Raw genomic sequence first — 72,089 nt, 5'->3', positions numbered from 1 at the left:
ATGACTGGAAAGAAGAATCTCATGATACTTATGGGCTTTTTATAACATTTTAGACTAAGCTTTTCATTCTTAGTTTGTTACTAAGGGAAAAAGAATAAATAATCTAAACTTAGCTTATTTTCCATAATTATTTGAATAAAATAGAACATCTCTTTGATATAGCAATTGTAATGATTTGACAATTTTATTCCCTCCCAATATTTGCAGATCCATTACTTCTTAGGCACGTGACACTGGACAAGTTAACTTCTCTGTGCCTCAGTTTTCTCATCTATAAGATAGGGAAAATAATAACACCTGTCAACAGCATTGTTGTGAGAGTTAAATACGTATATAGTTAATATGTGTAAAGTGCCTGGATCATTTCCTGGCACATAGCAGGTGCATAAATGTATGTTGTCATTATAGTAGTATCAGTCATCCTATATAATAAAAGCCTAATATGCTAACTGTCTGGTTGTCTGGTCATCTCTTCAACCAATCAAAGCATAATATGGTAATGATATGCTAAGGCCATTCAACTGCTCGCTATGATGTGCACTGACCATCAGGGGGCAGATGATCGGACTGGTAGTTTAACTTGCTGCTGGGGTCTGGTTGATCGGGATTGAGTAAGAGGGGCTGGACATGCCCTGGAGCCCTCCCGTGGTCCTTCCCTGGCTGACCAACCTCCCACAGCCCTCCCTCGCCCCGATCGTGCTCCGGTGGGTCCCTCGGCCTGGCTTGTGCCCTCTAGCAATCTGGGACCTCTTGGGGGATGTCGGAGAGCTGGTTTCGGCCCAATCCTGAAGGCCAGGCCGAGGGACCCCACTGGTGCACGAATTTGTGCACTGGGCCTCTAGTATCTACTAGTATATAAATATAAAAGATCACTTATCTTTTGTTTAAAATAGCTTTATTGAGGTATAATGTACATATCATAAAATTCACCTGCCTTTGATATACTTTGCAATGATATTTTGTAAATGTACAGATGTGTACACTCATTGCCACAATCCAGTTTTGGTTATCTATTCACCAATTGATAGAAACTTGCATTGTTTCCACTTTTTAGCTACTTTGAATAATGCTGCTATGAACATTCACATACAAGTCTTTGTGTTGACATCCGTTTTCATTTCTCTTGTGTAGATAAAATTTTAGTTTCCCTTGGGTAGACACTTAGTAGTAAAATTTCTGGGTCATATGGTAAATTTATTTTTAACTTTTAAGAAAATGCTGAAGTAGCTGTATCATTTTACATTTCCACCAGCAATGTTTTAAGGATTAGAGTTTATCCATGTCCATGCCAAGCCTTTTAAAAAAGAATATAGTTTTATTGATTTCAGAGAGGAAGGGAGAAGGAGAAAGAAATAGAAACATCAATAATGAGAGAGAATCATTGACCGACTGCCTTCTGCAGCCCACAACCCAGGCATATGCCCTGACCAGGAATTGAGCCATGACCTCTTGGTTCATAGGTGGACACTCAACCACTGAGCCATGCCGGCTGGGCCATGCCAAGCCTTTTAATTGTCTGTCTTTTTTACTATAGTTTTTCTAGTGAGAAAGATGTGATATTTCATTGATGTTCTAATTTTGGTTTTACTAATGACTAATGATGTTGAACATCTTTTCATGTGCTTATTGCTTATTCATATATCTTCTTTGGTGAAGTATCTATTCAAGTCTTTTTCTCATTTTTAAGTTTGGTTCTTTGTTTTTCTATTTTTGTTGTAAGAGTTCTTTGTATATTTTGGATACAAGGTCAATCAGAAAAATAATTTGCAAACATTTTCTCCCAGTCTATGGCTTGCCTTTTCATTTTCTTATCATGTCTTTTGAACCACAAAGCTCTTAATTTTGATGAAGACCAATTTACCAGTTTCTCCTTTAATGGATCATGCTTTTATTATTGCATCTAAGAACTCTTTTTCCAACTCAAGGTTATGAATATTTTCTCCTATATGGTCTTGCAAAGGTTTTGAGGTCTAGTTTAACTCTTATAGTTAGGTCTATTAAAAGTTACTCTTTCCCTGGGTAAATATTGGAGTGTTGTGAATACACTGATAGAAAGATTTGACCCATGTCTTGAAGTTTATAATCTTGTTGGACAATAGTTGCACACACAGAGGAACCCAGCACATTATGACTATGGAAGGGCAGGTAAACTCTGTAGAAGGTTCATAAAGATCCAAGTTTGTTTGTGAGAGTCAAGACCTGCTGTCCATAGAAGTTACTGTTGGAGCTGAGATACGAAGGACTAGGAGTTATTTGGGTAGCATGTTGGGAGAGGATTATCAGGCAGAGGTAAGAGAACATGCAGCCAGAACCAGTTTGGCTCAGTGGATAGAGCGTTGGCCTGTGGACTCAAGGGTCCCAGGTTCGATTCCGGTCAAGGGCATGTACCTTGGTTAAGGGCACATCCCCAGTGGGGGGAGTGCAGGAGGTGGCTGATCGATGTTTCTCTCTCATCGATGTTTCTGACTCTCTATTCCTCTCCCTTCCTCTCTGTAGAAAATCAATAAAACATATTTAAAAAAAAAGAGAGAACATGCAAAGGTATAAGGTAGGTGAACAAAATGGCTAGAAAGGTAGATAAACAAAGTGGCTAGAAAATCAAAGGTCAGGTGGGGAATGGAGGGTGATAAGGTTAGTCGGTAGGTAGAAACCAACTCACATAGGGTTTTGAAGCTCATGCAAAAGTTTGTTTTATCATATGCCTTTGGAGAAGTTGTATAGGTGAGCAAAACCATACTTGCATGATGGAAATAATAACTTTGGTTGCAGTGTATATACTACACTAAAAAGGGGGTAATAATGATGTATTTCAGGGACCATCCATTCCAGATTTACTCTGCTAGGCTCCACCTAGACCCACAAATCAGAAACTGAGTGCTGCATCTCATGAATTCACACTTTTCTAACAAGATTGTCAGGTGATTATTATGCCCTGAAAAGATAGGTGCCACTGGGTTAGAGAACAGAGCAGTTAGCAGGCTATGGTTATAGTGTAGGTAAGAGCCTTAACTCAGCAGCGGCAGAGGGAAGGGAGAGTAAGGGAAGGATGTGATAGAGATAGGGAAGGGAAGACTAGGAAGGAATTGGACAGGGGGTGGTGCCACTAACTTAAGTGTGCAACTCAAATGGAGGAATAACATGGTGGAGGTGAGTGGGAAAAGAAGATGAGATCAGTATTAGAAATCCAAAATATGAGTTGCCCGTGGAACATTCAAATGGAGATATTCAGCAGCAATTATATCTATAAAGTTCTTTAGTTCAGAAAAGTTGTTTGGGCTGGAGATAGGAGATTAGGGCAATTTTAGATAATACTTACAGCTATGGGTTTGCACATACTAGAACATACAATAAAATCATTTTGTTAAGACTTGTGAAACATGCCCGAATTCCTCATTAAATGTACAGAGGCACATTCTGGAAGCCAATTAGCCTTCAGCTTGATACCTCATCATGTATTAATGCATGAGAGTTTAATTGCTTCTCATCTTGAACTGCTCTTCCATTCAGTGGCAATTTTACTTACTCAGAGGTAGGTAAGTGAATTAGTTAGCTGTAACAAACCCTAGATTTTCAGTAGCTAGACATAACTACTACAAAAGTCTATTTCTTCTGTAAATAATAGGCTAGTGCAATTGGCAGGGAGTTTCCTCCATGTGGGATTCAGGGACTCAGTTCTTTCCAACATCTGGCTCCACCATCCTCGAAGGGACGCAAGAGCTCTGCATCCAGGTGACAGCTGGGAGGACAGAGGGCTAAGAAGGCACGTCCACTTCTCAGCCACCTTGGCCCAGAAGTGACCTTGGATCACATTCCACTGGTGAACACTAGGTGTATGGAATCACTTAGATACAAGGAGGCTGAGAAATGTCATGCCTGACTGGGCAACTGCTTCTCGGTGACAAATCCTTTTTTTAAAAATCCTCACTCAAGGATATTTTTTTCATTGATTTTTAGAGAGAGTGGAAGGGAGAAGGGAAGACACAGAGAAATATCTATGTGAGAGAAACACACCGATTGGTTGCCTTCTATACGTGCCTCAACCAAGGCCCAGGCTGGGGAAGAGCCTGCAGCTGAGGTATGTGCCCTTGACCATAATCAACCAGGGACCCTTCAGTCCGCAGGCCAGGGCTCGGTGACAGGTCTTTATAATGGAGGGGGCACATTAAGTATTGGAGGATGGCTGGTCTTCTCTAGCACAGTAGCCATATTAGATTGGAGTATGCTCCAACCTGATATCTGGAGTAGACTAAAAAATGCTCCATGAAAGTGTCTAATAGTTGATTAACTAGAGTTTTGGAGCCCCCTATATGTTCAGCACTATTTAGGTACTATAGGGGTACAATTAAAGCATACATGGATTGATCAATCAAATGATATTTATTTGGCACCTACTATGACCATAGGATAATGAAAACTTAAGTTTAAATTATGACTCTTATCCTTGAGGAAGCAAGAGTGACTTCCATAAAGTGATCAGCAAACAGTACTAGAGCCCTGACCGGTTTGGCTCAGTGGATAGAGTGTCGGCCTGCGGGCTGAAGGGTCCTAGGTTCGATTCCAGTCAAGGGCATGTACCTTGGATACGGGCACATCCCCAGTAGGGGGTGTGCAAGAGACAGCTGATCGATGTTTCTCTCTCATCGATGTTTCTAACTCTCTATCCCTCTCCCTTCCTCTCCGTAAAAAATCAATAAAATATATATTTTTTAAAAAAATCAGCAGACAGTACTAGAGAGAACATTAACCTTTAATAGTAGGTAGTATTGTGACACTGTTTTCAAGAATAAAATCCCAGAGGACCAGAGTATTTAGGGCAGGTGCTTTTGAGGAGTTGGAGTGAGGACTAAATCTTCCAGGATGGGATCCAGATGGATGGAGTTGGGAGGAGGAAGCATGTCAAGAAGAGCAAAGCAGATGTGAAGGCACAGAGGCAGCATGCAAGTAGGCAGTTATGGAGTAGGAAGACTGACGAGAGTGGAGAGCACACGGGGCAATCAGCCATCTCAATAAAATTGCTCTTATTTGTTAATGCAGCATAAAAATAGTTATATAGATTAGCTTCAATTTTGTCTTCATGGAAGAGGGACTTTTTGTGGAAATAGGGTGAGTGGGTCATAGACCAAGAAAATAAGCAGTGTTTTTTAAACCTCTAAAATGTAATTCACCAAGACAGATGCTTTAAATTGCAGGTTTTACTCACATTAGCTTCTCTGTGTAACTTGCCCAATCTTTGTAGTGGGCAATAGCTGTTTTTTATTTATTCAATGATGGTTCATGATTCTTCCAGGCTAAGCCCGTGGACAGCTAGGGGGGAAAAAAGGCTATGTTGGTTGAATGGGGTCATCATATAAAGAGCTTTGCCAGTCAGATGGCTGAATTCAGACTTGATGTGGTAGGTACTGGGGAGCCATTGAAAGTTTTAAGTAGGTAAATTTGAGAATGTCAGTGAATGAACATTCATCTTCCATCAATATGCAAGATGGCTGCAAGTGAGGGAAGCTGGTGGAAGGGAGTCCGACAATTTTAGAAATTTAGGGGTGGGACTGAGGGCTGGTATAGAAGGAACAGAGAAGTTCAGGGGAAATGGGGAATGGGAGGGAGGAGGCAAAGTCCTAAGATTCTGGGCCTGGGAGAACCTCAGAGATGCGGAAGGAAATTAGCGGATGGCAGAGAGTGGGGAGGCATGTGAAGATGATCCAGTGATTACTGCGGGGACTTGGTGTGACAGCATGACTGGAGAGGACGCTCGCTGTCTCTGTAGTCTCTCCTTAGTAAGGGGAGCGCATTTGCGGCTCAGTCCCACCACTTGCTTCCCGCAGTTTCCCGCGTCCAGCAGGCTTTGCTCCGAGCCTCCTCAGTTGCCCAGCAGCCCTCTAATCTGAGGATAAAGGATTGCAAGCCAAGACTCATGGCTTTTGAGTAATATCTAATTTTTATTGACAGCAATGAAAAGTTCTAGATGCACTTAGCACCTCCAAAGAAGCGCTAAATGATTTAACATTTTGGGGACAAATTGGTTCTATTAGTCTCTAGTGCCAAATTCACCAAAAATAGCTCATTAGCTGTGCATTGTGATTTCGCTAGGGTGCCCTGCTCTTGGCTGGATTCCAAAGAACACATTTGTATAAAAATGTTCCCATTATGGAGTGTGATACCTATTAATGGAGCACCATATGCAGCAGGGCCGCTCCCCTTGCCTCCTCCCCGTCTTTCAACCTGAAGTTTATATTTTCCATCCATTTTTGCCAAGTGACCTGCTTTGCAGGGGTTAAACTTTACCTAATGGGCTAAGGCCTGAGATGCTGTAGCAATCAATCTTTCATCTGGATTTAAGCACCTTGGTTTTCCCTTTCTCTGTGCCTACTGCCAATCCTGACCCTTTCATTCTCTCGTAGCCTGGGGGGAAGGAAGGGGGGCAGGGAGGTTGAGAGTGGGCTTCAAGCCCAGACCTACAGCTGTGCCTGATTGACCGACAGTTCTGTTGTTAGCCACAAAAAGGCCACTTTTAAAGGCTAAAGCAAGAGTGACCAGCTGGTGTGACAGGCCTTGGGTTTTTGCCTAGTTGCATTAAAATTCATCAGTTCCGGTCCTTTTTCATCAGGTTCATGATTTCAAGGGTGGTATTTTCAGACCCATTTTTTATGGACGTTCCTGGCTATCAAATGCTATCTGCAGTTCTCTTTTAAAAAAAAAATGATATCCTCCATTTTGTAGGTGACTTTAAACTTTTATTAAAAATGGCTCAGAGTAAAAATAAATGGGGAATACTTGTTATTCATCAGGAGAGACCTGTAGAGAGGTTTAACAGTAATAAAAAAATCAAGAGATCATGGCAAATTCAAGAATAGATGTAAGCATTTGTGTGAAAGAGGGTGCTTGCTGAAGTTCTAGATCTGAAACCCTCTAGGTCCTTCAGTGTTTAAGTTGAACATGGTGTCTTTGGGTCTGGACCTAGGATTTCTTCTTTGTCTGGTCCTGGTTTAGAAGAGTTGGGAATAGCACTAAAGGCTGGTAGCACTGGGAAAGGTATATGTCAATAAAATGTCATTAGTACCAGGTCTTTTTTTCACAAAGAGATACATTTGTTTTTAAAGTAATATGTTAATTCAGCAAACGGACAGTGAACACCACGGACAGTGGCACTGTGGGTGATGATGTGAAAGTGAACAAGGCAAGCTCTGACCCCAAAATGTTTACATTCGACATGAACAGAAATGAGTGCTTTTAAAAATTCAGAAAATGAACAGCGCTGACATGAACAAGCAAACAAAAACAAAACAGGAGGTATGAGGAGGATGCTTGACTAACTTGGAGGATGGCAAGATTGCCTCTTGGAGACATGGAGGATTAAGGCTTTGTACCTTCACGCGCATTCTGCTGGTTATTCTCTAGCGGGATTTGAGCCCAGCTGAGAGTCTACATAGGAATGTTTTAGTTTGTTCATTTTCAAAAAAACCATAACCCCACACCTGTAAACCACCAATTAGTTTTAGTTCTATTTGTGAAAAGCCTCAATTTGAATTGAACTCATTTTTTTAAGAGCATAAAATTATGTGGAAGTTAATGTCTATTTTCCTTGAATATATGTTGCTAAATAATAAATTATCTTGGGACTAACATGGGTGATCTTTAAAAAAATATAATACAGAATACTGTTAAACTTTATTGATAGATCAAAGAGGTCTGAATAAAAACTGTAGAGCTTCCTAATCATATGCCCATAATTTAATTTTTTTAATGAAAAATGTTTTTATTGATTTTTTTAGAGAAAGAGGAAGGGAGAGGGATAGAAAGATGGAAACATCAATGCGAGAGAAACGAAATCAATTAGCTGCCTGCTGTACACTCCTCACAGGGGATCAAGCCCACAACCATGGGCATGTGCCTTGACCAGGAATCGAATCGTGATCTCCTGGTTCATAGGTCAATGCTCAACTACTGAGCTACACTGGCTGGGCGATAATTTTAATTAATGACTCTCAGTTAAGAATCTCTGGGGCAGGTCACAGGAATCTATGCTCGATACAAGGTCTGACAGTGATACTGATGAGCATTCAGAGTTTAGAACATTGCATTGTACCTAGAATTGGAACATATTTTTTTTTTAAAAAAGCACAATCTGTGGATACCCCATTAACTGCTGTTTTTATTCCAGGTATGGTTAACTGAAAAAGTGAAATTTTTTTCTTAATGTATTTCTACAACCAAAAGAGAGTGATGTTGCACAAATCTTAGGAACATCCGAAAGAATGACAATCACAGGAAAGGTTCCACTACTTTCCTTCTTTAGACGATAAAATGACCTCTCTTTTCTAGCAACACCAATAAAGACGAGTTAGAGCCCAACAAGTAGGAAGGGCCTCAGACTTCCTTGGAAGGTGTGCTTCGTGGAGGGAGTCTGACTGTGGTGTGCAGGGGGACAGGGCACAGTTTCATTTACAGGTTTGGGTAACATGCACTTTCACATACATTGTGCTGGTTTTTCTTCATTTGCTCTTCCCCACCTCACCTGTGAGATTCATTCTCTGTCCTTCTCTTGGCTGCACAGGGCTCCAGGCAGCTGCCCCGTCCCTGCCTGGCAGAGCTGTGTCTCCTCAGACGACAGCTCCTGCGGGCTGGCCCCTCATCTTTGGCTTTAGTTCTCCCCAAGCTCCAGTAACACTATTGTCTTCCCTTTCTCCTTCAGGGCCCCAGTGGCAATGGCTCCACAGTATTTCTAGTCCTGGACGCCCACTACCCCTCGTTAGATCACCGGGCCCTGCTCTGTGAATAGTTCTTCCTTACTGTTCTTCAGAAGCCCGTCTGAGTGGGTCTCTGCATCCCACTGGGACCCAGTGAGACACGAATCACATTCCAAAGAGCTCCCTGGACGCTCACACCGAGGAGCCCAGAAGGTTTGTTTCTTTAGAGACTGAACAGAGCGGCTCAAAATGGCCAAGTACTAGAATAGGAGCATCAGAAAGGGGCCCTGACTAAAGGATAAAGGAGTTCTTGGGGGGAAATTCTAACAGCACAAAGGGGTGTAGAAAAGGTCCATGCTGACTGCACAGAATGACCGGGAACACTAAAGAAAGGAAACCACGAGGTTTAACTTGCATTCACAAGAGAACATTGTGAAAATAGATATTGTAAGCCAAATGAAGACTCACAATCGTATCTCCCAATACAGCCGTGGGTCTGCGGGGACTGAGCTGACAGCGGATCAGAGTGAGAATAAATATAGCAACTACTAACTACGGGCAGGGCACTGTCCTTGCTCTGGTCGCCGACGTTTCTGGCATCTGCTGCAGCATTTGTGTGTCACCGGGAAGGTGGGGACGTGCCGATGACAGCTCTGCACGGTGGGAAAAGTTTTAACGTGCTGTCTGACTTTTTCAGTCTTGTCAGGGTACCGGAAGGCAAAATTTCACTTTGTGTTCTATCTTGTTTATGATGTATGTGGATACTTTCAAAGATATGTGCTTTCCATACTGGTATAGAGACACTTGGATTCTTCCTTTTGGTATCAGGTTACGTCAACCAAAAGTCAACAAGTATGTTCTCAGAGCTAGGCAGACGCTCGGCCCTGTGGAAACCTCACGTGCTTGATTGCAGTGTGTATTTGTTATAGGTATTTCTGAACCAGCCGCTGAGGTAACAGACCGTGTTCCCCCTCCCAAGCATCTCACTCTAAGACGGGGCTCCAACTGACCCTGAGCTCCTCTAAAACCCTCCTGGCTGTGGGAGACAAGTGCCCTCTCTGAACAAGCGAGAGAAGTGAAAAGTGGCAGAAGGGCAAGCCACCATTCATATAAGGAAGTAAAGCAAGCTCTTTTAGAGAAATAAGAGCTCTACTAGTGTTCATTGTTAATAGCCAATGTAATAGCACGTAGCTTCATCAGTGTGCCCATGCCAGATACTGTCCAAAGCACTTTCCATCAATGGGATTATGTGATTTTCACAGCCCTTTGAAGTAGGCTGTCTTATTATCCCCACTAGAGGTCCGGTGAACAAAATTCATGCATGGCGGGGGGGGGGGGGGCTGGGGGGAGTTGTCCCTTAGCCCAGCCTGCACCCTTTTGCAATCCGGGACCCCTCAGGAGATGTCCCACGGCCATTGGGTGAAACCCAGACCCGGCTGGCCTCACCCCCATCAAGCCCCACTGGTGGGGGAGACAGGGTCAGTCTCTGACCAGCACCGTGCAGGGACGCAGCATCAACTCCCCACCCACCTGCCTTCACCTCGCCGCGCATGCAACCCTACCCACCTGTGCGTGCCTGCCTCTCACACAGCCTCCTGCTGATCGGTTGTTACAGCGTGAGGGCGTCATGACCATTAGCATATTAGCTCTTTATTATATAGGATTTTACAGATGAGGAAATTGGGCACATAGAGTTTAAATAACTCTCTCAGGGTGCAAGAGTCAAGATGGTGTAGAACCAGGATTAGATCCTGGCAGCCTGCCACCACAGTTGGAGGAGGAAGTCACATCTGATGGAGAGAAGCAACCCTTCTCTTGTGGAGGAAGATACATTTGAGAAGGGGTTGGGAAGACAGTTAAGATATCAATACTTTGAGATGTTTATAGGGCAGAGAGGCAAGAGAGGGCATTCCAGTTGAAAACGAAATGTATTTAAAGTCAAAGTGTTCAGCTCTAACTGTATTTTGTTAGTAGTTAAGTTTCCATTTTCCCTATTGCCACCATATAATACAGGCCAATACCTCAATCCCTAAGTGACCACAAGAATCTGGAAAACTGAAGGGCAAACTGGTAATATCAATGACCACAACCCTCAACTTGTGACAAGAAAGGGCAGGCAATGGAAGTCGCAAACCATGGAGTGTGAAACTCCAACTGCTACATGTTTAGGAAGGTCTCACATCCCCCCGCCAGGAGGGGCTGTGGGTGAATTCAGAGTAAGTTAAAGTTCTCTTTCCACATCAATGATTCATCTTTAAAAAAGTGAAGTTACTGAATAAAAGTGAAATTGGGTTTTCGAGGCCTCTGGTCATTTTTGAGTCATGCCTTCCGTTGGCTGCTTGCTGGGCCGCCCTTTCTTCTCGGTGTGATTCTCCCTTAAAGCAGGGCTTTCTGAGGCAGGTGTTCTCAGAGAGCAGCAAAGCCTTTAAGGAGAACCTTCTGGACGTGGGCTGGGAGAAAAGAGACTTGATCAATTAATCAATCTACAATATTTGTTGAGCACTTACTCTGTGGGTCTGGAATGTGCTGTGCATGTTTAACAGGACGGAGAGTCTTTAAAAGCACAAAGGCAGTGTGGTTAGGATTTGTCTTCTCCCTACTGAGCCACCTCAGAGACAAAGGTGCTTCCATTCTTCAATTTAAACCAGGAGCCGCAGTCCTGAGCGCCGTATACCAGAAGAGCCCTGCTGCGCCTCTCCGCAGCCACGGAGGCGGGCAGCGCTGTGCCGCTGGGGAAGGCTGGCTGGAGGAGTGACAGGTTTACTCAGAGAGCTCCGCTGGGAAGAAATAATGAATGTAAATGAGGGAGAGGTCATGATGTACAAGCAGAATGTGCCTGTCTTCCGTTTGGACATTCCGGATGGGGCTTCAGAAAGCTGTTCTGAAAGCCATCACTGACTCCAGGCAGAGCCAGAAGGAGGGAGGGCTTTTCATCTTTTCCGTCCACACTCGGTTTCTCATTCTTGAGTTGCCCTGTTTTAACAAAAGGATTTTTTCTGTCCTCCAAACCCAAGTTCATAAGCAGATGCAAAATATTTCCGTCTGGACATGAGCCAAGTGCAGGGCTCCCTGCTTTGCACTGTCAAAGGTCCCGATGAGCCCGGGGACCCCGCAACCCTGCCCACACATCTATGGGCTGGGCTTCCCCCTTCTCTGTGCAGCCTGGTGGCTCTTGAGAGAAAGAAAACTCCGTACTGAGCTTTGGGTTCTGAACCAGTGATACCTCAGACCCTCTCCTGGAGGGACAGCTGACTTCCCTCCAGAGAGAGCTGGGGCGTGCCAGGCGTTGGTCAGGCTGGCTGTCCCCTGATATCTCAACACCTCCCCCACCTCTGCTGTGACTGGCAAGAGCCAAGCTTGCCAGCCATAGTGCAGTGTCAAGAGAGGAAGGAGGCTTGTGACAGAGAAGGGAAGGGAGACAGGTGGTGAGATGGGATGAGAAGGCCCCCGGCCAGCTCTTTGAGAGAAGGTAATGCATTTGATGTGCTCTAATGGCACTCCCGGCTGAAGGGCCGTATGGAGCCCTGGATACCGCACAAGTCCCTCTTACTCCCCAGGTGAGAACCTTTTCCTGATGAAATCATGGCATCAATTGGGTCAAGCAGGTGCCACTGGTATTTCCTACCGCTCTTATTCTGAAGGGGAAGTTAAAAATATAAGGAGGATCCTGGCATCTGCTCCTAGTATATCTTTTATAGTTAGAGTCTGGCCACGCTGTAGCATTTGGGAATGTATCCTTTCAGATACCTGCACTTTAGAGATAGTCAAGGTTAACCCTGTAAGCCATGAGACAGAAATGGGTAGGACGAAAGGCAAATCTGGCTGTAGAGGCACCTGGAGAAATTTCACTGCTTTTTCCACTCCTATGACTCTACCCCCCAGTGACTCACACAGCTCACAGCTAAGTTATGCTCCTGGACTCCAAAGGTATTTGAGTTTGTAACCCCAGCTATGGACACATTTAAGTGGCTTTTTGATGGACACATTTCTAAAAGATACTGCACTTTCTGAAGCAATATGCAATGACCATATTTTTCTTTCTGCCTCATCATATACTTTAGCCGTGTTTCTGGTCAGAGCTATGAATTCAGAGTTCGTGTACACAGCGCACTGGCTGGGCTGCCCCAAGGGGGCTTTGGAACGTGCTCTGAAAGTGTCCTGAGGCCAGGCTGCCCTTAGGTTGGTTGTCTGATGCTGGCGAAGGCCAGCTGACCTTAGGGCAACCGCCTGAGCTCCAGAGGAGGGAAGGGGGGCAGCTTCCTCAGGCTAATTAACAAGTGAATCAGGGCTGACGCTTTCTCAGCCTTTACAATATCCTGTCCTTGGCCTTGGCTCATTCCAAAATGTGGGGGAATTACTGCCTGGTGGACGCGGAGACCAACACTGCGCAGCGTTTCATCAGCTGACCATCTCTTCCTCCAATCTGTGGTTTCCAGAACTTTTGAGGTCCTAGTGGCTTGGGTCTCTGACCCTTGTGATGGGATTTTCCATTGACTGACTCAAGTAACTTGAGCACATCTGTTGGTGTGAGTGCTCAGTCCTAAGGTTGTGTGTGTGTGTGTGTGTGTGTGTGCACGCACTACGCTGGAGGGTGAGAGGAGGCAGTGCCGCTCTCCGCAACCCTTCCTGAATCCTCCCTTGCTTATAATACATATTCGGCAGGAGATGCTATATCTCAAGATGCAAAGTACGGCCACCTACCCTGATGCTGCCATGCTGCTATCTTTCGAATGGCTGTGCAAAGGCAGGAGCTGCTAGGGCAGCTCAGAAAACAGTTCCAGGGCCGCCGAGGGGTGGCCTTCTCCTTTGCATCAAAGTCTTTTTCTGTCACTTTCAAGGTCCTCCATACTGTTTGGATTCAGATGGTGGTGTGTGTGTGTGTGTGTGTGTGTGTGTGTGTGTGTATTCTAAGAACGTGCTTTTCAACGTATCCCCATTTAGAGTTGCAGTTAGTGCAACCTTCCCCTTGACCCATGATTGCCCATCACGCTGAGCTTCCAGGGCTGTTACCAATGTTTGCTCTTTGGTGAACCTCCCTGATTATTTCTATCAGAAGTTGAGGGGCTGGGTGGGCATTGCAGGCACTGCTTTGTGACACCATCTTGGTACAGAGGTCCCCTGTCCATGCTTTAAAGAGAGAGCTAGAGAGCAGAACTGCCACATGTGGTATGGGACCAGTTCATTCTGAATCTTGGCCCCTCCTGCCAGCCTGGATTTGGCTTCTTCGGTATTTCCTTAGTTATAGAACTTCTGTTAAGCTAGACTTCAGGCCATTCTCAATGATGGTTGCTCTACAGTTTAGTTGTAATTTTGATGTGGCGGTGAGAGGAGGTGAGAACAGTGTTTATCTATTTGCCCTCTTTTTAAAAAAAGTGTTTTTATTGAATTTTAGAGAGAGAGGAAGGGAGAGGGATAGAGAAATAGAAACATTGATGAGAAACATCATAGATCAGTTGCCTCCTGCATGCCCCCTACAGGGGATTGAATCCACAACCCAGGCATGTGCCCGGAGCGGGAATCAAACTGTGACCTCTTAGTTCATAGGTCGATGCCGAATCACTGAATCACACCAGCCAGGCCATCTTCTGGCCCTCTTGACTTAGTAGATTGAATCATTCTCATTTTCTTCTTACCCCAATTATCCACACAGTCCCTAGAATAAAGTGGTAGGCCAACAAATGTGGAATAAATGCGCCCTTCTAGACACTGTCCTCACAGCTGGTCTTTTCTTCTTCTCTCCCCTGGAGATTTATCCCAGACTATTCCATTTTCCTGGAGCTGCTGTGGCCCTAATTACTCTCCTGGAAAATGACTTCTATAAAATCTGCCTCTTCCACTGGGGGGTGGCTGGGAAGAAGATAAAGGTGAAGAGAGAGAGACAAAGGGAAAAATATAGGAAGAAGTGTATTCTTTCATACAAAAGTCTCTCCTTAATAACAGTCTAAGCTAGTGTCTCTTCGTGCTGAGAACCATTACAGGTGACCGCCATCATCGACGGTGCAACCAGAGCACCAATAAGGTTTGAGAAGCCAGACTGAAAACCATCTCGACAGGAAGTCAACTGCGTTATTTTGAAGTGAACACAGCTCCAAGCAACAGCAGATGCTTAACAATGAAGAGTGGGTGGATGAAATGCCTCACTGCTCTGCTCGAACATGACCTGGATACTTATTGGCAGAGAAGGGAGCCGTTTGGGGGACTTAGAAATTCTGGTCTTTGACCTACAGGTCTGTAATATATCAGGCAAACTTTTACATCGTGATGCATCTGTTTGTATAATACAGAGTGGGGTCAGGTGGGACCATCCCTTCTAGCTACTTAAAATGTCAAAGGCCAAATTCTGCACTATGATGAGCAGTTATCAGGACTCCTGAGCCAGCTTGTCAATAGATTCTAGCCACTTCCTATTTTTTTTAAAGCAACATACAGTTGTTTATTGGCTGCACACTATTATTATACTATAACCTCTTTGCTTTGACAACTCCAGGTTTGGTCAATTATTGCAATAGCTTTTTTGTCTCTCTAAGGAAAGCCATTTAGATTTTTTTCAAGATTTCCACAGACAGGTAGTGATTAGAATATATTGTCAAATCTCTTAGTTTGTGTGTGTGTGTGTTTTGTCACATAGCTCACCTGCCAACTTGTTCTTGTTAATTCAGCTCTTCTAGCTCTTGCCTGTTTCTGCGCTTAGTTGTGGGAAGATGAGGTGAGTGAGGCTGAGTAGGAGGTAGCAGCGGTAGCTGCAGCAAGATGAAAATGAACGATATTTTCAAATCCTAAGCAGGGTGGCAGAGGCTAATAATTACATTAAAAAGGCCCTCTGTAGGTAGGTGCAAATAGGCTAGTCTAAACAAGTGCCGCTGTTTTAATATGGGCTGCTGGAGATGTCATTACCTGACGAGACTGCCACCTTTCACCTCCAGCCATTGTGATCCGTTAGGTCTCACTAACGGGAGAGCGAGGAACTTGTTTGCAGGGGATTTGTTGTCTCACGCTCAGAGGCAGCTGAGAGACTTGCCAAGTGACAGGAAGACGCTTACATTCACAAGGTGTGATTGCCTAAGTGTTTGTCTGTGTCTAATTAGTTTGCCTTTGCTGGTTGGTAGCTCCGCAGCCAGGAGGCAGATTGACTCCGCAGGCTGTAAGCAAAGAAGGCTGATTGGTGTTGTTATCATCTGTTTATTTAACCCTCCCTGGAACCAGAAACGTTCTCTGGAAAGGAGAGCCTTTTCTGCTGCCTTAAAAAAAAAAAAAAAGCATTTAAAAAAGCAACCCAAAAACAAAAGAAAGAAAAGGGGGGAGAAAGGGAAGAGAACGGCTCCACCTTAGCTGTGACAGTCTCCTGTATCCTGTACCCGTAGCCTGTGAGCCTGCTGGTAACACAGGCTATTTCTTCAAGAGAACACGCAGAATGGTTTGCTTGGAGATGATGGACTAGACGCTCCAGGCTGAAGAGGAGAAGACTTACCGGAGACCAATGCGGCTCTCCCCTCTTCAATTTTATAAACAACCGTGGCGAGGGAAGCCCTGGCGCAGGCCCCTGCCGCGGCTGCGCACACCCTGCAGAAAGATGCGATGAGAAGTTAATTTAAAGGAGGGATTCGCTGTGTCTTGTTGGCTGCCTTTCTGGGTGTGTGCTAGTGGATCAGCCATGGCAACTACTATCGACAGACATTTCCTGGCTCTGGATCTTTTGGTCCAGGCCCCAGGGAAGCCACGGCCCCTTCCTCACCCTTCTGCACTTTCCCTCAAATCTGAGCCAGGGCTCAGGGGCCATGCCTTCAGGTAGGTTTTCATAAGCAATTGGGTCTCCCAGGGATGGCACATACCCTTACATCTTTGTTTAGTTAGCAAACATTATAGAGGAACTGTTATAAGAACTGGTATTTTGTGTTTATGGGTCTGCTTCTTCCAATATGCTGTCAGCTTCTTATTAGAGGACTCTGCTTATTAACCTAACATTGTAACCAGCACTAAGTAGGCCTGGAATAATCATGTGCTGAATGAATGAGCAGGCTTATAGTAGCCGACTGCAATATGCATTTATACTTTATTCTTAAGCTCAATTTCTTCCAATGTTGTTGTTACCCATTAAAGGATGCAGTCTGGATCTTGTACAGGAGGACAGATGACAATAACAGCTAGCTTTTATCTAGTGCTTACTATGCCCCAGGCACTGCTCTAACTCCTTTATAGACACCATCTTGTTTAATCCTCACAAAAATCCTCTGGGATAGGCGCTGTCGTTATGTCCAGTTTATCGATGAGTAAACTACGTCTCCACGACTCTGAGTCACCTGTGCAAGGTCATGCTGCTGAGGGCTGCGAACCAGGGCTTGAACCTGGTTCCGCCTGACTTGGCAGCTGTTCCTGTAAGTAGGGAGGATGCTGCCTGAGGGCCCTGTGTGTGCACTGAGGGCCAAGCAGCAGTCATGACAATCCAATCAGAAGGCACAGGAATTAACCAAGATTGTTATCGCCAGCAAGGGTCAAGCTAATGAATAAAGCTTATGTTCTGAGCAGATGAGGACAATTTTAATTTTAATTTTTGTTAGTCCTCATCCGAGAGAGAGAAACATTGGTGTGAGAGAGACATATCAATTGGTTTTCTCCCGCATGCGTCTCGATGGGGGGCAGGGATCGAACCTGCAACTGAGGTATGTGCCCTTGATGGGAATCGAACCTGCAACCCTTCAGTCCTCAGGCGGATGCTCTAACCACTGAGCAAGTCAGTTAAGGCGATGAAGACAATTTTATAAAATATATTTATACCTGGTGGGCTCTGAGTGAGGCATTATTGTTCTTTGGAGTCTGAGGTAGCTCATTGAATCAAGGGAGGCTTCTCAAAGATATCACATTATTATCACTACTACCATATTTATTTACTTTTTATTCACATGTTATACTTTTTAATAGACATACTTGGGAAAGGAAAAACCTGAGGCCATGAACAGAGACAGTAAGCTCCAAAGGAAGGGAGAGTGGTGGGCAGAAGCTGTATGCAGGCTCCATCCTGTATGCAGGAATACAATGATACTATTGGGTGGAAGCAGAAGTGGAGGCAAATGAGCAGCCCCACCAATGGCAGGAAGAAGGGATGTCAGGGCATCGAGAGGAAAAAAAAGATTTCTCCGGTAAAAATGAGAGTTAGAGTATTAGGTTAGTCTACTCCTCCTCCCCCAACCCCCCCCCCCCATCCAAATCAGTAATTAAGCCATGTCAATAATTATGGATTCAGAATGGTCTCAAAGTCCCTCTTCTGTTAATATTTCCAAGGCATTGCTTTTCTCCTTTGATAGCCATGTCCTTGCCACATGAAGGACTTCACATTTTACAGCAAGCCCACTTTGTTCAGTCCCTACTTTTTGCAAGCACTGTTTGTACAAGATTAGAGAAATGAGTATAATTAAGAGAGAAAATAAATAACAAATATGTATGTTTAATCCGAATCCCCACTGTTTTTTAAAAAATGTATTTTTATTGATTTCAGAGACGAAGGAAGAGGGAGAGAAAGAACATCAATGATAAGAGAGAATCATTGATCGGCTGCCTCCTGCATGCCCCCCACTGGGGTCTGAGCCTGCAACCCAACATGTGCCCTTGACTAGAATCGAACCTGGGACCCTTTAGTCCTCAGGCCAATGCTCTATCCACTGAGCCAAATCAGCTAGGACCCTGTGTGATCTTTTTAAAAAAATATATATTTTATTGATTTTTTACAGAGAGGAAGGGAGAGGGAAAGAGAGTTAGAAACATTGATGAGTGAGAAACATCGATCAACTGCCTCCTGCACACCCACTACTGGGGATGTGCCTATAACCAAGGTACATGCCCTTGACTGGAATCGAACCTGGGACCCTTCAGTCTGCAGGCCAACGCTCTATTCACTGAGCCAAACTAGGTAGGACCCTGTGTGATCTTGGTGGTATGTTCAACCAGAATAAAGGGGAAGTGGGAGGAAGTAGGAGGCTTGCCTTTGCGAGGCCTCTGCTGAGCTGCTGTGGGATCCAGCAGGCACCTACCTTAGTGACAGCAGCAGGCTAGTCCCAGGACGCTGGGCAGCCTGGCAGGGCCTGAGAGCTGGGAGCCTTGTACTCTGTGACCACCGTCACCCACAGCTTTGGGCAACTGTCCCATATTCTTTGCTGCCTTGGTAGCCTCGGCTAGGTAACAACCATTTAGAAGTGGTTGTTGCATGTCTAGTTCTTTCCTTGATGCAAGCTTGGGAGCAGATTTCTCTGCAAGGACAGTGCCGTATACTTTATGTGCTTTTATTTTATTTTGTGTTTTAAAGGATTCATTTGATAGCATTTATAGTGTTGGTCTCTGACTGATAGGAAATGCAAAAACAAAACCATAAGAACCAAAACTTGTCCTTTACCACAGATAGTTTGAGAAATATTGGCGTGGAGCACTGCTTGTCCTTGGCAGGACTGAAAAGAAGGAAAGGAAAAAAAGTCTCATCTTTTTTTTGCATATCATTGCATATCTATACAAAGTGGGGCAAAAGTAGGGTTACAGTTGTGAATACAGGAAACACAGGGTTTATTCCTGTACAGTATTATGTATTAATTATTGTATTATTTTCCATATGAACAATGGTAAACCTACTTTTGTCCCACCCTGTATATTTCCTCTATACTGTTAGAATCTGTATTTTTCCTTCCTGGCTGCCTTCCTTTATTTACACACACACACACCCTCAGCGTTCATGATCACCAGGCTCATTTGTCTTAAGATTTGACTTTCACTTTCTCTAACAATAGACTAAATGAATCCATGGCTAGATTAACCTTTCATTGTTTTTCTGTAATGCATTTCTTAGGAATGATTCAAAGTACTTTAAAAAGTTGTGTTAAAAATTGTGATGGTTTTTATCTGGGAAGGAGCTTGTTTGGCACACATGTAAACCTGGCAGGATGCCACAGTAAACCAAGCTGCCCTGGCACCTCTAAGTGGGTCAATGAGCCATAAAAAAATCTCTGCAATAAACAGAGAGAAGAAACCCAGTCCAGTCTCCTGACACCATAACCAGTGACTGTATTTTCCAAATTGAAGGACAGTCATTTATTTATTTATTTATTTATTTTTTTAAAATATATTTTATTGATTTTTCACAGAGAGGAAGAGAGAGAGATAGAGAGTTAGAAACATCGACCAGCTGCCTCTTGCACATCTCCCACTGGGGATGTGCCCGCAACCAAGGTACATGCCCTTGACCAGAATCGAACCCGGGACCTTTCAGTCCGCAGGCCGACGCTCTATCCACTGAGCCAAACCGGTTTTGGCAACAGTCATTTATTGACTCAACATTTATTAATCTAAAATAAGAAGTGAGATCCAGCCTACTATCTCCACAAGTACCTCCAGACTTCGTAGGTGATTCCTTGGAAGTCTCTGTATTCTTGGGAATACATATCAGGGGCCCACCTCCTACCTGCCATCTCCAGCTAAGACTGGCAGAATCCACAGCTGAGTCCAGAGCTGCTGAAGGGTGCAGGGAGTTGGCGGGGGTCTAAAGCATAATGCCTCTGGGTTGCCTGTGATCCGTGAGTGAATGGGTTTTGAATGGCTTATGCAGGATCCAAGAGTTTCTTGTGATTTAGAGTTGACTGAGGGCCAAGAGTTAACCTTGGAAGGTAGTTGGGAATATGAGCCTTGGGTGGAAGTGCGATATAAGGACGTGAGAAGAGGTTGTCTGTATGTTTCCTGCGTACTTTAATGAGGGCTAATGATGTGTCAGATCCTGATTAAAGTGCTTGACATACTTTATGTTATACTAGAGGCCCGATGCACAAAATTCCTGCAAGAGTAGGCCTTCCTTACCCCCGGCTGCCGGCACCAGCTTCTCTCTGGCACCCGGGACCTGGGCTTCCCTTGAAAAGGGAGGCCCCACCCACCCGCCACAGCCCACTGGTCGGTGGCCCGGGCGGCCCTCTGTGGGGCAGTCATGGGGCAATGGCTGGGCCCCCGACCAATAGCATCACACTCGTCTTGGTTGGCCTGGTGCCAGTGGGTGTTATAGCTTGGTCTCGGATGGTCGTCTGGAAGGTTGTCCAGACGGTTGTTCTGCTGTTTGGCCATTCGGTCGATTTGCATATTATGCTTTTCTTATTATAGATAATCCTTGCCACACAACAGCCCAATGAAGTGGGCACTACCATTATACCTAGCTTACAAAGGAGACCTGGAGAGGCTACGTAACTCATCTAAGGTCATGTAGCCCAAACGTGATGAAGCCCAATCTGTCCCAGCCCAGGGCCAGTGCTTCTCAGCCTTTAGCACATGGCGCACTTACTAAACACAGATTCCCAGATGCCACACTCAGAGAATCTGCGGGTAGGAGCCAGTGTTTAGCATTTCTAACAAGCTCCCTGGTGATGCTGATGTTGCTGGTGCAGGGACTATGCTTATGGTTGGTTATTGCCAGACCCACACTCTTAACTAGATGTGAAGCTTTATCTTGCCTTCATCTCTCCACCTCCCTTCTGTCTTTCTTGAGGCAGAGAGGGAGGCAACCCTGCCCAGTTCTTTGAGTTTGCAAACCCAAGTCTGTTTCTCTAGTGAATCCAACTGCTGGGGTCCAACCCCAGCAGGTCCAGAGGTCCCCAAAGGTGTGGATGGAGTCAGCGAAGAAGGAATGACAAGGAGACAGCGTTCAGTTGATCAGCAGCCTAGCCAGGATCTCCAGCCAAGTTCTCCAGCCAAGTTCTGGTCTGGATCTCCAGCGAAGTTCTGGTTAGGATCTCCAGCCAGGTACTGTGTCCATGTTCTCTTGCTAGGTTCTCCAGGTTCTCCAGCCAGGTTCTGTGTCCATGTTCTCTTGCTAGGTTCTCCAGGTTCTCCAGCCAGGTTCTGTAGCCATGTTCCCTCGCTAGGTTCTCCAGCCAGGTTCTGTCCAGGTTCTCCAGCCAGGTTCAGTCAACAGGTTCCAGTCAGGTTCTCTTGCCAATTTCTGTAGTCAGGTTCAGTCCAGGATCTTTTGCCATGTTCTCTCCAGTGAAGTTCTTCTGTCTCTAGGTTCTGTCTTCCTTGGTTCTGTGTTCTAAGTTCTGTGTTCTGCTGTCTTGTTACATCTGTATTTATACCAGTTGATTCCAATCCTATCAATCTCTATTACAAAGGTTAGGGCGTTTCTTATCTCCATTCTAGGGAGTAAAGATTATGTAGCTTAAGCATGATTGTTTGTAGTTAAAGTGATTAACTACCCGCCTGGCACTTAGTTAAGGGGTTTTATTCCCTCCCTAACTTCAGGGGAAAATCCCTACCTGGGGAAACAACCTTTCTCAGAGAGGTGACCTTGGTTAAAACACATAGTGCCAAGAAGGTGAGCAAACATATTAAGAACAGTATGCCATGTATGCCAGGTCCCTTGAAACAGCAAGCATGGACTGGCTCCCGGCATCCAACAGGTTAAATTTTGCATTGCTTTTGTCTTTCTGTGTTTGGGGGAGGGAGAGGCAGAGGTGAAGCAGAATTCATTGCTTTGTGTTCCAAGTTATAGAACCATGTAGATACACTTCACACCCCATCCATCACCTTGCAGAATGCAGAGCAGGGGTCCTAGGAACAGTGAGGCTTCTGCAGGACCTGCGGCCCTGCTCCGCTGCCTGCCCACTGGACACGGGCAACTGCAACACAGCTCACAAAGCAGCACCGATATTGGTGATTAATCATGTAGACATACGCTGTGAATGACTTCCGTGTGTAATCTAAGCGTGGCTTTTAGTTCTTCGGGGGAGAGTTCAAAGTTCAGTTTCCATTCGCTTTTTCTCCTCAAATAACCAGGTTGAATTGACTTCTTGTGGCTCATCCCTGGTATTTCCCCACCCAGATGTCTGCAGAGGTTTTGGAAGGAACAGGCCCTGCACTTCTGGCGGAAGGAGATGGCTCAGCACTGACTTGGCATGACCTTTCCCTTTCCCTCTGGGTTTGAAATCCCACTCCTGCGGCCAGGGTGCTGCTGCTGCCTCCCTTCCTGGAGGTGCCATGGGGGTGATAAATGGCGATGGTAGAGCGCCTGGAAAACACCACGTGTGCCCGAGAGTGCAGGAATGACCCTACACTACGCCACCGTGGCACGTCCTGCCCTGGCCTCTCTGTGTTGAAGGAAGGCGCAGCCGATCACACCCACACAGCCATCGCACACACGTGGGAGTTCATGGTTCTCCAGCCCTTCTTTCTAGCGTGTCTGGGTAAAGCCTGTCCACAGACAGGAAAGGACAGCGTTTCCTTCTAAACACACACACACACACACACACACACACACACACACACACACAGCAAATAATGTTCATTTAATGTTTAAAGAGCCTCATGAAAGTTCAAAGATGTTGCATGTTCAGCCTATGGATTTCATTATCACAGGTGTGTAGGAGAAAATGTCTGTCTTGTTCCTGTTGTGTAAAAAGGGGAAAAGACAAGTGCAGAAGCTGAGAGATGGGCCGCAGTGATGGGTGCCTCCCCACTCTACCCTCCAACTTGCTGTTCGGTTAATTTCCTTGGTGTGGCTTTCTCTCTCTCTCTCTCTCTCTCTTTTTTTTTTCTAAAGAGATATATTTCCCCTTTATGGCTTTCTCTTAATAACATTTACTGAGCATCTATTATGTACAAAAATCCACTGCATTCCTATATACTAACACTAAAATTTCAGAAAAAGAAATTAAAAAATTCTTCTTGGAATGAAAACGAACAGATTAAACACAGAGGAGTAAACTTGACAAAGGATGTGAAGGACCTACTATATACTGAAAAGTACAAAACATTATTAAAAGAGTTTAAAAAAGACCCAATGAAATGGCAAGGCCTTTTCAAATGGGTGGGGTTCCACTGAAGGTTTAGAAAGCCTGGAGAATAGAAAGGAAGATTGGGAAAATAACAAGGGAAAGGGAGTGAGTGGGTATTGGGAATAAAAAGCCTGGAGGAGTCAAAAGATGGGATGCGAACTTTGGGGACTAAGGCAAACGCATATGCACCGATTATTTCTTGCTTGAGGTCAGCTCTTGTGAAAATAGTGCCACACTAAGGAAAGTGGCCACTTCCTTACGGTGGTGGGAAGGACCCCCAACCTCCCTTTGGTTTCCCCCATGGGGACTATAGCATACAGAGTGTGGGGTTAGTTTGTGCCTTTCACCTTCTGATACCCATCAGTAGTTCTCAAGTACGACTGGGATTCCTTTCCCTTCCCCACGTGTCTAAATCACTGAATGCCAAAAAATACAGATTCATAGGCCCACCCACTGCAAAACCACACAGAAAAATAAGGTTAAGCTTTTGGGTGCAGGGACCTCACAATCTGTATTTTGAGGAACACAGGAGTTTCTAACACATTAAAATTTGAGAACTACTGGTGTCAATTCTTTTTTCCTTTTTTTTTTTCTTTTTTTTGGGGGGGAGGGGCATCCTGTGTGATTCATGCCATGATTTGGATCTCACCCTTGTGTATGTATCAGATGAGACAATCAATGTGTAAGAAAAGGTTTTTTTAGATGGTAACATCCAATAAAACATTAGGTATAACTGCCATTAGCTACTTGATGTAATTTTGTAATTGAATCATTAGATGTTAGCCATTCAAGGCAAAAGATCCTTATAAATACCAAAAGGTCATTAGGTTGATAGTGATGTAATTGTTCTAATTTGCATATCTTTAAAGATGATTTCAGTGTACTTGTTCGAAAGTTCTTTTCATTGTTCTTTCTGGCCCATGTTGCTAAAGGTAATCTTGTGATTTCTGCTGATAATATTAATTTCTTTTCTGATTTCCTTTGGATGGACTCCAACCTGAGCTTATGCCCTACCTCTGCGACCTGCAAACTGTGATAGGTAGCCATGGAATTTTCCTCTCCACCCTTCGCTTTCTCATCTGTAACATGGAAAATGAAAAGCCTACTGTGTAAGGCTGTTGGGAGAATTAAGAGTTCAGTTAACATAGTTGCACACGGCACTCAACAAATGGTTATTGTTAACCTGTCTTTAAATGAGACCTTTCCCCTAAATTTGATAACTTCGTAGCATGTTACTCTTTTATAATCTTGTCACAGTTCTGCCATGCAAAGCCCCTCATCTCAGCTTCACTAATTTGCCATGTGTAATGACTCTGATGAAACAAATTGTAATTACAGTGGAAGATCACTCAGAACATTAGCACTGCCGCTGTGGCTTATTCCTGAGTTGTCTTACTTGCATGCTAATCTTCAGCACCTCCTTTGGTGACCAAGCCAAATGCTTAGGACCACGTTTACTAGTCTGACAATGGCTAACACGAACAGGAGACAGAAGAGTAGGTGACTGTCTAACCTAAAATAAGTTATTTCTTCAACAATTTTCCCCACTCTTTTATTGTTGTGATTGATTCTTAGTCCAGTGGGAAAATATATATAGTAGCCATGTATCACATATACATAAGCATGTCCTTGGCCAAGAGCAGGCAATTTACATTATTCATTTTTTATGATGGGAGTTTATGAAATTTCTTCAGTTTATGGGAATTGTTATAAAATCTAGAGAATTAGAAGGAAAACTGGAGGAGACTTCTTCTATTTAGTGTTGGTAAAATAGCAGTTAAAGTGTACTTCTGGGTAAATGAGTAATAAAAGTTGTCAAATCTAAAGTTGATTGACCGGAATTTATTCTAAGTTTTACAACAGATCTTAATCAAAAGGTTATAGCTGTGAGGGCTTTCCTGACAAAATATGTATATATTTAAGTTTCATTGGTTACAGAATTACATTAGATCTAACTGATGTAAATGGAAATTTATTCAGTGGAAAAAAAATCCCACCACCATAATGCATTCATTTGCATGTGCAACGCCAGTTCAATCTTTCTCAGGTTTTGTTTTTTTTTTTCTTTAACTCTCTCCTTCCAAATGCTGTCATTCAGGATAAAAGCTGATAGCAGCAAAAACATTCTAATTAAGATTTTAAGCTACATAAAATATATAATTCTACGCTTTGAATTGATTTCCTTATAAAAATGTCAACATCCATGGTGTACATCTGATAGGAGAAACTTATCAGAGTGAAACTTAAATCCTTTCTCTTTGACTAATGGCAGGATAGGTGTCCCCATGTTATCAGATCCTCAGTTTTATTCTAATTGCAGTAGTTTCTTTGAGGTTTGCCTTTTGTTTCTTTTTCTCCTATCCATCCTATGGCACATCAATTTTCTGGAAAATGCAAAGAATTATTTCGAAAAAAATTTGAGTCCTTAGATTTTTTTAAAAGAACAATGACCTTAAAGCTGGTAGCCTGGGTTTCTCCTTGGCTGTGATTTCATGGGGCAGTGCTGGAACCAAGACCAGGTGTCCCCAGGACTCCATGAATAGAGGGTGCTGTGTGTGTCTGCAGGTGCCACATTGCTGTGCAGATCATGGACATTTCAGTGTAATTGGGGGATTGGTGGCCCATTTTACAGCACGGGGGTGGCATGACGGGGTTGTAGACTTGAGATTGGGAATTCTGGAAATGTCTTCGTGGTGATAAATCCTGCACTTCACAGGGGAAAGAGCTGCTCCTAGCTGCCTATATTCTTACTGATCTATCCTTACTACAGGGCAAGCTTTTGGGGGATCTGCAGGATAGGGTCTATTTTGGTCAGATCACAGTGGTCCTGGATCAGGTAAAGCACCACATTCAAACACGTCCCCTACCATCCTTTCTGCATGACCACAGCTTCTGGTGGCTGCCTGGCCCCTGGCTGGGAATCTTCTGGTCATTCCTGCTTGACAGATGCATGCTCCAGAGTTAAAAGGAGTGCTCCACCCTTTGGACACAGTTGGTTCAATTCATTCTCTCCAGTGATAGGACTTCCTGTGTTAGTGGATAGGATCTCTGTGTCAGTGGTCAAAGTCTTAAGAACATTGACAAAATAAGGAAGAATGTAGACTTGTGATTGTCTGTCCAAGTTTGATGTAATATGTTAAAGTAAAAACATCTCTTCCCCCAAAGAATTTCTCAGTTCTAGAATGGGTTTCAGGAGTCAACCCACCCCCTAACTTAGGCACATTTTGAATGTCCTATACCTACAATTATTTCTTGGTGGCTGACTCTGGTTTTGGTTGCTTCCTGTTCAGCAGTTCTCAAGAGTTTTGTGCAGTGAAAGATGGCACAAACAGCGTCCAAGCCTGGGTTAATGCCTTATTTTGGTACCCTCATCTCACCTGTGCTATCTTCATATTTTCACACTATCTGGAAATTTCCTTTGGCTTCTAATTCTCATCCTCAACAAGAAGGTGTTGCTTATTTTTCTGGGAGTATTTCTGGCCTTAACCATGCCTGGAATGAGGAAGTGTTCCCAAACTGATGAATGAATGAATGATTAACTACACGAGGCATTGTAATAATTATTAGCATTTTTAACTGGTAGGCATTCAGGGTGGTGTTTGGTACTTAAAACCCACTTCCTTTTTGGACACACTTAGGAAGTTATTTACATAAGGTAGTGGCTTTTATTAGAATCAAGGAAAACCTGAATTCAACTGTCATAACTACCCTCTCCATTACAGTAGGATTGGACTCCCCAGTAAAGGTTCCTGTTCCACCCTCCTACTCACCCATACATCACACAGAGCAAATTCCAGGTCCATGTAGCCAACCAATGGTTGGCCAGGGATCTAGAGCCGATAGCTAGGAGGAAGGCTGGGCCTGCAGGACAGCCCTGCCTCGGGTGCAATGCCCGAGGGCACAGGGAACAGGGGATGTGCCCTTGGGTGCAAACACAGGGAGGGAGCTGGACTCTGCGATGGAGGAAGGAGGTTGGCCTTGGGCTGCCTGAGAAGTGTGCCAGTGTGGGAAGGGAGTGCCCTCATCCATCTGGATGGACACCACCTTTCTCTGTCATGACCTTGCCTGCCACTGACAGGTGGCCCAATGAATGTCAGTGTAGTAGCTATGCTGGTGGGGAGGAGCTAAGAAGAGATTGATAGAGAAGCTGGAGGGAGATAATTGCCTTCCTCTATGTGCTGAGGCAGAAAAGGGGAAGACACAGGGAAGGTGTTCCCTCCCTTTTGCAGATAAAACCCAGCGTGACAGATCTCTGTGGCCTTTAGGGGTGACTCCATCTGACTGGAAGGGTCAGCGCATCAACCATGAATACCATATGTCCTCATTTCGAAGACAGCTTAAAGGATATGGCAAGCTAATAATAGCTCCTGAGGAAACAAAGAAACACTTCCATGGAAAATGTTCTTAATAGAACTTCCTTGCTGACTGATTGTTTGCACTGCCGGGCTGCCCCTTCCCTAGGAGAAATGGCAAATTTGGCAAAGTAAGCTCTGCCTAAGGAAACTTGGAAACACACCGGGGAGATGCACGGGCTGGGGAATCTCCACAGAGGCTGGCCTCGTCCTACTTTGTGCAGCAGCGAAATTGACAAGGTGCTCAGGCATCAGAAAAGCTGCACATTACAGCACTTGTCCTTCAGTGTATCCTCTCTCCTTATTTACATATTTCCCATAAAAGGTACATCTTCAGAGTTCAGCTCCTAAAAGCGAACATGCTAATTTTCTCACAGATCTATTATGTATGAATGAGAAGAGTCTATTCCTTCCTCGGTGTGTGGAGGATTTGTGCGTGTAACCCCCCATTAGTGTTAATGGCAGATCTATGCATAATTTCCCTGACTCCCAGAATCCAGGCCGCCTGACTAAGCCACACGCAATTACTTACACATACAATGACAGGGAGCTGAGACTGGGGCCCAGGAAGCTGGGTTTGAAGGCGGGATTTCAAGTTCTCACAGTTTAGGGGTCTGTGTTCAAAAAAGAAGGATGCAAAGGATAGGAGAGATTTGCTTATCTCAAAACACCTATAGAACGTTTCATGGCTTCTGTGTGTTAAGATAGCTCTCTGGCCCTAACCTGTTTAGCTCAGTGGATAGAGGGTCGGACTGCAGACTCAAAGGTCCCAGGTTCGATTTTGGTCAAGAGCATGTACCTTGGTTGCGGGCACATCCCCAGTAGGGAGTGTGCAAGAAGCAGCTGATCGATGTTTCTCTTTCATTGATGTTTCTAACTCTCTATCCCTCTTCCTTCCTGTCTGTAAAAAAAAAAAAAAAAAAAATATATATATATATATCTACACTAATAAAAGAGAAAAATGGTAATTGGCGTACGACGATACCCTTTTCATTGGCTAATCAGGGCTATATGCAAATTAACTGCCAACTATGATTGGCAGTTAACTGCCAACTAAGATTGGCAGTTAACTGCCAACAAGATGGCGGCTAATTTGCATATGTAGGCACAATGCAGGGAGGCGAAAGGGAAAGCAGGAAGAAGCCCCCTGCCACTGACAGTGATCAGAAACCCAGGGGGGAGCTAAGAGCTGGGGGGCAGGGCAAAGGCGGCCCTGGGGCCGCCTTTGCCCTGCCCCCCAGCCATGATCGGAGAATCAGGTGCCTTTGCCGCCCTGGCCAGTGATAGCAGGAAGTAGGGGTGGAGCCAGCGATGGGAGATGGGCACGGTTGAAGCTGGCAGTCCCGGGAGCTAGGGGTCCCTTGCCTGGGCCTAAAGCGAAGCCCACGATCGCGGCGCCCCCCGCTGCCACTGCAGGTCCCCACTGCCTGGGCCGGACGCCTAGGCCAGAGGCGTTAGGCCTGGGCAGGGGCGGAGCCTGCAACCGCGGGGAGCTGGGGGTCCCCTGCCCAGGCCTGACACCTCTGCCAGAGGCCTCAGGCCCGGTCAAGGGGCCGATCCGGTGATTGGTGATCGGAGGGTGATGAGGGTCAACTCCTCTGGCTGAGGCATCAGGCCTGGGTGGGGGGCTGAGCCAGGGATTGGGGGGATATGATGGTCCCCTTGGCCAGGCCTGAAGCCTGGGTCAGAGGCGTCAGGCTTGGGTGGGGGGTGGAGCAAGCGATCAGAGGGAGATGGGGGTCCCCTGCCCAGGCATGATTCCTGGGCCAGAGGCCTCAGGCCTGGGCGGGGGCCAGAGCCAGTGATCGGGGGGAGATGGGGGTCCCCTGTCCAAGCCTGACACCTCTGGCGGAGGCATTAGGCCTGGGCAAGGGGACGATCAGACGATCGGAGGTTGATGGGGGTCTACGCCTCTGGCTGAGGCATCAGGCCTGGGCAAGGGGCAGAGCCAGCAATCGGAGGGGTCTGGGGGTCCCCTGCCCAGGCCTGACGCCTGGGCCAGAGGCATCAGGCCTGGGCTGGGGGCAGAACCAGTGATGGGGGGAAATGAGGGTCCCCTGCCCAGGCCTGACACCTCTGTCAGAGGCCTCAGGCCTGGGCAAGGGGCCGATCCTGCGATTGGAGGGTGATGGGGGTCAACGCCTGAGGGCTCCCAGTATGTGAGAGGGGGCAGGGTGGGCTGAGGGACACCCACCCCCACACACTCACACACACAGTGCACGAATTTTGTGCACTGGGCCCCTAATATATATATATATATAGCTCTCTGTCCCACAAGCCTGAACTGGTGGCAGTCAGGGATTGCATGGCTCTGTAGGGTGCCTGGCTCAGAGAAAGTGCATAATCCTTTTTTGTGTGATTGAACAAATGAACAATATAAGTCTTTTCTTAATAGGTTTGGTGATTCACTGGATTTTGGCGTTTGGTTTGCCTCTGGTGTCCTCAGATTTGGGGTTGGAAGCCATTTACTTGCTATTATGTAACACATGTTTCCTACATGGCAGGAACTTTACCTGCATTGTTACAATGAATTCTCCTAACAACCTTATTACAGATGTCCCCCCTTATCTGTGGGAGACATTCTAAGATCCCCAGAAGGTGCCTGATACTGGGGCTAGTACTGAACCCTATATATACTATGTGTTTTCTATATAGTACAAACATACCTTTTCACTTAAAGGAAGCACTTTATGGCTTCTCTTTGCCATATTCTAATTGCCAGCATCACTACTTTTTCACTTTGGGACCATTATTAAGAAAAATATGGGTTATTTGAACACAAGCACTATGCCACCTCCACAGTTGACCTGATGACTAAGTGACTAACGGAGCATATACAGGGTGGACACACTGGAGAAAGCTGCACTTGCCAGGCTGAATGGAGCAGACTGGTGCAAGATCTCATCACAATACTTAGAATGGCCTGCAGTTTAGGGCTTACGAATTACTTGTTTGTGGAACTTTCCATTTAATATTTTCAGTTCATGGTTGACTGTAGGTAACTGAAGCCACGGAAAGCAAATTGTGGATACGAGGGGGACTACTATATTTCAATTTGGAGATGAGTGAACTAAAATTTGGAGAGCATAAGTTACTTGTCTAAGGTCTTACAGTCAATAAGAATTTGAACTAGAACTTGAACTTGGGTCTTTTGATGATAACGTTCATGTTCTTTTACAATAGGGTCTGGCTCTCTGTTATATTACTCCATTCCCTTTTTCTTGAATCTAGATTCCCCCAACTTATTCCTAGTTCCCTGAATGACACAACAAATGTGAGTTCTGTTATAAGAGTAAGAAAATGTCATTGTGGATAGAGTAAAAAACAAAACAGGTGACTTAAGAGCCATTGTTTCTCCTTCTTGGGCATAAGTTATAGCTCTCTGGCGCAGTAAAAGTACATTCCCCCATTCTCTGAGTGGACTTTTAGTTCCATAGATATGGATATATATCATTTTTCTGTGGCATAATTGTCACCTTATTTTTTTACTTGGCCAAAATGGGTGTTTATCTTATGACTTCAAGATACAATTTGAATAACTATCTATGCATTAGCTTTGCCTAACAGTTTGCCATTTCCATGGTTTGCATGATATAATTCTATAATAAATCAATGTAAATACAATCTATAATGAATAAATAATAATTAGTATAGTTAATATACATTAACATTTGGTTTGATCTGATTGACAAATTATAACTCAGTACCCTTGGAACTTCCTGAACATATGGCATCCTGTATCATAAAAGCCTAATATGCTAAGTATCTGTTCGTCCAGTCGGCCATTCAACCAATCAAAGCATAATATGTTAATGGTATGCTGAGGCCACTCAACTGCTCACTATGACATGCATGACCACCAGGGGCAGATAGCTGACCGGTCCATCAGTTGCTATGACGTGCACTGATCACCAGGGTGCAGATATTCTAACTGGTAGGTTAGCTTGCTGCTGAGGTCTGGCCATTTGGGAGTGTGCGAGATGGGCTGGACAAGCCCTGGAGCCCTCCTGCGGTCCCTCCCCAGCTGGCCAACCTTCCATGTCCCTCCCTGGCCCTGACTGAGCACTGGTGGGGTCCCTTAGCCTGGCCTGCACCCTCTCACAATCCAGGACCCCTTGGGGGATGTTGGAGAGCTAGTTTCTGCCCAATCCCGCAGGCCAGGCTGAGGGACCCATTGGTGCATGAATTTGTGCACCAGGCCTCTAGTACAGTTATAAGGATATGGCCCACTGAACAAGATCTGCTGCTCTCTGATAGTTCACTGGGGTTGCATTGCCAGGAATTCAAATCTCCCACACTTTTCCCACTCTGCAAATGGGTTTTGTTCCACATAGTGCCAAAGCTTAAAACTTTAGCCTGGACTAAGATGAAGTACTTGAAAACACTTGGTAAATTATGTAATATTCAAATAATAGAAATAACCATAGTTCTGTTTTTAATTTTTCAGGCATCTCCACAGTATTTGCTACAGTGGTTGCACCAATCTGCATTCCCACCAATAGTGCATGAGGGTTCCTTTTTGTCCACAACCTCACCAACCTTTGTTGTTGGTTAATTTATTGATGATAACCATTCTGACAGGTGTGAAGTGATATGCCATTGTGTTTTAATTTGCATTTCTCTCATGATTAGTGATGTTGAGCATCTTTTCCTATGTCTAATAGCCAACTGTGTGTCCTCTTTGAAAAACTGTCTATTCAGGTCCTTTGCCCATTTTTAATTGGATTGTATGGGGTTTTTATTTTTATTTTTTGGTGCTGAAGTTGTATAAGTTCTTTTATAAATTTTGGATATTAACCCCTTATCAGAATGTCTTCTCCAATTCAGTGGGCTCTTTTCATTTTGTTGATGGTTTCCTTTGCTGTGCAAAAACTTTTTATTTTATTTTATTTTTTGTGCAAAAGCTTTTCAGTTTTATGTAGTACCATTTGTTGACTTTTTCTTTTGTTTCTCTTGCCAGAGAAGATATATAAAAAAATATTTCTAAGAGAAATGTCTGAGATTTTATTGCCTATGTTTCCCTTTAGGAGTTTTATAGTTTCAAGTCTTTATTTCATTTTGAATTTAATTCTTATATATGGTGTAAGGAGGTAATCTAGTTTCTTTCTTTCTTTTTTTTTTGGCATATATCAGTCCAATTTTCCCAACACCATTTATTGAATAGATTGTGTTTACCCCATATATCCTTTATCAAATATTAATTAAACATACAGGTGTGGGATTATTTATGGGCTTTCTATTCTGTTCCATTGATCTATGTAACTTTTTTTATGCTGGTACCATTCTGTTTTCATTTTTTAGAAGTTAGTTTCACCAGGTATAAAATTCTATGCTGACAAGTTTTTTCTTTTATTACTTTAAAGATATCAATCCATTTGTCTTCAATCTTAAATAATGTGAGTCAAAGAATCTAACATTATTTTCATCTTTATTCCTATGTTTGTTATATACCTATTTTTTTCCTTTGGATATTTGTGAAATGTTTTCTTCATTACTGGTTTTAGGCAATATTATTATGTTGTATGTCAGTGTGCTTTTATTTATTCATCTTGAAATTGAATTGCATTTTTGGATCTGTGGGTTTAAAGTTATTATCCAATTTGGAAGAAAATTGGCCATTATAACCCCAAATAATTTTTGCCCACCCTACTCCATTTCTGATATCCCAATAACATATCCGTTGGAAAACTTGATATTGTTTTACAGGGCATTGGTACACTGTTCACTTTTAAAGTTGTTTTGTTTTTTCTCTCTCTGTGTTTCATTTGGAATTATTTCTATTGCAATGCCTTTAAGCTTACTGATTATTTTTTCTTTCACAGTGTCTACTCTGTCTGCTATTAATCTCATACAATGTATTTACTTTATATTTTATTACTAAAAGTTCCAAGTTGGTCTTTTAAAAAATATTTTCCTTATGTGTCCTCATCATACCTATGTTTTCCTCTATATTATTGAACTTATAGAGCATATTTATAATGCCTATTTCAATGTCCTTATCTGCTTATTTTATCACCTATTGTTACTATGTCTAAATGTAGTAATTGATTTTTCCCCCCTCCTGATTGGATGTGGTATGTTCCTGATTATTTGCTTGTCTGGTAAATTTTGGCTAGATGCCAGGAATTGTAAATTTTATGTTGGTGAGTGTTGACATTGGTTGTATTCCTTTAAGTTGCATTAGATTTGTTCTGGTATGTTTCCAGTTACTTGAAGTCAGTTGGATCCTTTTGGAGTTTGCTTTAAGCTTGTTAGGGCAGGTCTAGGATAGCCTTTATTTTATGGGTAGTTTAATTAGGCTACTAAAGTCATACCCTTCTGGTGATTCTGCCTGATGCCTGTGTATTATGAGGTTTGTTCACTCTGTCTGGTGGGAACATAAAAAGAGCTTTGGGAATTGTTTGATCTTTCACTTTTCCAGAGGATTTCTCCTGGGTTTGGGGGCATTTACTCTTGATCATGTGTAGATCAATCCTCAGCCAAAGACTTGAGGAGTTCCCCCAACTCACTGCAGCTCCTACCTGTCTGATTTTCTATTTCACAGGCTATAGCTGTTTTGCCTTCTTTAAGTTCCTTATCTGTCTCTTTACCTAAGTGAAACCTTTGGGCTCTGTTTAGGCACCTTTCCCTGTGTTGTAGCCCAGAAACTTCCTCTAAGTAGTAGGCTGCAGAATTGTAGGGATTAATTACCTTGTTCGTTTCCCTTTTCTCAGGGAGTTAGCCCTATACTGCCTATTTTTCAATGTCAAAAACTTTGTATCATATATTTTGTAAAATTTTCTAGTCGTTTAAGGCAAGAGTCTCTAGTACTTCATTTTGGACATAACTTGTGGCTCTAGTGAACAAATCATACATATTAAGTAAAGTAATCATACATATAGTTAATGCTTAAAATATGTAAACTGTTTCAATTTTCCCTGTTATTTCAGAAAGCAGCTCTAGAATCAAAGGACAAAAGTGGTAGTTTGAAAGATTTTCTACTCTACCTTTCCAAAATTGGAATTAGGAAGGAAATAGTAGGTCTTGTTTGCTTTTAACCACAGGATGTAATTATATAGGCTATAGAAGAAGATGTTTCCTTCTAAGGTAATTCCTTATTGAATAAATGATCTCTATATTTTCTCCCAAATTTCAAAGTTTATGATATTTTTTGCATAATGTCTCATAACTAAATAGTGCTAGAGTTGAAGTAGAAGTTGATTCCCGTGAATCTCAGGTTAGTGAGATTTCTATGAGGAATCTCCAGAATTACCTCTTTAATTTTAGCTAAACTATCCATGAAAATGACTATGGGAGAGATTTAAATTTATAAGGTTTAGTGAGAGAATATTTGGTAAATGTAATACTTACAAAGATTTTGTTGTAAGTGTGTCTACTTAGACACTATTTTTGTCTTTGTATCAATATCTTAGCTATGCCAAAACCGGTTTGGCTCAGTGGATAGAGCGTCGGCCTGGGGACTGAAGGGTCCCAGGTTCGATTCCGGTCAAGGGCATGTACCTGGGTTGCAGGCACATCCCCAGTGGGAGATGTGCAGGAGGCAGCTGATCGATGTTTCTCTCTCATCGATGTTTCTGACTCTCTATCTCTCTCCCTTCCTCTCTGTAAAAAATCAATAAAATATATTAAAAAAATAAATTAAAAAAAATATCTTAGCCATGATAAAAGATCAATAATTTTGCCTGGCTTGTGTGGCTCAGTGGTTGAGTGTAAACCCATGAACCAGGAGGGTGAGGTTAGGTTCCTGGTTAGAGCACATGCCCAGATTGGGGACTCAATTTCCAGTGGGGGGCATGCAGGAAGAGGCCGATCAATGGTTCTCTGTCAACCATTGATGTTTCTATCTCTTCCTCTCCCTTCCTCTCCAAAATCAATAAAAATATATATTTTTAAAAAATCAATGATGTTACTCAAAGGGTGGAAAAAGCCTAACTGGCCTAAAGATTTTCCCCAAGCAGTGCTCTTACAATACTTCAAGGAGTTACTGGGACATAGAGCAACTGAGTTCCTGAAAAACAAACCAATTCCTAAAGGTGAATTTTCTTTTAAAAATTATATAGAGTTGAGTGAAGAAGATAAAAAAAAGTAAGATGGGGGTGGGATGTTTTGTATACTATTGTCTGGACCTATAGGAATCTCTAGATTGCTTGAGTTATGTGAGAAGATCACCTTGGACTACCTCGACGGGTCTTCAAAATTGTCCACTTAAGGAAATGGCTCACAAGAAAGTTCCGAAGGCCATTTGAGAGCCAGGAGCTTATTCTTTTTAGCCTTTGTCTTTAATTTGTCTGAGAAACACTTTGGGAACTGTGGTAGGAGAGGTGGCGACCTCACAAGCTCCCATTCTGGTTCTTAGAACCCATCTTGTTCAGCCTTTTAATATTACCAACTAGGAAACTGAGGCCCTGTGAGACAATGCGAGTTGAGCGGATCACCAGCTAGTTCTGGGGAGAGCTAGGACTACTGTCCCATTTAACAAATGTTTACGAAGCACCTGGTGTATGCGATGCATCCAGTTCAGTGCTTGTTACACCGCTGTGAGCTATCCTTCATGAATTATAATAACATGGAAAGAGCTTGTCAGGATTTATAATGTTTTTTTTCTCTATCTTAAAAAAAGAAGCCTCTCTGAACTTATCACTGAGATGTTCAAGGAGATTCAGTAGCTGTAAAGACAGGGAAGAGTCCTAGTCAGAATCAGCAGTGAGCAGCTGTATGCCAGTGCGTGACGTGTTGCCACTGAGAGGGAGATTTCCATGCGAAAGTGGGACCAGAGGTCAGGGACCAAATACAAGGGTCAAATGTAAAGTAAGAACAATTAATGTGTCTGGACACAAATTAATTGAGTTCTTACCAGATAAATAGTCAGGTCATACTGACACTTGAATTCAACATTGCAATAGCCGGGAAAGAGAGGGCACTGAATCAGTTATATCTTTATTCCAAAGAGAACGGATGCTGCTGTTGTCAAGTACAAACTCTTGTCAGATGCCTTTATCTGCTCAGATCTCCAGTTACTGTTCAAAGTTCAACTTTCGCTAGATGTGAATTGCACAATTATGTCAGCTTCTCAGGTTCAATCCAGACAACATCAGAGAAAAAGGAACCATGTTCAGTAGAAATAAGCAAAAGCTGTTTGCACTTCTGGAGTGTAGGAGAAACAAAGCATGTCGAAGTGGGACAAGACAAGAGATACTACCTAGAAAAACTACCTTCTGCTATGGCGATATCAATGAAATTTGCTCTCCTCTTACAACTAAAATTTTTCAAAAATTTTAAGCCAGAGAGACAGCAGTTTAAGGCACTCTACTAAAGTTTTCAGTGTTGTTTCTAGAATAAAAAAGGCCCAACCTTTGTGAATCAGAGTCATGCTGTCTGGCCATAAAACAGGGACTTCTTTTGTATATATAATACCTTTGGGCAAATTAGGAAAAAGTGTCTTACATAAAAGGCGTCTCCTTTGAGTGGACGAATTGGAGCCCAGCACTGGGGCTCAGGTCTTGGGATCAGAGAAAGAGCTGGATCTCAATCCAAACGTGGTCTTTTGTCTCTACTTTGTGCAGGGCATGGTTTTACCTAGAGGTTCTCCCTTGAAACCTTAGGATTTTCTGAACTTCTCTCCTGGTCACTATAAGCTGTCTTGGGCCTTTTGTCAGACCTGGGGGTTATTGCAAAGGTGTGAATTAGCAGTTGCCTAAGGCATCAGAGTATGGAGTAGGGGGAGGGTGCCAGGGAATCCAAAAAGACAATGTCTATGGACAAAGAAGAAGCGGAGGACCAGGGGGTCCAAGTGAAGGCAGAATCCAAAGGAACTGGTCAGAAAGGCAAAATTTAACCAGATAAATCAGGTCAGAAAGGCAGGTTCTGAAGGGAAGATGGGAGGTAGGCTGGATGATTCTTAAAGGGGCAGAGCCTGTCAGCATGCTGAGCTGGATTAGAGGCATCAGTAATATTTATCAGCGGAGTTTTGGGGGGAGGAAACCAACTATAAGTACTAGCTAGCTCTGGAGCAGTGCCACCTGGGGTCTAATTCTAATAGGGCTCTGGCTAAAAACTCACTTATTCTTCACTTCTTTTTTCCACTCAGATCCCACATTCTATCCACTAGAAAAACCTGTGGTCTCTACTTTCAAAATATATCCAGACTGTGACCACTTTTCACTGCTACTACTTTTGTCCAAGCCATCAAGACAATATTCTAGCCCATCTCTGCTTTTGCCCTTGCTTGTTTCATGCCATGAGTTTATTCTTATCACACGGGCGTTCTAAAGGACCTTGCACTCCTTCGCACTCAGAGCGAAACCCTGAGTCATTACAGTGTCTTACAAGACCTATGTGATCTGAACCCGTGTCCTCTTAGACCTCATCTCTTAACATACACCACTCGACTGTCGCTTGAACCACACTGTCCTGTTTGCTTCTGCTTGAGGAAGACTTTTGCCTCAAGGTCTGTCTTTGCACATTCTGATTCCTCTGTCTCAGGGAACACCCTTCCCTCTATTAATCATTTCTTTCAAGTTTCTTCTACAAATGCCATCCAGAAGGGGACTTCAGATCATCCCATGTAAAATAGAAAGCCACTACCCCCTGCACTCTCCATTTCCTCTCTGATTTATTTTTTTTCTAAATAATTCTCAACTTCTGCTGTAATAAATATTTTAACTTTATTGAGGTACAATTTACATGCAGTTAGGTGTACAAATTTTAAGTGCATTAAGAGTTAGTTTCATTGCAGAGTAATATCAACTGTGTAAACATGCGACATTGTGTTTATTCATATTTGATAGGTAATTGGGTTATTTCCAGTTTAGAACTATCATAAATAAAGGCATTATGAACATTCTTTCATAGTCTTTTTATGGAATTTGAATTTATCTTTAATAAATAATTATTAATGGGTCATTTTCTTTTTCTTTTAAACTAAATCTTTATTGTTCAGATTATTACAGTTGTTCCTCTTTTTTCCCCCCATAGCTCCCCTCCACCTGGTTCCCACCCCCCCTCCGCCCTCACCGCCCCCCCCCCCACTGTTCTCATCCATAGGTGTACGATTTTTGTCCAGTCTCTTCCCGCATCCCCCACACCCCTTTCCCCCCCAACGAATAGTCAGTCCACTCCCTTTCTATGCCCCTGATTCTATTATAATCGCCAGTTTATTCTGTTCATCAGATTATATATTCACTTGATTTTTAGATTCACTTGTTGATAGATGTGTATTTGTAGTCCATAATTTGTATCTTTACCTTTTTCTTCTTCCTCCTCTTCTTAAAGGATACCTTTCAGCATTTCATATAATACTGGTTTGGTGGTGATGAACTCCTTTAGCTTTTCCTTATCTGTGAAGCTCTTTATCTGACCTTCAATTATGAATGATAGCTTTGCTGAGTATTGGTTGTAGGTTCTTGTTATTCATCACTTTGAATATTTCTTGCCACTCCCTTCTGGCCTGCAAAGTTTCTGTTCAGAAATCAGCTCACAGTCGTATGGGTACTCCCTTGTAGGTAACTGAGTTTCTTTCTCTTGCTGCTTTTAAGATTCTCTCTTTGTCTTTTGCCCTTGGCATTTTAATTATGATGTGTCTTGGTGTGGTCCTCTTTGGATTCCTTTTGTTTGGGGTTCTCTGTGCTTCCTGGACTTGTAAGTCTATTTCTTTCACCAGGTAGGGAAGTTTTCTGTCATTATTTCTTCAAATAGATTTTCAATATCTTGCCCTCTCTCTTCTTCTGGCACCCCTATAATTCGATGTTGGTGCACTTGAAGCTGTCCCAGAGGCTCCTTACACTATCTTCGTATTTTTGGATTCTTTTTTCATTTTGCTTTTCTGGTTGGGTGTTTTTGCTTCTTCGTATTTCAAATCTTTGACTTGATTCTTGTGATCCTCTAGCCTGTTGTAGGAACTCTGCATAATATCCTTTATTTCAGTCAGTGTATGTTTAATTTCTAGTTGGTCCTTTTTCATAACCTCGAGGGTCTCACTAAATTTCTTGAGGGTCTCACTACATTTATCGGTGGTCTCACCAGACTTTTTGAGGGTCTTACTAAATTTATCAGCGGTTTCTAGAAAGTTCTTGAAAAACCTTGAAAGTGTGATTTTGAACTCTATATCCAGTCATTTGCTTTCTTCCATTTCTGTCATTTGTGTCCTGTTTCTTTGTCTCCACATTTTTTATGCTTCCCTGTGTTGATAGAGTGGCTTTCTGTGTTAGGTGTCCCATAGGGCCCAGTGGCTCAGCCTCCCCAATTACCTGAGGTGGATACTCTTGGTGAAACCCTTTGTGGGCTTTGTGCACAGTCTTGTTGTAGTTAAGCCTTGATTGTTGTAGGTATCACTGGGAGGAATTGACCTCCAGGCCAATTGGCTCTGAGAATCAGCTGTGTCTACAGGGGGAGAACTTCTGTACTGGAGACACCCTTCTGGGGCAAGACTTGCTTCACGCCGCTGCTGCAACCATCTGGCGGCTGCCGCAGCAGCCATTACCTGGCTGCGTTCCAGAGCCCCGTGGCCGCCAAGCGAGGGGCCTCCATGGCCGCCAAGTCCAAAGCCATTTCCATCCTGCAGAAGAAGCCTTGCCACCAGCCGCTCCTGCCGTCTCTCTCCTCCTTCTTCTTCAGCCACCGGCTCCCAGACATGACAGCCATCATCAAGGAGATCGTTAGCAGAAACAAAAGGAGATACCAAGAGGATGGATTCGACTTAGACTTGACCTATATTTATCCAAACATTATTGCTATGGGGTTTCCTGCAGAAAGACTTGAAGGTGTATACAGGAACAATATTGATGATGTAGTAAGGTTTTTGGATTCAAAGCATAAAAACCATTACAAGATATACAATCTATGTGCTGAAAGACATTATGATACCGCCTAATTTAACTGCAGAGTTGCACAGTATCCTTTTGAAGACCATAATCCACCACAACTAGAACTTATCAAACCCTTTTGTGAAGATCTTGACCAATGGCTAAGTGAAGATGACAATCATGTTGCAGCAATTCACTGTAAAGCTGGAAAGGGACGAACTGGTGTAATGATTTGTGCATATTTTTTACATCGGGGCAAATTTTTAAAAGCACAAGAGGCCCTAGATTTCTATGGGGAAGTAAGGTCCAGAGACAAAAAGGGAGTAACTATTCCCAGTCAGAGGCGCTATGTGTATTATTATAGCTACCTGTTAAAGAATCATCTGGATTATAGACTAGTGGCACTGTTGTTTCACAAGATGATGTTTGAAACTATTCCAATGTTCAGTGGCGGAACCTGCAATCCTCATTTTGTGGTTTGCCAGCTCAAGGTGAAGATATATTCCTCCAGTTCAGGACCCACACGTCAGGGAGACAAGTTCATGTACTTTGAGTTCCCTCAACCATTGCCTGTGTGTGGTGACATCAAAGTAGAGTTCTTCCACAAACAGAACAAGCTAAAGAAGGACAAAATGTTTCATTTTTGGGTAAATACATTCTTCATACCAGGACCAGAGGAAACGTCAGAAAAAGTAGAAAATGGAAGTCTATGTGATCAAGAAATTGATAGTATTTGCAGTATAGAGAGATCAGATAATGACAAAGAATATCTAGTACTCACTTTAACAAAAAATGATCTCTGATCTCGAAAAAGCAATTAAAGACAAGGAATATCTAGTACTCACTTTAACAACAAATGATCTCTGATCTCGACAAAGCAAATAAAGACAAGGCCAATCGATACTTTTCTCCAAATTTTAAGGTGAAGTTGTACTTCACAAAAACAGTAGCGGAGCCATCAAATCCAGAGGCTAGCAGTTCAACTTCTGTAACACCAGATGTTAGTGACAATGAACCTGATCATTATAGGTATTCTGGCACCACTGACTCTGATCCAGAGAATGAACCTTTAGATGAAGATCAGCATACACAAATTACGAAAGTCTGAATTTTTTTTTTTTATGAAGAGGGATAAAACACCATGAAAACAAACTTGAATAAACTGAAAATGGACCTTTTTTTTTTTTTTTATTGGCAATAGGACATTGTGTCAGATTACCAGTTATAGGAACAATTCTCTTTTCCTGACCAATCTTGTTTTACCCTATACATCCACAGGGTTTTGACACTTGTTGTCCAAGATAAAAAAAAAAAAAAAAAAAAAAAAAAAAGACTTGCTTCAGTGGGGCTTTGGTGCTCACTGAGTCTGCCCCCTGAGTGTGTCCCTTATGGATCTGAGGAGTTGTAATCTGAATGGTCCCACTCTGACCACTGGGTACACTGGTTCTTTGATCTAAGGAGGTGCTAATTTAGCCTCTGCCTGAGGCTACCCAGCAGGAGCTACGAAGAGATCTACAGATTCCCCTTCCTTGTTTGGGGCTTGGAGGTGCCCAAATGAGGCCCAGCTTTGAAGCAATGTAAGCTGCTGTGGGATCTTGGGTCTTCTCTTGAAAGTTCTGGGTCTGTCTGGCCCAGCTGTAGTTTGTTAGGTAATTTTCAGATTGCAAAGGGCCAGGGTATTCATATGCAAAAGCCTCTGCTGCAGCTTGGGTGGGGCGGGGTCTCAGGAGGTCAACAGGGTGGAGCAAGCAGCTATGGCTGATCCTCAGCCCTGCCCTAAGGGGCCCCGCCTCTCAGTGTCCTGGTAATTGCTGCAAGCATCTCCCAAGAGAAAGCTGCCCTTGAGTTCTGAGTTCTGCCTGCTGCCAGACCATCCAGTCTCTCCCTGCACGAGTCCGGGTCCCCAGAGACTTCCCAGAACTGGAGTTCAGAGCAGTCGGGGGCTTGTGACTCCCTCCTGAGTCAAAGAGACAGCCTCGTCCTCAGTCGACAGCCCTTGCCGCCTGTACCTCTGTACCTCTGTACCTCTGTACCCCACCTCTGCAGCTCCTCTGAGTCTCAGTGTGCTTTTCTCTTTCCTTCTAGTTGTAGAATTTCCACTCAGCCAGCCTTCCTGTAGTTCTGGATGATGTCCGTTTTGTCTTTTAGTAGTATTTTTGAATTTCTTGTGGGAGGCAGCAATTTCTGGTGTTTACCTATGCCACCATCTAGGTTTTTTCTCAATGGGTCATTTTCTTAGGTCTCTTCCCTAGGCTTGTATATGGCTGCCTTCTCGTGTCCTCACATAGTCACCTCTGGGTTGGTGTGCTGTCTGTGTCCAGATTTCTCCTTTTTATAAAGACACCTATTGTATTATATTATGGCCCACCCATATGACTTTATTTTACCTAATTACCTCTTTATTTTTTGTTTTTTTAAAAAAATGGATTTTATTGATTTTTTAAAGAGAGAAAGGGTGAGGGAAAGAGAGTTAGAAACATTGATGAGAGAGAAACATCAATTCAGCTGCCTCCTGCACACTCCCCACTGGGGATGTGCCCACAATCAAGGTATATACCCTTCAGTCTGCAGGCCAGCGCTCCATCCACTGAGCCAAACCAGGTAGGGCACCTAATTACCTCTTTAAATGCTTGATCTCCAAATAGGGTCACATTCTGAGGTATAGGGGGTCAGGACTTCAATATATGAACATAACATCTTATCATTAAAACATTCAATTCTTGAACATGATATATATCTTCCCATTTATTTGTTATCTTTAATTTCTTTCAGTATTTTGTAATTTTCAATGTTCAGGTCTTGCACATATTTGGTAATCTAAATGTAAATGTTTGCATTTAATATCATGGGTACTATTATTAAGAGCATTCTTTTCCAATTTAATTTTTAATTTCTAGTATATAGGAATTCAATACATTTTTGCATGCTGACCTTTTACTAGTAAACATAATTGCTAAACTCACTTATGCTTGTAGCCTTTTTTGATATGTGGATTCCTTAAGATTTTCTACAAATAATCATGTTGTTTGTGAATAAATACTGGCTTATGTTCTTGTTTACAATCTGATGTTTTCATTTATTTTTCTTGCCTGGCTGCACTTGCTCGTACCTTCTATACAATGCGGAACAGTAGTGGTGAGAACATTCTTGTCTTGTTGCTGATCTGAGAGGGAAAGTATTTAGTTTTTCACCATTAAATAGCTCTATTTTTTTAAAAAATATAGATGACCTCTATCAGCTTGAGAAATCTCTATTGTTGCTTTACTGAGTTGAATTGTGTTTGCTGATGTTGAATTATGTCAAGTTAATTTTTTTGTATCTATTGAGATGATCATTTGGTTTTTCTCCTTTATTTTCTTACTGTGATTAATTGAGTTGATTGGTTTTTGAGTGTTAAACCAACTTTACATTCCTGGGTACAAATTCCATATGATCAAATATTACTGAATATTATTTACTAATATTTTCTTTAAATTTTTGGCCAGTAATTTTTTTTCTTGTAATGCCTTTGTCAGCTTATAAATTCAGAGTTATGCAACCATATAAAAGAAGCTGAGAAGTGTTCTTTCACTTTCTATTTTTGGAAATATTTTCTGTAATATTGGTAACGTTTATTTAAAAAATATTTGATAGAATATATAAAGCCATCTGGGAAGGCTTTGAATTATAGATCCCAGTTCCTTAACTGATACAGGGCTATTTATAGTTTCCATTTCTTCTTGTTTTAGCTCCAGTAATTTGTATCTTTCAAGGAATTTGCCCATTTTATGTATGCTGTCAATTTTAGTGGCATAAAGTTTTCATACTATTCCCTTATTATTTTAAATATGTATAAAACTTGTCATCATATTTCTTCTTTTTCTCATGATACTAGTAATTTGTGTTTTATCTTTACTGTTTAAAAATAGACTTAATTTTTTTATTGATTTCAGAGAGGAAGGGAGAGGGAGAGAGAGATAGAAACATCAGTGATGATAGAGAATCATTGATTGGTTGCCTCCTGCACACCTCCTACTGGGGATGGAGCCTGCAATCTGGGTATGTGCCCTTGACAGGAATTGAACCTGGGACCTTTCAGTTCACAGGCCAACACTCTATCCATTGAGCCAAACCTGCTAGGGCTAGACTTTATTTTTGAGAAGTTTTAGGTTTAATAAAAAATTAGTGTTAAGTAAAGAGTTCCTATATACTCCCTCCAATTTCGCACTATTATTAACAGCTTGCATCAATGTCATTCCCCTGTTAACAATGATGAGCCAATATTGATACATTATTATTGACTAAAGTTCACAGTTTACATTAGGGCTCACGCTATGTATTGTACTTTCTATGGGTTTTGACAAATGTGTAATGATCCATATCCACCCTGAAGGTACCATACAGTGTAGTTTCACTGCCCTAAAATTTCCCTGTGTTCCACCTATTCATCTCTCCTTTCCTTCCTCTAAACACTTGGCAATCACTGACCTTTATACTACCTCTATTGTTTTGCTTTTTCCAGGATGTCATATATTTGGAGTCATTAAGTATGTAGTCTTTTCAGATTGGTTTATTTCACTTAGCAATATGCATTTTAGGTTCCTCCATGTTTTCTTTGTAGCTTGATAGCACATTTCTTTTTTAAAAATTTGTCTTTCCACAGGCTTACCAATTAATATTTTCAAAGAAAAAATTGTGGTGTTATTTCTCTGCTTTATATTTCACTACGATGAGAAAGCATATTGTGTGTAATTTTGTTTCTTTGAAACAAAAGTACAAAGACTTGATATAGTTTGTATGATTCACATTGATGAATGTCCTATATGTACTGGAAAAGAATGTGTATTCTCTGCTCTGGTTGGGTGACATATTCTACTAATGTCACATAGGTCAAAGTGATTGATAGAGCTATTTCAGTTTTCCACATCCTTACTGCTTTCCTGTCTACTTCTCCAACTATAATTGTGTGTTTCTCCATTTTTCCTTCTATTTGGATCAGGTTTGACTCCATATATTTGAAGCTCTGTTGTTGGGTACATACTTGTTAACTTTTGCTATGTCTTTTTATGAACTGACACATTTATCATTATCAAACATCTTTTTCTAATTTTCTGTAATATCCTTGCTTTAAATTTCACTTTGATACTAATATAGCCAAACAAGCTTTTGCATGTTTACATTTGCATGGTATATGTTCTTTAGTCCTTTCCCCTTCCACTACCTGTACCTTTATATTTAACTGTGTCTTTTATAGTTCTATTTCCCCTTTTATCCAGTTTGAAAGTCCATATTTTTTAATTATTTTATGTACACATTTATATTTAATGCAATTATTCATATTGCGGAGTTTAAATCTACCATTTTGCTATTTATTTTCTATTTGTTTTCAATGTTCTTTGTTCCTATGTTTCTAGCCTATTTTAGAATAATCAGTATTTTTATTGTCCCATTTTGCTTTCTCTACTTTTGTTAGCCCATTTGTTTTTTATTTTTTTTATTTTTAATAACAGCTTTATTGAGATGTAATTCACATACTATAAAACCCACCATTTTAAAATGTACAATTCAGTGGTTTTTATTATATTCAGAGTTGTACAATCTAACAATTACCACTATCTAATTTTAGGATCTTTCCTTCCTAGCTGGTTTGGCTCAGTGGATAGAGCCTGGACCTGCAGATGGAAAGGTCTAAAGTAGTGGTTCTCAACCTGTGGGTCACGGCCCCTTTGAGGGGGGGTCGAACGACCCTTTCACAGGTTGAGACCATGGGAAAACACATATATGATTACATATTGTTTTTGTGATTAGTCACTATGCTTTAATTATGTTCAATTTGTAACAATGAAATTGGGGGTCACCACAACATCAGGAACTGTATTAAAGAGTCGCGGCATTAGGGAGGTTGAGACCACTGGTCTAAGGTTTATTTCTACCTCGGTTGCTGGCTCCTACCCAGCCTGGCCCTGGTCCGGGCTTGGGCAGGAGGCAACCAACTGATGTGTTTCCCTCACATCAATATTTCTGTCTTTCCCTCTCTCCCCCACTCTCTCTAAACATCAATGGGAAAATATCCCCGGGTGAGGATTTAAAAAACAAACCAAGGTGGGTAACCTGGTCAGAAGGTCAAATCTTCAAAGTGCATGCAAGCTGCTCCTCCCAGGGGGTCCGGACTGCATGTTCTTGAGCATCTCCAGGAAGGCCTGCGGGGATGGTGCTTCCACATTCTGGAAGGTGTTCTGGACTCTGCCGAACAGGATGAAGTAATTCACCTCAGGCCAGATGAACCCGAAGTGGTTCTCATCGAACAGGATGAAGACTCCAGGGTAGCGCCTGGTGTCGGCGAAGCCATAAAAGTTAACAGTAAAAGTAGCAGTGTCCACGCCGTAGAAACACATCCTGCAGGTTCGGGGGTAGTTGTGGTCTCTTGAGTGCACGCCCACAGGCAGAACAAACGGGACAGGCTGCTCCTCCAAAGCTGCAGCCCCGGACTCTCTGACGCTGGGCTGGGTAGGGCTCTGCCAGCCATGGCCCTCGCTTTCCTCAGTCCCGTCTTCTTGCCGCTGCTGCTGCTCCCGGATCACCTGCTCGTCAATCTCCTGGACCAAGCGGGAGAGCTTGTGGAAGTTGCGGAAGATCTTGCCATCTGGCAGCTGGATGCGGTGCATGAGGTGGATCTCTAACGCTAATGTCTTGGTTATTCCCGTGACCTTCGTGACCCTGGCATATTTCCCATGGAAGCTGAGCATGGCAATCGATAGGCCATAGGCATTGCAGTTGGCTTGGAAGAGGCCTGGCCTGATGAGGTCGTCCGGGTGGCTCGGCGGGAGGTAGAGGCGGCGGAAGGTCAGGCAGTCATACTGCTGTCTGTCCTCCTGCACCAGCACCCGCCCCCATTCGTCCCTAAGCTGCCTTGGTAAATCCTTAAGGTGGTCTGTCTTGTTGCACTGGGTGGTGAACCTGTCCTTCCGAATCTGCACGTGGCGGCTGTGGGGCCTGCTGTGGCGGCCTTCCATGCACTCCACCGCGGCTGATTTCCGCTCCGTCAGGTGAATTCTGAACGCGGGCTTGAATTGCATTGGGCCATCCACATGGGTGTTAAGGCAAGGCCCGTACGTCCAACCAGTAATGCATAAGCCGTCCACCCCGACATTCAGCAGTGTTCTATAGCCCTCAGTATCTAGCTGCCACAATCCCAAAATGTGTCTGTATGGGTGGAACAGCTTCGCATAGACTTCTCGATAAGACAAACCTATCGTCTCCAGATTCTGCAAGTTTTCACAAATGCCAAACTCCTCGCGGCAGCGCCGTCTCCAGATGCTGTCGGTGTGCAGGATGCGGTGGAATTTGGTGCAGGTCAGGGCCAGGCTGGGCAGATCTGTGCCGGGGAGCGAGGCGAAGATCTCCACCAGCATCTCCACCGGCAGGTCCTGCAGCGAGCAGTGCGGGGGCGGCATGGGGCTCGCGATTCCTCCCCTCCCCGCACAGCACCCCGCTGCCGCATCCGCCTCCATGTGCTTTTCTGCGGGGGCCGGGCCCCGCTTGCCCTCGGCTGCTGCTTTCTCAGCTCGGCCCTGGCACTCCTGACGACACCGCTTGCCTTCAGCCGCTGCTGTCTCAGCTGGGCGCTGGCGCTTCTGACGACACCGACATCCCCGCGAAGAGCCCACGACACAGAGGCAAGCGCACTCCTCCATGCCACCAGGAGTAACAGCCACCACAGTGTGGGCCCCTGGGCCTCATCAGGGCTTTAAGCTGGCTCATCCAGCCTGAGAGTCACGCCCCCCAGGGCCTAGCCACGCCCCCTCAGAGAGGAGCCAATTGTAGGACTTTAAACCCATAACCAGTAACAGTTGCCTCCCTTTCCCAGTGCCCCCTCCCTGTCCTCCCACCCTAGCCCCAGGCAGTCACTAATCTGCATTCTGTATGGATATGCCTCCAGGGATATGCCTATGGGGAGGGGAGGGAGGGACATTTCACATAAATGCAGTCATAATATCTGGTCTTTTGTGACTGGCTTCTTTCACTTAGCATAACATTTTAAAGTTTTATGTATGCTATATTCTAGTATATGGCTATACCACATTTTGTTTACCCATTCATCAGTTGATGAATATTTGGGTTGTTTCTAGTTTGAAGCTCCTTTGAATAACGCCTCTATGAACATTGTGTACAAGTTTTTGTGTGAACATGTTTCCATTTCTTTTGGGTATGTACCTAGAAGTGGAACTTCTGGGTCATCTGGTAACTCTATGCTTAGCATGTTGAGGAACTGCCAAAAACGTTTTCCATCGTGGCCCCCTATTTTACATTTTCACCAGCATTGTACGAGGGGTCCAATTTTTAAACATTCTCATGAATGCTTTTAAAAAAAATATATTATAGCCATCCTATGGAGTGTTGAGCGGTATTTTATTATAGTTTAGAGCAGAGTTATTGACTGTAGGTTGACTTGACCTTGAACTCCATAAGGGAAATCTCTTCTATGCTCAGCCTTCACCCAGCCTCTGCCAAATCTCTCAGGCCCCTGCTAGGAATGGACTCTTACATGTGAGCAAGGATGGACTGGAGTTCTTCACTTTCAGTTGACCTCAGTTCTTCACTTTCAAGTGACTAACCTTGCCAGTACCTTGGGTGAATGGATACCCTCAAAAAAAAAAAAAAAAAAAAAAACTTCACAGGATCTGCCCACTATGAACATAATTTTCCCATGGGCTGAGACTGGCCCTGCCCATTCAGACAGGCTTCCATTCTCATGTTGAGAGCAGCTAGATTCCTTCTCTCCACTTTCCTGGATTCCTACCAGAGAAACACTCTCACCTTTGGAGGGTCCTCTTAGTGCCCTGGGAAGAATTTGATTTGCCTTTTGTCAGGAATTGACATTTGGGTGGTTTATTTGATAGAGGGGTGTCTGCCACAGACACCGACTTGGATCATTTAAACACTTAAATTTCCCAATCCCTCCTTTGAAAAATAGTCCTATATTATTATTTGTATGTAACCGGGTAATGGGTGTAAAGACTCTTCTTTTAGGATCCTGTATTGATGGGGTTTTGAGGGATGGTCTCCAAGGGTACATGTGTGTCTGGTGGGTCAAGGAGAACCTAGGAATGTGAGTGCAGCTGGTGTATGGCGCTAGGAGGGCTTGATCGGCTAGTGAAGAGATCCAATCATCTTTTCTCTCCCCGGATTGAGAGAGCCAGGGACACCACTGCTCTAGGAAGAAATCTGTGTAGGAAGGTCAAAGGCAGGTCAAAAGATCAAAGGAGAGACAGAGGCTGCTGCTATGGTTAGAGGGGGGAAAAAATAGAATATTGGGGGATTAGTTATGGTTATGGGAAATACTAATTTTGCTCTGTTAACCATGATTGCCTTGTGTTGGTTCAAGAAAGGACATTCTGACCTGGCTAAGAGTTGTATGCCCCTGGGACCTGGGAGTCAGTCTTGGATCAGGGAGTTAGCCTTGGAATGTGGTCCATTCTCATTCAAGAACAGCTTATTATCATGGAAAGATTAACAACTTTGTTGCCCAAACAATGGAGTCCCACCCCAGCCTCCTACTTCTCCATGCCTGTAATCTCTCCTTCCCCAGGTAATCTTTGTTTTACCACAGACAAGCAGCTGGGTTATAGGGGGCTGCAAAGCAGATTTTTGTGGATGACCTGTTGCTCTCCCATACTGCTGGCATTATAGGAATAAACACTCATATATGATTCAACCCTGTCTCTGCTGAAGTGGCTCAAGTAGTTACAGGCAGCCCAGACCCTTTGGTTGTCCTGTTACACTATCTCCCAGCCTTTTCCCATGATGTTCTATCTGTTTACACAGCTCTCCCACTCCACTCACCACCCAAACCTCTATCATTGTTCTGGGCCTCACCTACTGTGGTGAATTGAATGTCAGTAAAAAATTTTAACAAGGATAGGGTGAAGGATAGGTAACCAGGCATATCTCTAAGTTTCCCACTCCCAGACATCTGCGCGTCAATGTCCTGATTAGACCCTTGTAACTGTAAATCAAGGACGTTTGTGGTTTCTGTGTATAAAAGCTTGTTGAGCACAAAGCTCGGGGCTGCTGCAGGAAGAGAAAGCCTGTGGAAGTCACTGGCCAGTTCAATAAATCCTTGCTTGCTGTTTAAGACCTATTTGGAGTCGGTGGTCTTATTCTCGTGAATGTTGGTCCACAACATACTAATGGCACATGGGCAGGAAGCATCCTGTGAAGCCCCAGGACTTGCCAAGCACCTCTCCCTGGTATTTCCAAAGCACCTTGGCCTTAAGTGCCCGTCAGTAGATGAGTGGCTAAAAAAGCTGTTGTACATTTACACCATGGAATACTGTGCAGCAGTAAAAAAGAACAATCTCTTACCCTTTGAGATAGCATGGAGGGACTTGTAGAGTATCAGGCTAAGTGAAATAAGCCAGCCCATTTGTTTTATTCATTTTTTTTTAGTAGTTACCCAAGGCCTTACAATATGTGTTCTAACCTCTCACAGTCTATTGTAACCTGATATCATACTAGTTCATGTTTAGTTTGAGAGCCTTAGAATAGTATATGTTCATTTATTTCCCTCCTTCCTCTGTACAACTTTTGTTAAATATTTGGTGTATATTGTTACATTACCGACCATAATACCTTATTTTTCTTCTATTTTAAAGACATTACAGAAAAAAAGGAGTCCATTATATTTCCCCACAATTTTACCATTCCCTATGTTCTTCATTTATTCCTGTAGATCTGTCTTTCCCTCTGGTATTATTTCTCTTCAGCCTGAAGAACTTCCTTTATTATTTCATGTAGTGTGAATTTGCTGGCTATGAATTTTCTCCACTTTTGTTTATCTGAATATGTCTTTATTTTGTCTTCAGTTTTTAAGAATATTTTTACTAAATAAAGAATTTTTAGTTGAGAGTGTGTTGTTTTTTTTTATCTCTGTGAGCAATTGAAAGATATTATTCATAGTCTTTGCTTGGATTATTTCTGCTCAGAAGTCAGAAACTTTTCTTATGTTTGTTTTCCTGTAATGAGTATTTTTTTCCTCTGGATTCTTTAAAGATTTTCTTTTTATCTTTGATTTCCCTACAATTTGACTATGATGTGTTTGGTATAGTTTTCTTTGTATGTTCCTGTTTCAGCTTCGTTGAGGTTTTTTTTGCATCAGTGGGTGAGGATTTTCATTAAACTTCAAAAAATGCAGCCATCATTTTTTAAAAGTAGTTTTTCTGCCCCTTCTTTCTCTCTTCTTATTTTCACACTCAAATCACACATATGCCTTTCTTTTTTTTCTTTCTTTTTTTTTCAGGATTGTTAACTTTATTTATTTATTTTTTTAAATTTCTTTATTGGTTAAGGTATTACAAATGTGTCCTCATCACCCCATTAACCCCCAACCTTTCCACCCCCCCCCCCCCACACACACACACACACTCATTTTCTCATCCCCTTGTTGTCCATGTCCATTGGTTTGGCTTATATGCATGCATATAAGTCCTTTGGTTGATCTCTTCCCCTTACCCTCCCCCTCCCCTACTTTCCCTCTGGGGAATGATAGTCTGATTGCTGTTTCTGTCTTTGGATGTGTCCCTGTTAATCAGTCTATGTAGTTCTCTATATTCCACAAATGAGTGAGATCATGTGGTATTTATCTTTCTCTGACTGGCTAATTTCACTTAGCAAAATGCTCTCCAGTTCCATCCATTCTGTTGCAAATGGCAAGAGTTCCTTCTTTTTTACTGCAGCGTAGTATTCCATTGTGTAGATATACCACTGTTTTCTAATCCACTCATCTGCTGATGGGCACTTAGGCAGTTTCCAAATCTTAGCTATGGTGAATTATGCTGCTATGAACATAGGGGTGCATATATCCTTTCTGATTGGTGTTTCTGGTTTCTTGGGATATATTCCTAGAAGTGGGATCACTGGGTCATATGGGAGTTCTATTTTTAGTTTTTTGAGGAAACTCCATACTGTTTTCCACAGTGGCTGCACCAGTCTGCATTCCCACCAGCAGTGCAGAAGGGTTCCTTTTTCTCCACATCCTCTCCAACACTTGTTGTTTGATGATTTGTTGATGATAGCCATTCTGACAGGTGTGAGGTGATACCGCATAGTCGTTTTGATTTGCATCTCTCCTATAATTAGTGACTTTGAGCATGTTTTCATATGTCTTTCGGCCTTCTGTATGTCCTCTTTCTATTTAGGTCCATTGACCATTTTTTAATTGGATTGTTTATCTTCCTTTTGTTAAGTTGCATGAGTTCCCTGTATATGTTGGAGATTAAACCCTTGTCAATGATATCATTGGCAAATATGTTCTCCCATGCTGTGGGTTTTCTTGTTGTTTTGCTGATGGTTTCCTTTGCTGTGCAAAAGCTTTTTATTTTGATGTAGTCCCATTTGTATATTTTCTCTTTAGTTTCCATTGCCCTAGGAGCAGTATCAGAGAAGAAATTCCTTCGGCATATGTTTGCGATTTCGCTGCCTGTGTAATCCTCTAGTATTTTTATGGTTTCCCGTCTTATGTTTATGTCCTTTATCCATTTTGAGTTTATTTTTGTGAATGGGGTCAGTTGGTGGTCTATTTTCATCTTTTTGCATGTATCTGTCCAATATTCCCAACACCATTTATTGAAGAGACTGTCTTGACTCCACTGTATGCTCTGGCCTCTTTTGTCGAATATTAATTGGGTATAGTGGTTTGGGTCGATTTCTGGGCTCTCTATTCTATTCCATTGATCTATATGTCTGTTCTTGTGCCAGTACCAAGGTGTTTTAAGAACAGTGGCTTTGTAATACAGCTTGATATCTGGTATTGAGATCCCTCCTACTTTGTTCTTCTTTCTCAGGATTGCTATAGCTATTCGAGGTCTTTTTTTATTCTAGATGAAATTTTGAAATGTTCATTCTAGATCTGTGAAATATGCTGTTGGTAATTTAATGGGGATTGCACTGAATCTATAGATTGCTTTGGGTAGTATGGACATTTTGAAGATGTTGATTCTACCAATCCATGAACATGGTATGTTCTTCCATCTGTTTATGTCTTCCTCTATATCTTTTTTCAACGTCCTGTAGTTTTTCACACATAAGTCTTTCACCTCCTTAGTTAAGTTTATTCCTAGGTAGCTTAATTTTTTGGTGCGATGGTAAATGGGATTGCTTTTTTAGTCTCCTATTCTGTAAGTTCACTATTGGTGTAAAGAAATGCCTTAGATTTCTTGGCATTAATTTTGTATCCTGCTACATTGCCGAATTCATTTATTAAGTCTAATAATTTTTTGATGGAGTCTTTAGGGTTTTCTATGTACAATATCATGTCATCTGCAAATAAGGACAGTTTTACTTCTTCGTTTCCAATTTGGATGCCTTTAATTTCTTCTTCTTGCCTGATCACAATGGCTAGTACTTCCAGTACTATGTTGAACAGGAGTGGTGAGAGGGGGCATCCTTGTCTTGTTCCTGTTCTTAGGGGAAATGGTTTTAGTTTTTGCCCATTGATTATGATGTTGGCTGTGGGTTTGTCATATATGGCTTTTATTATGTTGAGGTATGATCCTTCTATTCCTACCTTGCTGAGAGCTTTTATCAAAAATGGGTGTTGGATTTTGTCAAATGCTTTTCCTGCGTCAATTGATATGACCATGTGATTTTTGTCTGTCAGTTTGTTTATGTGATGTATCACGTTTATTGATTTGCGGATATTGTACCATCCTTGCATCCCTGGGATAAATCCTACTTGGTCATGGTGTATGATCTTTCTGATGTATTGCTGGATCCAATTTGCTAGAATTTTGTTGAGTATTTTGGCATCTATGTTCATGAGGGATATTGGCCTGTAATTCTCTTTCATTGTGTTGTCTCTATCTGGTTTTGGTATTAGGGTGATGCTGGCTTCATAGAATGAGCTGGGAAGTGTTCCTTTCTCTTGAATTTTTTGGAATAGTCTGAGGTGGATAGGTTTTAGTTCTTCCTTGAATGTTTGGTAAAACTCCCCTGTGAAGCTGTCTGGCCTGGGCCTTTTGTTTGCTGGGAGCTTTTTGATGACTGCTTCAATTTCTACCATAGTTATTGGCCTATTGAGATTTTTAGAATCTTCCAGATTGAGTTTTGGAAGATTGTATTTTTCTAGGAATGTGTCCATTTGCTCCAGGTTGTCTATTTTATTAGAGTAGAGTTGTTCACAGTATTTTTTAACAATTATTTGAATTTCTGTTGGGTCTGTTGTTATTTCGCCTCTTTCATTTCTGACTTTGTTTATTTGAGTCTTCTCTCTTTGCTTCTTGGTGAGCCTGGCTAGAGGTTTATCAATCTTGTTTATCCTTTCAAAGAACCAGCTCTTGGTTTCATTGATCTTTTGTATTGTTTTTTGATCTTTATGTCATTTATTTCTGTTCTGATCTTTATTATCTCCTTTCTGCTCACTCTGGGCTTTTCTTGTTGCTCTCTTTCAATTCTTTGAGTTGTAGAGTTAGATGATTTACTATCATTTTTTCTTGTTGTTTGTTTTTTTTGAGATAGGCCTGTAGTGCTATAAACTTCCCTCTCAGGACTGCTTTCATTGTGTCCCATAGATTTTGAATTGTTATGTTTTTGTTGTCATTAGTTTCCACGGTGTTTTTAATTTCTTCTTTGATCTCATTGGTAACCCAATCATTATTTAATAGCATGGTATTCAGCTTCCAAGTGTTTGAGTATTTTGGATTGTTTTTATTGTAGTTTATTTCTAATATTATGCCATTGTGGTCTGAGAAGATGCCCAGTGTGATTTCAATTTTCTTCAATTTGGGGAGACTTTGCTTGTGACGCAATATGTGGTCTATTTTTGAAAATGTCCTATGTGTACTTGAGTAGAACGTACATTCCGTGGCTTTGTGGTGAAATGTTCTGAAGATGTCAATTAAGTCCATCTGATCTAGTGAGTCATTTAGGATTGCTGTGTCTTTGCTGATATTTTTTTGGTAAAGGATTTATCCAGTAATGTCAGTGGTGTGTTTAAGTCCCCTACTATGATTGTGTAGTTGTTGATCTCTCCCTTGTTGTCTTCCAGGAGGTTTTTTATGTATTTGGTGCTCATGCATTGGGTGCATATATGTTTATCAGGGTTATATCCTCTTGTTGTATTGGCCCTTTTAGTATTATGAAGTGTCCTTTCTTATCTCTTGTTATGGCCTTCACTTTAAGGTCTGTTTTGTCAGATATCAGTATTGCTATCCCAGCTCTTTTTTTTCATTTCCATTTGCCTGTAAAACATTTTGAGTCTGTGTGAGTCCCTTGTTCTGAGCCGGGTCTCTTGTAGACAGCATATATATGGGTCAAGTCTTTTTATCCATTCAGCCACTCAATGTCTTTTGATTGGAGCAGTTAGTCCATTTACATTTAAAGTTATTATTGAAAGGTACTTGCTTGTAGTCATTTCTGTTATTGTGTCTGTGTTCTTCCTTACCTTTATATTTCTTCTTTCACAGCATTCCCTTTAGCATTTCTTGCATTGCTGGATTAGTCATGGTAAACTCCCTTAGCCTTATTTTTTTTCTGCAAAGCTCCTGATTTCCCCTTCAATTTTGATTGATAGTCTTGCTGGATGAAGTATTCTTTGATTCAGTCCTTTGCTTTGCAACACTTGTATACCTCCTTCCATTCCCTTCCAGCTTGATGTGTTTCTGTTGACAAATTATTTGATAATCTGATGGGGGATCCTTTGTAGATAACTCTGTCCCTCTCTTGCAGCCTTTAAGATTCTCTCTTTGTCGTGTACATATGCCATCATTATTATGACATGTCTTGGTGTGGGTCTTTTGGGGCTCATCTTGCTTGGGACTCTCTGTACTTGTGTAACTTTTTTCTTCCCCATATCTGGGAAGTTTTCTGTCATTATTTCTTCAACTAGATTTTCTAATCCTTCCTGCTCTTCTTGCCCTTCTGGCAGTCCTATTATGTGTATGTTACTTCGTTTCATGTTGTCCCCAAACTCCCTGATGCTCTCCTCCTGGTTTTTAATTTTTTTCTCCAGTTGCTGTTCAGATTGAGCTTGTTTTTCTCTACCTTATCTTCTAACTCACTAATTCGGTCCTCTGCTTCTTCTAGTCTACTTTTGAAACCTTCCATGGTGTTTTTTGATTGTAGCTATATCACTTTTCATTTCTTTGAGATTCTTACATAGGTTGTTGATTTTCCCATCCATCCGGTGAATGAATTGTACAACCATTAAACCATTACTCTGAATTCTTTTTCTGTCATGTTGCATGCTTCAATTTCATTATTTTCTTTCTTGGCGACTCCTCATTTTCATTCCTCTGGGGGTTGTGTCGTCTCCCCATTCTGACTATCTCCAGAAGGTTCAAATGTCAAGTTGTGTGGGCTTAGGCCATTTGCAATGGGAGCTTCGCACCACCCTAGTGTCACTGAAGATCTCTGACACTAAGATGTATGGTTGTTGTGGGTTGGTGGCAACCAGGCTCTCTCAGTGTTAGCTTTACCAGTGCTCAATGTGCCTTGTGTGCGCAGTTACAATCAAGGACCCCATGTGCACTGTGCTGAAACAGAGACCCCCCTGGAGTGTGTTGAAAATCAGAGCCCCCTAGCATGCGCCAGGAGTCAAAGTTCCCCAAGAAGTCAGTATCAGAGTCTCTGTTGCTTCACGTGGCCTCACATTGAGAATCAGGGTCCCTGTGTGCACATGCACCAAGAATTGGAGTCACTGGCTCTTTGTGTGAATGCACAGGGGATCTGGGATCCCAGGCGCAGGTGATAAGAAACACAGTCAGGTCACTGGTGCTTAGTGCTGCCTCCTGCCAGGAGAATCAGGGTCCGGGGCCCGTGCTGTGGGGAACAAGTTCCCAGTATTCACACATTAGCTCCCAGGCTAAGGTTTCTGTAGTCTGTGCTGAGCGGGACAGGTTGCCGGTGTTCACGCACTTTTAGTCTATGTTTTCTGTAGTAGCACTGAGGCTAGGTCAAGGGGTCATCTATCAGTTACTATGGCGCTGCCCGCGAGCCTGTGGGGAGGGGTTGGGCTCTGTTGCTCACAGGGATCTGCTGCAGGGGTGTCTGGATTCTTGGTGTCTGTGGGTCTGTAGCTGTGGTCACAGGTCTCTGTCCCCAGTCGCTGCAGTGTCCTGGTTTGCGTCTGAGACCAGACTGGGTGGTTCTGAGGCCAGGATTCTAGTCTCAAGCAGCTCTGTTTCTTAAGATGGCATGGTCTCTGTTCTGTGCCTGTGCTGGCTGCCCAGGAGTGTCCGTGCTGGGAGCAGGGCTCCGCCGTCTAAGACTGCCCGGTTTAGCAGCCCCTTAGAAGACCTGCAGAATCTAACTGTCCCTAGCTCATACACACACACACACACCACACACATCCACACACTCCTCTATCACTCCCTCGTGCTCTCACACTCTCTCCCTCCCTACCTTACTGCTGGTCGCCATCTTCAAGAATCCCCTCATATGCCTTTCTTGACACATTTGATTATGCATTGTGGAGAATAGGTATTTATTTTTGGCTAAAGTAGGAGCTTTTGGAAAGGTCAGTATCTTGTCTTATTTTTCTATATTCTCATAATATTACATAACATATACATGGAAAAGGCTCAAAACGTGTTTGAGGAGTTAATTAAACCAGTGGTGTAATAACTATTTAGTGACTCCTTACCATGTACACCTAGACTTTTAGGTACTTTCATGTGAATTACTCATTCCTACCTCACAATAATCTTGAGAGAAAGAGAATATATACCCTACTTATATGGAGGAGTTAAACTCTAGCTCAATGTTCAACAAGATTGCTCAAGTTTACAGGCTTCACACAACCTGGGAGCTGCGTTAAACCAGCACGGAAGCCGCTTCTTTGTGATTAATGGAGAAAGTGCACAGCATTGTCCTATAGTACTCGATTCTGCCTCTCATCCTGTATCATCATTCATTAATGAGGGGAAAATAAATTGTGGGTAACACCAGGAATTGAGGAAGCAGATGGCAAAATGGCCTTATCTGAATGGAACTGGGCATGCCCAGCAGGGATGTGCTCCAACTGAGATGGGCAGAGAGAGGGCGAGGCTGGGGGCAGGTGCCCCATTTGCACCTACTCATGCAGTTTAAGAGGATGGCAACAACCAGCCATTCCAGTGATACTAGGAAGCTTGTTAGCTGCTGTTTCTTATCTATTTTGGTCTCTGCAAAATTGATCAATTTTAGCCTCCACCGGGAGTGACTTGTAAGGGCTTAGAAAGAAAGAACATTGCATATGAATTCTCAGGGAAAGCACTTCCGGGCACACCATCAAGGTAAACAGGAGCAGAATTTTGAGTGTATTTTCTCTTCTGTGTGTCTTGTGATCCTGGTAATTTTTGCTGTGGAAAGGGGTTACCTTTTGCCTTAAGAAGAAAATGATGATTAATTATTTCTGTCTATTTCATGCTACTATTGATCTGTCTAAAATCTATCTTTATTTATATCCAAGTACCTTCTGTTTATTTATTGATCTATTTATCTATCTGACATCTATCTCTGTTTACTGCTTTTAAATTTTCTTCTGCTTTGTCAAAAGACTTTACTATCCCCATTCCAATTTATGGCATTTAAAAAATATATCTTGTTAGGGCATATTTTGGACATTGTTAACGTAATTTCAGGTATTGAGGGAAAGTGAGAAATCTGCTGAAGTACTTAGGAGAAGCTAAAAAGACTATTAACAACCCAAGTCCATAAAAGATATCTGTTCCAGTCATGCTGGTGATTTTTTATTAGTCCTTCAAATCTGTTACAAAGATCTCTAGAGCAAGACAAATGTTCTAGTAGAGTGCAATTTCCAATTTCTTAGCTAACCTGATTTTGTTGATTCATACATATTCATGATTCAGTGCTCTTTCTGAATACAAGGAAAAAAAAGGAGTAAGAAAAATTCTTTGGGGCTCTACTTCCTTTTCATATTATTTATATTCCTTGAAATGCCCTTGAAATTACATTTGCTAAGGGAAGCTAAACAAATAATTGCATACTAAAAGGGAAATGAGACCAGCAAGCTAGATAATTTGTAACATCAAATATCCTTTTTCCACGGTTAACATTTTCTCTGAGAGGAATCAGGAGGAGTAAACAGACCAATGTATCTTAAATGCAATAACTGGTAGCAGTGCCAAATGCATGAAGTGAAAATACCTCAGGATATACTTTCACAGCTCTGCCTCATCAGAGCTGAATACAATATGCTGTCCCAGTAATGGGAGTCACGCTTGTCATATTCCCCCTGATCTCTAAGGCAGGAAGCCAATGCGACACTAATGCAACTTGCTTCTCTCCCTGGCCATCAACATTCTCGTGTTGGTTTTGTTATTGTTGTTTGTGTGTGTGTGTGTGGTTTGTTATCAGGGTCTATTGCATACTTTGAAAAGTTTCCTCTGAAAACAAACGTGACAGTACTCTGAGGCCAGTGAAATGAGACTGGCATCATCACTTAGATGGAAATCAATCATGACCACAAATGGAAAGAATAGTAATGTTTCAGATATTATTTGGGATTTGCAGCATCATTCTCAGTGGGGAGGCAGAAGGACCATGTGGGGCTGACATTTAACTTCTCTGATGTGACACTCAATGTTTCCAACTCCAACATCTGGAGAGTTTGCATGTGAAACCCAGGTCTCATTGACTCCGCACTATGAAGTATCTTAGAAATGGAGTATCATCATTTAAATTAGCAGGTTTGAATTTGGGAAGAGCTCGATGCCCAATCTCACTGAGGTCAATGGACTTTATGTTTCTGTTTCCACATAGATTTCTCCTTTTACATAAGAAGTAGCTATATGTTAACACTCTAACTTCATGGTATGGTGGGGTTCTGAGGGCTAAAAGAACATTAAGGAGGGAGTTAGTCTACTTATTGGAATTAAGCTTCTGGTCCTAGATTCCTACGCTGATCACCTAAATAGAAGAGAGTTGAAGGTGAGAGAGAGATGGAAGGAACTGGGTAGAGAGAGGAGAGGTGTGAGAGTAAAGACTGTTAGGCTACCTGTCTTTCAGGCCCAAGTCATTTTTTTTTTTAATATTTTTTATTGATTAAAATATTACATATGTGTACCCTCTACCCCCCCTCTCCCCGCTCACCCCCTCACCCCCCCCGTTGTCCGTGTCCATTGGTTAGGCCTATATGCTTGCATATAAGTCCTTTGGTTGATCTTTCCCCCTTGCCCCCACCCTCCCCTACCTTCCCTCCAAGGCCTGACAGTCCAATCAATGCCTCTCCGTCTCTGGATCAGTCCTTGTTCATCAGTTTATGTTGTTCATTATATTCCACAAATAAGTGAGATCTTGTGGTATTTATCCGCTCTCCAGTTCCATCCATGCTGTGGCAAATGGTAAGAGTTCCTTTTTCTTCTTCCTCTTCTTAAAGAATACCTTTCAGCTTTTCATATAATGCTGGTTTGGTGGTGATGAACTCCTTTAGCTTATTCTTATCCGTGAAGCTCTTTATCTGACCTTCCATTCTGAATGATAGCTTTGCTGGATAAAGTAATCTTGGTTGCAGGTTCTTGCTATTCATCTCTTTGAATATTTCTTGCCACTCTCTTCTGGCCTGCATGGTTTCTGTTGAGAAATCAGCTGACAGTCGGATGGGTACTCCCTTGTAGGTAACTGACTGTCTTTCTCTTGCTGCTTTTAAGATTCTCTCTTTATCTTTTGCTCTTGGCATTTTAATTATGATGTGTCTTGGTGTGGTCCTCTTTGGATTCCTTTTGTTTGGGGTTCTCTGCGCTTCCTGGACTTGTAAGTCCATTTCTTTCACCAGGTGGGGGAAGTTTTCTGTCATTATTTCTTCAAAAAGGTTTTCAATATCTTGCCCTCTCTCTCCTTCTGGTACCCCTATAATTCTGATGTTGGTACGCTTGAAGTTGTCCCAGAGGTTCCTTACACTATCTTCATATTTTTTGAATCTCTTTTCTTTTTTCTTTTTCGGTTGGGTATTTTTTGTTTCTTTGCATTTCAAATCTTTGACTTGATTCTTGGGATCCTCTTGTCTGCTGTTGGATCTCTGTAAAGTATTCTTTATTTCAGTCAGTGTATGCATAATTTCTAATTGGTCCTTTTTCATGACCTCCATGGTCTCACCATACTCCTTGAGGGATTCATTAAATTTATCGGCGGTTTCCATAAAATTCTTGACAAACCTTATAAACGTGGCCTTGAACTCTATATCCAGTCGTCTGGCCTCCTCCGTTTCTGCCAATTGTGACCTGTTTCTTTGTCTCCGCATTTTGGCTGCTTCCCTGTGTTGATAGAGTGGCCTGCGCGCCAGGTGTCCTGTAGGGCCCAGTGGCTCAGCCTCCCCAGTTACCCGGGGTGGACACTCTTGGTGCACTCTTGGTGCCTCGCTTGTTGTAGGATCACTGGGAGGAATTGACCTCCAGGCCAATTGGCTGTGGGAAGCAGCTGTGTCTGAAGTGGGAGAATGGTCCCCCTCTGACCACTGGGTACAGTGGCTCCTGGATCTAAGGAGGTGCTAATTCAGCCCCTGCCTGAGGCCACACAGCAGGAACTACGAAGAGGCTCAGCTGTGAAGCAATGCAAGCCACTGCGGGGCCTTGGGCCTTCTCTTGGAAGTTCCGGGTCTGGCTGGCCCGGCTGCAGTTAGGTAATTATCAGGTTGCAAAGTTCTGGGGCATTCACATGCAAAAGCCTCTGCCACAGCCCGGGTGGGGCGGGGTCTCAGGGAGGCAAAAGGCCGGAGAAAGAAGCTATGGCTGATTCTCCACGCCCTGAGTCGCGCGTCTCAGTGTCCCGGCAATGGCTGCAAGCACCTCCGAGGGAAATCTGCCCCCAAGTTCGCCCGCTGCCGCCTGAGAGAGCAGCCTCTCCCCGTATGAGACCTGGGTCCCCAGAGACTTCCCAGAACCGGAGATCAGAGCAGTCGGGAGCTTGTGATTCAAAAAGACAGCCGCGTCCTCAGGTGCCACCCCCTTTCCGCATGCGCGAGCCGCCGCGTACCTCTGCACTCAGCCTCCGCAGCTCCTCTGGCTCTCAGCGTGCTTTTCTTTTCTTCTAGTTGTAGAAATTACACTCAGCCAGCCTTCCTGTTGTTTTGGACGATGTTTGCTCCATCCTTTGGGCTAATTTTCAATTGTTGTGGGAGGCGACTATTTCCCGGTGTTTATCTATGCCGCCATCTTAGTTTCTCCCCAAGTCATTTTTAATAAGGTCTGGGAACTCACCAGCTTTACCCTCCTTTAGTTACTTCCATCACCCACTGTTGTGTGGTATACACTTTCTTCCCCACACCACACCTCTGGTTGATCATTCTCATACTCACCTCCACAAACCCATTACCCACTATCCCCAGCTACTCTTTCCGTTCGTGTTGTCAGAGACAAGCTCACACACTCCCTACATTTTAAGGGCTCTACTGCAGTTTTCTGCTGAAAATCATGGATGTAACATGGCTATAATAGAGGTAGGAGCCCAAGAGGGATTTAAAGGACCAAGGGGCAAGGGGAACAGAGGAAGAGGATTTATAGAAAAGAGGTAAGACCTTCAGGGAAATTAGCTCCCACCACCCCTGCTGAGCTGGAAAGGTTCCTTCCATGGAACCACAGGAAAGTTGAGAGGTTTGCATAAGAGCACTTTGTGAAGACATCCGAATGAATGAGCGCAGGGTTGGTCCAGCATACACAGAAACTGAGCTCTCATCACTGAGAGGCACACATCTCCAAGTTCGTCCTGTGAGTGAGGTGAATAGGTTTGCAGAATAATCTCTCCCAGGAATTCTCACAATAAGCACCCTATGCAACTGGTGTGAACATCTGTCATTAAAGTTCTTGGTACATCCTTGTAATAAGGGTGAAGTCAGTAGTGAAGAATTTGGACTCCAGCCTTCCTGCCTGCATTTGAACCTGGCTCTGCCATAGGATCCCTGTGACCATAGTACACGTGTCCTCATCGAAAAATCAGACTAACGGTGGTACGCAGGCTTAAATGAATATATCTATCACTTAAAGGGAACACCACACAGGCATTTGCTGCTATTATCACTCTTAAAGCTGTTACCTAGTTTCTGGGGAAGGGATGGCTGTCTCCACTTGAACTTGCCTGTTCTTTTCCTTTCATATGCAGGTCAGGCCAGCTACGGTGGCAGGACTTTTGCCATGATCCTGGCTTGGGTTTCAAAATGTTCTTGGTTACCCCAATCTATGTTGAGTTTTCTTTTCTTTCTTTTGGTTTTTGTTTTATTTCCTTCAGTGATTTATTTGGATGTTTCCAGAAGGCTCTGATAAAGCCCAAGTGTATAAGATAATTTGCACAAATGAGGTGGTAATGAAAGGGGAGCAAAAGGCTGCAGATCCCTTACAGGCTCTTACAATGGTGGGCCTTGGCCTGTGGTTCCTCTGTCTGTCTAGGACACTGATTGGAAGCCCCAGGGAGCTGCTGCTCGCCACTTTTATTTTGGGAAGTAAAGTGCATGAGCCCCCTATACCCATCAAACACAGGCTGTGGGAAAGGCTGGTGAGGCTGTGCCTTCATTCAGGCCCCTCTTCCTGCTGTGGATCTTAAAGGCCATTGAGGCAGAGCAGTCTCAATGGGTATCCCATTGGCACTCTGCCTCCGGCAGGAGAGCTTGCTGTGAGACTATGCCACAGAAATGCTGGGAGAATTGGTTAATTATTTAAAGGAAAAAGTAAAATAACTGGCATAGTGCCTGATACAAAATACAGCGCCTAGTAAATGATCATTCTTTCAGGTATTGTGTTACACAGAAAAAGGATCATTTTGGGGCATTGTCTCAAAAGACTAATGAGACTGTAGCACATGTAAATTATCAAACAGTGTCTCTCACTTGGTAGGCAGTCAATATTTACCTGTTCAAAATGCCTCTTCCTTTGCCCAAAATCAAATGACTATGTCAGGGCAGAGCTGAGTAGCTGGGTCTCTAGGTATCCAATTAAGTGATCTTTACACATGTTGTTTCCTTTCTAGAAACTTAAATTTCAGGATTTCAAAATCACTTGTGAAAAAATAACTACTTTTAAGCTGGAGAGAGATTTTTAAAGAAAGAGTATATATTTTGTTCAAATGTATTATAAATCAGAGAGGCATTGATTGGATTTAACTGTATTCAACAGATACGTGATGGTTGCATGTAAATTATTTGTGGGAAACCAAAACTACATTTCAGTCCCTGCTTTCAAAGAATTTACAATCTATTTGGGGAATTAATGCATATCTGAAAAATCCCATGGGTTTATTTTCAGAATAATGTGATTTTATAAGTAAATGTGCTTTGTAAATGCAAAATCAAAAGCAAAGTATTTATACATGAAATATTAAATCAATTTATAAAATTTATACTCATAGATATTTCTAAATACTATTAACCCAAGTTAATTTACTAATTATTTCTTCAATTATATCTAATCTGCTTTTTAAAAAAGCTTAGCACGTTTATTTAATGAAAGCACTATTGACCACACCACGCTTTTATTTTAAAAAATTGCCACAATAAGCATGTCTATGATAGTTTTTTTTAATTTTGTTTTGTTTTTTGCTTCTCTTAATTTGATTCCTCATAATAAATTCCAAACCTCTTAGGAGTTAAATGGAACTATGTGGCTAATTCTTCCAATGGGATGTGAGCAGAAGAGATAGTTACCATTGTTTGCCCAGATCTTTACGACAATGGGAGTGCTTTATTCATACTCTTCTCTCTGCTTACTCGTTGGAGATAAAGATGTGGCACAGGTCCTGCTCCAACCACACAGGAAATATCAGTGTTTTGGAAGATGGCAGAGCAAGGAATTGGAAAGAACCTGGGTGAACCTGAATGGCACACCTTGGACTCTTAGGTGAGAGCACACAAAATGCTTAAGTATATATATATATATATATATAATTTTAGAGAGGAAGGGAGAGGGAGAGAGGGAGAGATAGAAACATGATGAGAGAGAGAATCATTGATCAGCTGCCTCTTGCATGCCCCCTCCTGGGGGTTGAGCCTGCAACCCAGGCATATGCCCTTGACTGGAATCAAGCTCAGGACCCTTCAGTCCACAGGCCACCACTTTATCCACTGAGCCAAACCAGCTAGGGCAAATGCTTTGTTTTTAAGTTGTGATGTTGTTGACTCTGTTATAGCAGTCTACCGTTACTCTGTCTTTTGTTGTAGAGAAGTCAATATTTTAAATTAACAAACCATTTATGACTTTCCTCATTGCTTTTATGTAGATATTTTGTTCTCAATCCAAGATCTTATAAGTATTAATTATTTTTCCTAGCTTATTGTGGTATAATTTAAAAAAGTGTAGTCCTTGAATCCATTTGGAATTGGTTTTGATGCAACTTGAGGTAAAATTGAACATAGTTAAAAAAAATCATGCACTAGTTTCAGCACCAATGATTAAATAATCTCTCTTTTCTCCACTGTCTCATGGTTTTATTTTACTACATGCTTATACAGATTGCTATTTTTGAAATATCTATTCTAGTTCATGTATTCCTTTTAATCATTGTGAAAATAATATAATATTTTAATTATTATAATTCTATAGTATAACAGTAGAGTCAGTATTTTTTCTTTGAACTTGTTTTTCAAAATTTTCTGTGCTGTTTTCCTTACACATGTTCTTTATTTTTTTTTAATTAAATCTTTATTGTTCAGATTATTACATTTGTTCCTCTTTTTTTCCCCCCATAACTCCCCTCCTCCCAGTTCCCGCCCCACCCTCCGCCCTCACTCCCCACCCACTGTCCTCATCCATAGGTGCATGATTTTTGTCCAGTCTCTTCCCGCATCTCCCACACCCCTTTCCCCCCCAAGAATAGTCAGTCCATTCCCTTTCTATGTCCCTGATTCTATTATAATCACCAGTTCATTCTGTTCATCAGATTATTTATTCACTTGATTCTTAGATTCACTTGTTGATAGATGCATATTTGTTGTTCATAATTTGTATCTTTACCTTTTTCTTCCTCTTCCTCTTCTTAAAGGATACCTTTCAGCATTTCATATAATCCTGGTTTGGTGGTGATGAACTCCTTTAGCTTTTCCTTATCTGTGAAGCTCTTTATTTGACCTTCAATTCTGAATGATAGCTTTGCTGGATAAAGTAATCTTCGTTGTAGGTTCTTGGTATTCATCACTTTGAATATTTCTTGCCACTCCCTTCTGGCCTGCAAAGTTTCTGTTGAGAAGTCAGCTGACAGTCGTATGGGTATTCCCTTGTAGGTAACTGAGTTTCTTTCTCTTGCTGCTTTTAAGATTCTCTCTTTATCTTTTGCTCTTGGCATTTTAATTATGACGTGTCTTGGTGTGGTCCTCTTTGGATTCCTTTTGTTTGGGGTTCTCCGCGCTTCTTGGACCTGTAAGTCCATTTCTTTCACCAGGTGGGGGAAGTTTTCTGTCATTATTTCTTCAAATAGGTTTTCAATATCTTGCTCTCTCTCATCTTCTGGCACCCCTATAATTCTGATGTTGGTACGCTTGAAGCTGTCCCAGAGGCTCCTTACACTATCCTCGCATTTTTGGATTCTTTTTTCATTTTGCTTTTCCGGTTGAGTGTTTTTTGCTTCCTCGCATTTCAAATCATTGACTTGATTCTTGCGCTCCTCTGGTTTGCTGTCGGGAGTCTGTATAATATTCGTTATTTCAGTCCGTGTATGCTTAATTTCTAGTTGGTTCCCCAACATAACATCGAGGGTCTCATTAGTTTTCTTGTAGATCTCATTAAGTTTATTGGCGGCTTCTAAACAGTTCTTGAGAGACCTTAAAAGTGTGGTTCTGAACTCTATATCTTCCATTGACAATTTTGTCCTGTTTCTTTGTCTCCGCATTTTGTTATGCTTCCTTGGTGCACCCCCTAGTGGTCTTTGTGCGCAGTCTTATAGTTAAACCTTGATTGTTGTAGCTAATCCCAGGGAGGGTTTGACCTCCAGGCCAAGTGGCTATGAGAATCAGCTGTGTCTGCAGTGAGAGAACTTCTGTCCTCTAGGGAGGTGCTAATCTAGCCTTTGCCTGAGGCTATCCGGCAAATGCCCCTGTGCAGGGCTTGGGAGGGGCGGGTCGCACAGGATCAACAGGGTGGGCCGGAGAGAGCAGTTATGGCGGCTCTCAGTCCTGTCCCCAGGGGCTCTGCCTCTCTGAGTCCCAGCAACGGCTGCAAAGCTCGGAGAGAAAGCTGCACTCGCTCTGACCGAAGCCAGACAGTCCCACTTCTCCCGTTTGAGTCTGGGTCCCTAAAGACTCGCCCGTATCTGGAGCTCAGAGTCTGCGACTCCCTCCCGATTTTAAACGCCAACCGCGCCCTCCACCGCCCGCCCGCTCCACGCACTCCGCACCTCAGAATTTGACTTCAGCACTGTGCCTCCTCTGAGTGTCCGTATGCGTTTCTCTTTCCTCCTAGTTGTAGGACTTCCACTCAGCCAGCGTTCCTGTGGTTCTGGGTGATGTCCCTTCAGTCTTTTAGTTTCACTTTTGAAGTAGTTGTTCAAGGCAGCAAACTCCGGCGTTAACCTATGCCACCCCACATGTTCTTATATTAATTCAAAATCCTTTAAAAAGTCCTTGCCCTCTCCACTCTACACCAAACAAAAGTCTGATTAGGATTTTGATTATTACTGCATTTAAACTTCCACATTATTTGATTTTTTTTTTTTTTTTTTTTTTTTACAATACTGAGTTTTCCTATCCGCTAAAATAACATGTCATTCCACTTATTGGTTACAAGTAAATAAACTTTATAGTTTTTATTTTATTATTTTTAATATATTTTATTGATTTTTTACAGAGAGGAAGGGAGAGGGACAGAGAGTCAGAAATATCAAGAGAGAAACATCGGTCAGCTGCCTCCTGCACACCCCGTCCTGGGGATGTGCCCGCAACCACGGTACATGCCCTTGACCAGAATCGAACCTGGGACCTTTCAGTCTGCAGGCCTTTCAGTCTGCAGGCCGACGCTCTATCCACTGAGCCAAACCGGTTAGGGCAAACTTTATAGTTTTTAATACAATCCCATAAATCAATTTGTTCCAGTTGAAATGTAAACAAATTGTAATATAAACAAATATATTAAGTTACAAATATAATTAAATATTATGGTTTTAATATAAATTGCCCTTATTCCTATTATATTTTCTAAATAACTATTCTGATATATTAGAAAGCTTTGCTTATTGAATATTTGTCTTGTGTGTGGAGTGCCTGTATAGAAACTTCACTTAGGTCTCAGCTGTTTTTAAGTGGATTCTGGCATATATTTCCTCTGTGCTATCATTCAGCTCCTCAAGTTAATTCCTTACAACCACCAACTTGGTTTTATTCAGTGACAATTCTGCTCTTTACTGCTTCGAATGCAGACCTTAATTCTTTTATTTCATTTTTAGTTTCTTTATAAGCTTTACTTATTCCAGCCAGATCTTTTTCATCTCAGTCTATTAAGGTTATCATTATATCTTTATCAGCTCCTTTGTTGAAAGCATTGCTTTGGAGTTTTTAATAGAAGTGTAAAAAGAAAGATGATTGCCGAGACCGGTTTGGCTCAGTGGATAGAGCGTCGGCTTGCGGACTGAAAGGTCCCAGGTTCGATTCCAGTCAGGGGCATGTACCTGGGTTGCGGGCACATCCCCAGTAGGAGATGTGCAGGAGGCAGCTGATCGATGTCTCTCTCATCAATGTTTCTAGCTCTCTGTCTCTCTCCCTTCCTCTCTGTAGAAAATCAATAAAATATATTTAAAAAAAAAAAGAAAGATGATTGTACAACATTTTAAATAGTCTTTCTTGTAATACTCACAGTGATGGGAATCATAGGATTCTTAAGTATAGGAAGCCCATATTATTGATATAATTTATTGTTATAATTTAATGCTTTCTTATATATGTTAAGTCTAACAAGACCTTTTTTTTGTCGACCTATGTTTATTTTTATTTAATGTGCTTAATAGATAGCACATTATTTGATTTTCACCTTCTGGGTACACTAAATTTCATTCTGCCAAGTATGTCAATAAAGGTCCCAGTGAGAAACAAATGGTAGACTCTTAATTGGGTAGCTTGAAAAGAGTCTAATAAAGAGACTATGAGGATATGGGTGAGAATATGGGTGAGAAGCAGGAAAAACTCAGAAGGAACAGTGCTAAACTCCAGAGCTAGTGAATCAAGAATGATGAAGAGGAGGCGTGGTTATTAGAATGCAGAAGTAGTACTGTGGACAGGGTCTCCTGGCTGAGGCTGTGCCTTCCATTGAGGGCCACTCCTAGACAGTAGGAAGCAAGTTTAGAGAATAAAAGACCTGCCTTACTCCTATCTCTGGATCTCCTTCTGATGCTCTCTACTGGCCCAACTCAACTGGAAGCCAGAAGGCAGGGAGTACTGTTAGGCCATTCAAGTCAGCCTCCAGGTGCCTAGACAGGAGTGGATAAAGCTGGAAAGGCAGGCAAATAATATCAAGTATATATCAAAGTGTCCTTATGTTTTCATTGGCTCAAACATGATTCTCCATTCACTGGTCAAGCCTCCATTTGGATGGAAACCATACAATGTCAAGAGTACATTTCATGAGGAAAGAGGGGAAAGATAGCCTAGAAGGACAATTCACAGGAAGTAGCTGAATGGGACCAAATATCATTGGAGGCTGCAGAAGAGATGGTTAGATAGCTCAAATACGTATAGAGCTACTCTCTGGCAGGCTTAGAAAGCTTCTGCCATGTCTCATAGTTAAAGAATTATGGTGCCCATAAAAACTCAAATCTTCTCTTGTATATCTCAGTCATTTAAGGAGGTTCAAGTACATAGATGGAAGCAAAGCATGATAACATCACTTATTATCTTCCATTGTTGTTTCCCTGAGGAAACTTGTAGGAATTTTTCACTCAATCCAGAAAAGTACTGAACTAAAAGTCCTACTTTTGTCTTTTTCACTTCCGTTCTCCAGGCTCCCCTCCTGTACAATGTTCCACATTGTCCTCATTTCACACAGCCCCTTGGGCAGCAGGTTTTCTTTTATTCTTGCTGATTTTCTCTGTAGAACCTTCCAGTATGACTTTTGTCCACTCCTTTTCAGATCACTGAGGAACGGAGAGCAGGTTAACAAGAAAGAGCCAAAACCTCTGAGTCGGGCAGAGGGAGGGGGGAAGGGGTGGACAGGTGAACAACTTTCTCACATCCCCTCTTCTCTTTTCTGTCTTCCTCTTTTCCCCTTACTAAGAAGGGAGAGGAAGGACTTAGGAACAGGCTGCCAGAATCTGCCTACTAATCTGAATTACTGGGCCAGATTTGCCCCATGGTGGGTACAGCACTTACAAATTCCACAGAGGAAAGGGCATTTGCAGGAAACCGACGTTAGTATTACATTTGCATGGTGGAGCTTGATATCTCCAGAGAACAAGGGTACAAAGGTGTGTGAGCTTTTCCCTCAGAAAGTTTTTTTTTAAGCCCACTTTTTCCTTTTGAGTGAGGGGTGTACATCTGGAGATTTTCTTTGTCAGGAGAAATGAGCTGATGGCGGGAGGGCTACGGTCGGGCTGGAAGTGGGTAGGTGTGTACCTGCACCTGTGATGCCTGTGAATCCCAGGAGCCCCACATTGGGGTGTTCCTGTGTTGCTGTGAGTATGCCATTTCCTGGGGTTTTTCAAGGGATATGTGTGGCGGCAGCATGATGTCTTTCTTGACCTGCCAACCCGATTTCACGGAGTTTTTGAAAAACAGTCCCCTAAGGGAGGTCCATGGTTGTCTTGACATTTGGGATAGAAAACATTTGCCATGTAACCTTTACATGAAGGACTCAGCCAGGGAGAAAGCCAGCAGATATATTTGCCTCAATGTGAGCATTTGGGATGATGATTAAAGGGAATCTTTTAAATGAAGAAAGGACAAGTAGAAATGCAGGGGGAAAGAGAAGTTAAAAATGAGAATGTGCCCATCAAGAGTTCCATCTGATAATTCAGATTTTTCCCTTTGAATTTGAGGCCTGGACAATATTTATTAAACACAAGGATATGAATTGTCATTGGCCTAGAGAAAGTTCATCCTTCAAGTTTTCTGCTGAGGCCAAGGAGTTGAGAAGGGAGATTTGAATTGGAACGTGGTTGGATTGTAGGGGCAATGCCTACCTGCTCACCATTTAGGTGTGCTTTCTTTGACCATCCTCATGCAAAACCTCCATGAGATAAGTGGTTTTTGATATTGAAGAGATGAGGTTGGGGAATGATAGGAGACCTTCTCAGCTCTGAAGGACTTAGAAGATGGGACAGAGCCTTTGAAAGGGCATGTGTTCAATAATAAAGATTTAAAAAAAGAAAGGACGTGTGATGTGACAACTACTCTGCTAGCAGCTTCCCCATTAGCTCAGTGAGTGTAGAAACAATTTTGTTGATTTTTGTATCCCCCACACAATCATTTTAGGAAGAAAGTTCTCAAGGAACCTTTGTTAAGTGAGAGAATGTGCAAAGGAAACATGCTAAACCATGGTAGGAAATAAGACAATTCCCTCACAGCTTCTTGTTCGCTCCACATTGTAGCAGAAGGACCCA

At 42.6% G+C, this 72,089-nt stretch overlaps 2 protein-coding genes across 2 annotated transcripts; one reads left to right on the top strand and one right to left on the bottom strand.

Annotated features, from left to right (window-relative positions):
• Nucleotides 1-40,447: 40,447 nt before the first annotated feature.
• Nucleotides 40,448-41,734, top strand: LOC308515503 (phosphatidylinositol 3,4,5-trisphosphate 3-phosphatase and dual-specificity protein phosphatase PTEN-like; the record flags this gene model as incomplete). Its single annotated transcript, XM_081086047.1, is given in 3 exon segments — nucleotides 40,448-40,684; nucleotides 40,688-41,407; nucleotides 41,491-41,734. Coding segments are annotated over 3 exon segments (1,194 nt in total). The 3' UTR covers nucleotides 41,728-41,734.
• A 4,995-nt stretch (nucleotides 41,735-46,729) lies between these two features.
• Nucleotides 46,730-49,345, bottom strand: LOC308516844 (F-box only protein 31-like; the record flags this gene model as incomplete). The annotated part of the gene is made up of 1 exon (XM_081087970.1): nucleotides 46,730-49,345. Exon 1 carries the CDS (start codon nucleotides 48,290-48,292, stop codon nucleotides 46,730-46,732), a length of 1,563 nt encoding a protein of 520 aa, XP_080944096.1. The 5' UTR covers nucleotides 48,293-49,345.
• Nucleotides 49,346-72,089: the final 22,744 nt, after the last annotated feature.

Source organism: Myotis nattereri (assembly GCF_964212035.1).
Source record: "Myotis nattereri genome assembly, chromosome: 3".
NCBI classification, from domain to species: domain Eukaryota; kingdom Metazoa; phylum Chordata; class Mammalia; order Chiroptera; family Vespertilionidae; genus Myotis; species Myotis nattereri.
Note: the sequence above shows the minus strand (reverse complement) of the source record. Positions and strands in the feature narration are given on the sequence as shown.